This window comes from Ostrinia furnacalis, unplaced genomic scaffold (assembly GCF_004193835.3).
Source record: "Ostrinia furnacalis isolate ACB-3 unplaced genomic scaffold, ASM419383v2 OfSCF1242, whole genome shotgun sequence".
NCBI lineage: Eukaryota > Metazoa > Arthropoda > Insecta > Lepidoptera > Crambidae > Ostrinia > Ostrinia furnacalis.
The window spans coordinates 615,225-676,172 of record NW_021131481.1 but is presented as its reverse complement, the minus strand read 5'-3'; the positions used below and the strand labels follow the sequence as shown (position 1 = coordinate 676,172).

Here is a 60,948-nt window from a genome sequence, read left to right as displayed (position 1 = left end):
TATACGGTACGTAGGTACATGCNGGGGGCTGGCTCCTATACAACATTAGAAGAGTCGTAAGGAACCCTTCGTAAATCCGACTCGAATTTGGTGGGTTTTCTATAATTGCTGCCGGCCTTTGTAACGCCGCGTCTACTTTAACCGAGTCTATCAGTCGCTTCTAGGATTGACTAGGCAAAGCCCGAAACAGATTACTTATTTTCATTTAGACGTTTGACTGAACAGTTTAGGAACTCCTAGGTTTGACTTATTTCGGGGTTTGCCCGAAAGCCTTGGTCAAACCTAGGATAGACCAGTCATTCCGCGAAGAGACTGCATATCGACCTTTGACTATGACACATACATACCTTATCATAAGGTATGTACGAAAACAACAGAAAATAGAGTAAGTGGTGCTAAAATGCTGCTTTTACACTATGCGGAAATTAGCCGAGTTAAGTCAAAAAAACAGAGGAGTGGGGATGAAATTCATTCACAAATTCATCCCCACCCCACTGTTTTTATGACTTGACTTGGCTAATTTCCGTGCAGTGTAAACGCAGCATAAGCCTTATATTTACTTACTCTAATTTCTGTTTGTACTCTAAGGTTGACTAGAAGATGTGCTCAATGTGCAATGAGTATTGTATTGTCGAAAATACGGGGAAATCAAGCTGTATCGTAGGTACCTATTAGGGATGTTATGGATATGGTAGTTTCGGTTATGGATACGGTTAATAGATATAGGAATAATATTATACCGGTTTCGGTTACGGTTTTTTTTATTTCGGATATCCGAATGTTTCGGTTACGGTTACGGATATCTGTGCTTTAGAATGCAATTTGCAATAGTTGTCCAACACGGTTCATTCATGGCCGCACCATAAAGTTAATATTCCTTTATGGGCCTTTAAGGAATATTAACTTTATGAGCCGCACACTTTATATCGAATAAAAAGTAATAAAACAATAAAAATTGATACTAGATGGCATAATAAAGGTAAATCAGGCTGTTATGCCTTTACATTATAATGCTATACAAAAAACAATTTAAACTGCCTACATCCGAAACTATCCGAAACTTTTGAATCGGTTACGGTTACGGTTTCGGATATTTTTTTATTTCGGATATCCGAAAGTTTCGTTTACGGTTACGGATACCCATAGGCCATAACATCCCTGGTACCTATACGGTACGTAGGTACATGCAGTGTGTTTGACTCATAAACACTGCTAGATTTGTTCAGTGGCGGCGAAGGTAGCATGGCTTGGCACCCGGGGCGATCCTCTCCCCCCCCATAGTAGCTGGGGACTAAGGCACCCCAGAATGGTCTGGTCTGGTGCCCCCCAGAATTTTTGGGTTACCGATTCGAAGATGACAGATGTTGTTAGTACGAATGAGCTTTATGATACCAATCGCCCCGTATCATGACAATCATGACCGTCCTTGTCATGCAGATGCGCTAGTGAGTACTAATCTGAGCGACTGTTGTCAACCCCTGATGCTTGGCACCCGGGGCGAACCAATGATTTCTTTCTAACTTCAGTTTGCTACAACCATGTCTCCCCCATTAAAACTATACACATGATTTACATAAAATCGTTTACTTATTTTACATAATTAGAGACAGCCTACTTAAGCTATGTCATAATATTATGATGGAATTTGTAAATAAAACAAAATAATTTATAGAAACAATATATTATCAAACAATTTTTTGTAGACTAGTACAAAAATAGCCAAAGCTAAAGCACTGAGCAACTTTTTTGTGACTTAAAATTAGTAAATAAAATAGGTATACATAGTTTCATTAATTCTCATAGTATATTCATAAAATCTTCAATATATATTCTGTACAATATAATAATACATATATGCAAAGTGACAACAATAATTCTCTTCTGCACTTTGTGCATAATAATTGACAAGGCAACTTTAGTCACCAATAAATAACAACTAAATGGGATGAGTGAACTGCTTTGGACCTATATTGTCACTGGAATTCTTATATCTAATTTCTTTAATTGTTAATTGCTTCCCTTGATGTATTCTCTGAAGATGACTTCTCATATCATAAGATCTGGAGAATGATCGTAGACAAACAGGGCACTGTGTTTTACCAGCGTGAGAGTCCTTGTGCAATGTTAACGATGTAGGATGCTTGAAGCCTTTTGGACACAACTGGCAGCGAAACTTAGCCAACTCCGATTCTATAATGAAAAAAAAGTAATGTTAAGTTACATAATAATAACAATTACTCAAAGTTCACAATAAAACATTAGTTGGAAATACTTAATTGTTCTATAAAACCTTGGTAGTGGAGTATATGCTTGGTTTTCTCCATTAGCTTCATGGCAGAATATAAACATGGTTTTAGTGAATTATAAAAAGTGAGTTAGTATGCAGTAATTTTATAAAAAGGACTGACTGATGTAAATTACGTTAATAATTGTGAAAATTAAGTTTATATCATTTAGTGATGTTAATACATTATCTTTCGGCATGATAAGCCTATTTTTTAAACTATTATTTATGCAACATAGTGAATTTATAATTAAATAAATTACCTGAACTACTCTTCTCAGACAAATCTTCCACTGAAGTTGACTGATTATCCACCTGCATTTCCTCACTAGCCGCAGGTTTTGTCTTGCTTTCATCCACTTTTGAACTTTCAGGTTGAACCTCAATATTCTCATTATCTTGAGATGAAGTTTCAGGAGTCACTTTAACCAAGTTTGCCTGTGGAATGTACTCATCTTTACTGCTCTGTACAGGAGCTAAGTTTATAGGCTCATCAGACAGCACCGGCACAATATCTTCAGTAAATCTATGAGACTTCGAACTTAAGTCTAAAGAAGTATCATTCATGCGCAACTGGCCTTTAGATGATTCATCCTCCGCATTATCTGTTAAACCCTTGACTTCTAAAAGCTCAGCTGTAATTAAAAATGATTCCAATTGCTCCTGAAATATGTTTACTTCCCCATGATACATGAAATTTATGATTGCATTAAGATCTTCGTACTTGAAGTTTCTAAATATTATCACAGGATGCTGGCAAGGGTTTTCTTTAAAAATCTGTTTGAAATAATTACTGCAAGCAGACAGTAACATTTTGTGAGCCTTAATTTTACCACCATCACAACACAGGGTTACATCAACCAAATCATTTTCGAAACGTAACACGTTGAAAGCCTCCGTAACATGGGTAACGTAATTGTTCCAGCGCAAAGAAAACTGTGGTGCATTATTCATTATATTGGTAATTAATATTTCAACAAAGTATTGTAATCGCCCTAAAATAATGAGGAAAACTTAACTTTTTTGACAGCTGACTGACAAGTCATCTTAACTTTTTCCATAGAGTATTTTCAAATATTAGGCACAGATATTTTATTTTATACAATGCTACCCTATTGTAGAAATCTGAGGAAAAGAGACTTATTTTTATTAATTATTACGTTCTTATCTGTTCATAACCTTGCGCTCAATGATTATGATTTATTTTTACTAAAGTAATTTAATTTACTTTTAGTGCTATATTAACATAATCTTTGCTTAATTATTATTGTTAAAAAGTAAACTGTTATGTCTATCAATTTGACACTAATGACATTGCAAATTGAGCAAGTTTTTTGGTTGGAAATTGCTACTGAATGAAAGAAAATAGTATCAATTTCCCAAATTTCACTGTTTCAACTCTTTCTAACAATTCATTAAAACAATGGTAATGTTAAAAAAAATACGTATTAGTATTTATTGAAAGTTTTGGAATATTAGCTAATTATTTAACTTTGCAGCACGGTCGTGTGAAAGTTCGAACAACTGAAGAAGAAATAGCTCGTAAGAAGAAGGAGCGCCAGGAAAAGCTTAAAAAATTCAAATATGCTATGCAAAAAATCCAAAGCAAGGTAAGCCCCTATTCAAAGAAGATTAGAAAATCTATCAATGCAATATTCATCAGTGTGTCATCAGTTCTTTGTAACTTCCTTGCTGTAATCTAACTCATTGCTAAAAGTTTTACCTTTACATGTTTTCCTAAAACTTCTATCATTTTCAGAGGAGTCAAGGGGAGTTAGACAAGGAGTTATTGGAGTTAACAGGCAATGTTTTATCTGGAAATCCAGATATTTACACTTTGTGGAATATTCGGAGGGAGATATTTACAATATTTGTGTAAGAACTTCTATACAATTTGATATATTGGTGCAATCATTAATAGTTTTTGTATGAAGTTAAATAAAAATGAGTTTATTAAATTTTCAGAAAGGATGATGCTATGCAGGAAGAATTAAGTAGTATGTTTGATGCTGAGTTACAGTTGACTGAATATTGCTTGAAAATAAATCCAAAGTCGTATGGTGCATGGCATCAGAGAGAATGGGTGCTCACAACTAGGTCTGATCCAAACTGGGCCCAAGAACTGGCTGTTTGCAATAAATATTTAAAATTTGATGAAAGGAATTGTAAGTAATATCTATTTTTTATAAGTTATAGGCTACTGCACATAATCACTGTTTTTATTGTAATTTACCTGCCATTTCATTGACAAACAATACTTACTTAAAAAACTGACTCAGAATATTGTATCTTAGTTTAAATTCAGTTAGTTTTAATACATAGTAATATGTCATTCATGGAGTATTTTTAGGTACGCTGTCTTGCCTTCTCCTTTCAACGGCAAATTACCAAAAAATTGCATTAAAAACAACAACCCAATTTGTGCTGCACATGCAACATCTACCATAATTTTTATGTTTCATGATAAGTATTATTTTTATTTCAGTTCACACATGGGATTATAGAAGATTTGTAGTTAGCAAATGCAAACCCCCACTAAAGGATGAGTTTGATTTTACTACAGAAAAGTTGCATGATAACTTTTCAAACTATTCTGCTTGGCATTACAGAAGTAAAATGCTTGTAGCATTGTATCCTGATTTAGAAGGTAAAAAATGTCTTGTTTGAAATTGTTATTTAAAATATTTGTTTATGAAATTAAGGGCTAAACATTATCATTTTAGTGTAAGCTAATAAAACTGGTCCAGTTTCATAAAATATCCGAAATTTACAGCTAAAATCTCTTTCTTTCAGGAGGAAGGCCTATCGAAGATAGCCATCATAAACATGAGTTGAAAATGGTGCAAAGTGCTGCATTTACAGATCCTGATGACACTAGTGCATGGTTCTACCAAAGATGGTTATTAGGTGATTTTCATTTTTCTTTTATGTCACAAAATTTTTGGAGGCATCATAAAATATACTGCATTGTACAATAAAAAACTTGAATTTTTCAGGTGCTGTGAAGAATAGTAAACATTTAGTTGTAGTTACTGTCACACCATCAAAGGCCACTCTGGCATTTAACCAACATGTTTCCTACGACCATGTAAAGGAAAAAATAAACATAACTTTCAATAAACTACCAGTGACTGGTAATTGGTTATCGTGTACTGAAAACCAGTATGATAACTTGTGGATTTTTAAACATAATGAAACAATATTAGATGATATGGAAATAGAGGTACAGTATAAGTTTCGTTGAAGAAAAACTAAATACTAAAAAGTTTGATTCACAGATATCAGTTCTTGTCTCTACACCATTGATATTGGAAATCTAATGTTATTTTTTCCAGGTGCATTATGATGGGGATGATGGCAAGCAAACCATTACATGTATGAGAGTGATACCAAACACATTTGTTGGCAAAAACAAAATTAGTTTTCAGAAGAACTACTCAGAACCTGTGATAAAGGAACTGGAAACACAATTAGATGCTTGCCGGCAGCTTCTTGCTTTAGAACCAGATAACAAATGTTTGTAATTTAAAAATTCTGAGATATTTTATCATATGACATCATATATTTTCATATAAATTTTGTATAAAATTATTCTAAAAATGTTTATATTTCAGGGACATTGTTGACTACAACTGTCTTTCTTTATTGCATTGATGCAAAGCTCTATCACAATGAAGTTATTCAAAATTTACAAACACTCAAAAGTATTGACAAATTACGTGATGGATACTACAACGATTTAAAAACAAAATGGTGCATTGAAAACCAACTGTATAATGACTTTGAAAACAATAGTATTTCATTGAAAATATCTTTTGATGAGAAGATAACCAGTCTTCCACATTTGCAGTACTACAGTTATTGCGAAAATGTTGATTTGTCTGATCAGAAATTATCTAATAAAGTGCTGCCCTCTTTAGTAGTGCTACAAAATTGCAAGGTAAGAAAATCAATTGAAAGTCAATACCTCACTATCTAGGAATCTTAGATTTTTTCTCAGTAACAAATTGGCATAAAGAGAAAGCTTATTTGAACTGTGTCTAGGTTCAATAAAAATATCTAGCTATGCAACTTTAATGTTAGTGCATTCAGAAGTTAGTAAAACTATGTAATATGGTATAAAATATATTTTATTTACTTTCAGAACTTATCATTAAGGAATAACAAACTTACAACCTTAAGAGGATTCCCAAGTTTGGAATTGGAAGTATTGGATTTACAAAACAATGATTTAGATAAGACTGAAGTGGCACTATTACAGGAAAAACTGAACTGCAATATAATCTTTCGATTAAATCATAAATATCTAGATAGATAATTTGTTAATTGTTTTTTGTGTTGCAAAATCAAGCACAACATCCCACTATTAAGCTTGCCTTGACTTTTATTCTGAAATATATTATTATGCTATCTAAAATATGTATAATCAGTGGATATCCTGAAATACCAAATACTGGTAACAAAAGGATTCCTAACTATATTATGTACTGAATTTTCAAAAATTTTCACCAATTGCCTTTTTTATCAAGAAAATTAAATAGAACTTATGACTAAAACTATAATAATGTAATGACAAATTCTGTAGGCAATAGTTATGTTATTGGTGATTGGAAAAATTACCTTTAAATTAAGTTGGACATAGGTACAGGCAACATTATAAGACTATGTGCAATTTGTTGCAAAATATTCTCTATTACAGATACATAAGAGCCAACAATGTTTAGCTTGATTTATCGTCATCTGTACTTTAAAATTTTGCCATAACATACTAAGGAAATAGACATGCCCATATTAGGAATAACACTCAAATCAAGAATAGATTCATGGCAGTAGTTGGCATTTACATTTAATTTAACCATAATGTACAAGCTTATGTCTTTAATAGGTTCAAGCATAGGCTTGAACCTATTATAGACATAATATTTATAATTATATCGTATTTTGAGCGTTATTACCTAATTATGGACCACTTACAGATAGTGAACATATTGGATTCTGATCCCTAGTATGCTATAAACATAACAACAGTAATACAAATATCTATCCTAATAATATACTACTTAACTAATTGGATATTTATTATACATTTAAAACAAACCAAAGAAAATTAATTGTGTTAAACTACTTTTTATACACATTATTGCCTTGTTTCATGAGTGATATGATATATTTCTTTGGATCTGTATCTGTACAAGTGTTTGGACTGGATTTATTGTTTTTAAATATACTGACATAGGTTGGCTGGTGTATTTCAAAGATTTAAGTACAACTAGACTAATTGTTGTTGTAAGTAGTATTTCATTTAATACTTTTTGATATATTTTATGTTTGTAAATAAACATTTACATGTTATCTACTTAGCTATAATGATTTTTGTAACTTGGTAAATAGGTGGAAATATTTTATTTATCATCAGTATCAATACTATGTTACATAATGCTGTTGCTATCCTAAATTGACGCAATTTATATCCATATGCAAATGAATTTGTAAATTTTCTTCAGTTACTTTTAAATGTTATTCACATAATGTTATGTTATTATCACTTAGAATGTATATTCTACCTCAAATAAACAAAATCATTTGTACATCATCTCTCTCATTTTGTACCACCACAATTGGTTCTATTTACCAAAAGGAAAGTTTTGTTATACTAAGTATTGTGTCACTTACAGATTTTGATAGTTCATCACTATCTCTAAACAATGTCCCACAACTTTCACACAATAATCCTGGTTTGTTTGATGGTGAATTAACATTTTCAATTTGGATTAATGCCCCTTTTTTGGTTTTATAAGAGATATTGTTTGGTTTTATGACATTTACAACTTTGTATAGATCTTCGTCACAATCTGAGTCACTCAGAAAATTATCCAACTCGTCAATATCGTCATCATAGTCACTACGGTGGTTATTTGGGTAAGAACTATAATTCGCTCTAGAAGCTTGATATTCCTTACAAATAGCTTGGACTTCATTTGGACTTAACTTAGTTAATTCTTTATCATTACATTTAATACAAAACTTGAAAAGATCACTTTGCTTAATACCTACATTTAAAGAATTAAATACTATTTGTAGTTGATCTACGACAATTCCTTTACCCACATTAATTATTGAGCTTTGAGGAAAATTCACATCAGGGGTGCCCCTATGTTTCGTCAACAAAATGTACCTCTCTTCGCTTGTTGCCAAGTTAACGACATCACACCATAACATTGTTTCAGGAAATACTGTTGTATCTATTCCACAATATCTTAAGTAAGCCATTAGATGGGATATTTTTGGTTCAATTAGTACCTTTACTTCATTAGTGGTTCTTGAATGAATACTTGGCATGAATGGAGATGTTTTCTCATAAACTTTGACTTTCTTCAGTGATTTCTTCTTTGGTTCTTGCATTGCTACATTGCAAATTTCTTCAAAATTTATACCTTGCTCCACACACAAGTTTTGGAGATATCTGTATACTTCTACTAATACGTAAGCATCTAAAGCAGCATAAAGTATTTGCGTTTTACGTAGAGGTCTCAGTTCCCAGTTTGAACACTGTTCTGATTTTTCAAGAGGCAATCCAAAACAAGATTGAACCAAATTGCTTAGGCTATTGCCGGTTTGCTCATCACAATTTGGCACAGATAGACCACTGTTAAGGAGATTTCTCCAAAGTGTGGACAGGTCTAACAATCCTTCACCTTTTACTTTGATATTTCCTAAGCTAATAACAGATGCCTTCATTTCTTTTAAATCTTGTTCAAGTCCAAAACCCAGTTTTATTATTTCAGCGTTGTCTAAGAATGTTTTGTAAAAGGTATACCAGAAACTTGAATATGATTGACTGTTTAACAGTAAAGCGTCAATAAGATAAATGTGAGTGTATGTAGCCACTTGAATTAAGGCGACTTGAGATTGCTTGGCTCCAAAGGAGGGTTTCCATTCACAGTCAATACTTACGAGACTACATTGGCTTAGTAATGTCATCAGATCATAAAATTTTTCACCAGTATCTATTAATACCACATGTTCTTCAGGTAAAGATAACTTATAATATTCAAGTGTGCTGTTCTCTACTGTATCCCAATTTTCTTCAACTGGTTCTTCGTTTATAGTCATTTCTCTTAATGCCAATGGTAAGTTGTCTGTTGGTATATTTAAGTAATCAGCCCATTTACGGGCTTCGTTTTTGTCATAGTCCATCAACATGTCAATGAACTCTTGAGCAGAACCTGCATTTTGTCTCAGGGAATCTTTCACTAGGTCATCCCATACAGAAGAGCTAACATTATGCTCCTGATATTTTTGGTGAATTAAATACCTTAGACCACCTGTAGTTCGGTTTTTACTGAGATTCTTGCAACTTTCAATTGGAATATTGAATTTGTTACAAAGCCTAGCTACCAATTTTCCAAGTGGCTTGTAATGTATTTTTTCATATTTTACATGACAAATTTTATTTTCCACAATATATTTTTGTGCAAATTCCCTCAAATTTATTCTTTTATCAAGTAAGTTGTCCAAGTATTGCAATAGTTTATGTACTTGACTAGGGCACTCAGTCAAGTACTCGTCAATTATATTTGTCTTATCTTGTAAAATTAGTGGGAAAAGCAACTCTTCAACTGGGATATCTTCAGATAAATCCATAGCTATAACAACTTGGGATGCCAATTTGCAATTATCATTTTTGATCATATCTTTCACTACAGGAATTATGATTCCTTTGATTGTTGGAACATGATAGGTTTTAATAAGCAAGTTAAGAAAATTATTACTTCTTTGCTGTATAGCTACATGGAATGCTGGCAGTTTTAAGGAATCGTCCGGAGTTTTACCACTTCCGATTGACCATTTTTGAAGGGTTTCTATGATGAAATATGGCAAGGTCTTTTGCTTGCAATCTTTGACATCTTCACTTTTAATAACAAACACTAAACCAACTCTGAATGGATCTAGAACGTGCTCGAAGAACAGTTCAACGTGATTTTCGAGAGTCGCGGTTTTCTTCCATGTCTTCCAAGTGGTTTTTAACTGTTGATACCAGAATAGAGTATTGTCATCCAAATTCACATTCAGTCCTAATGCACACAAAGAATCTTCTATGGATGGGACAATCTTAATAGATTGATTCTTTCCAACAAGCTGTTCTAAGTCTGGTTTACTCATGGTGAATCCTTAGGGCGAACCCAAAGCTGATAAAACCATTGAGTTTACAAAGGTCTGTTCGACTTGATGTAATTTAGGAAGTTAGTGATTTAAAGTCTGAAGAAGAACAACTAAATCACTATAGTATTCGTGGCTGTTAAACTGATGCTTGTGCTTAAAATCTTTGGTGAAAAATAGTAAAATTAGTGACTGACTGACCTACCTTCCAGCCAGCCAGAATGATTGACATTGACAGTTGAGATTAAGAGTGATTGACAGTGACAGATTAAGTCAGATTATCTCCAGAGAGAGTATAACAAGATANACAAGATACCCTGCAAATGCCAATAAAAAAATATGTAAAAATAAAGGTCCTAGCACACACATCAATTTGAAAAGGGATCGAGCGGAATAGAAAAGAAGTCTTTCGCCTAAGCTTTCACATCCGCGGCGGATGACGAGGCCGCGAAACAGCGAGCCGTAAGCTAGTTGACCACTCATGCATCGTGCGCGTGCGACTGGAGATGAAACTCGAATGAATTGGAGACATTAGCGCAATCGAGGTCCAAAGCATGGGGATCATCTTTGCATCTGATTAATCGCCTCAACTCTCACTGCGCACGCTGCGTGACCTTTATTAATGGTTTGAGTTGTTATGGCATGTCACTTGTTCAATGGCTCAGTCTATCTACTTTCTTCAGTCTAAGCCGTTTGCTTTTTTTTAATCTGTGCAAGAGTGACAGTGCGTTTATTTTTCTGCGTTTTTTTTGTGCTGCGTTTTGTCTTTCCTATGTATTACTTTTCTCTATGGTTTTGTCGTACGCTTGCTGACTTGTGATTTTATTTTTGTGCAGATAATTCCTAGTTTTATAATAATAACTATTGAATTTTGTTTCTATTTAATAAAACTTGAGAAAAACCAACCATGGAACTTTCAGCAGAAGGTAAAACTCCCGAATATATGGCCCTGGCTGGTATAAAATTTAAGCTCAGTCTTCCTGAACTAAAAGATAATGCTCAGCTGAAAGAACAGCTTCTTCAGGGAATTAAAGAAGGGCATATGGCTCCTTATTATAAGGAAGTGTGCACGGACTTGGGCTGGCCATTTGATCAAAAGTTGTATGATGAAATGGCCAACGAGAATCAGGACAGGTTATCAAAATTCCAAGAAGACGATTCAGAGACTCCTGTTTGGCAAGATCGGTATGTTTATAGTAAATTAACAATTACACCCGTTTTGATTTATGTTATTTATAGTAATTTGATACAACTTGTCCTTTTTTATTTCAGTTTGGACTACCTTTGTTCAATTGGTGACAAAGAAGCAGCAACTGCATTGGCGACAACAAAATATGAGGACTCCACACTTACCACCAACAGGCGTCTTGATGCTATATTTGCTATGTTCAGAATTGCATACTTCCATGGTTGCAATGTTAAAGATATGGGCAAGGCAATTAACAAGGTACAGTACCTATTGAAAAGTTTTTGTTGTCTTTATTGGCTACCGAAATTCATAACTTCCGTTCCATTCTAGATTGAGCTATGAGATTTTCAGTGAGATGTGAAGCTATTTTTAAATCTGCTCATACCTAGATTTAATTATTTAATCAGGAATAAAGCTAATTATTTCAGATTAATATCTTTGTTCTCATGAAGATAATTTCATTCACAGGCACATGAGCTTGTAGACAAAGGTGGTGACTGGCGCTCAAGGAACAAGCTGAAGGCGTACGAGGCGATATACTGTCTCTCTGTGAGGGACTACAGTCATGCCGCAGACCTCTTCATTGACTGTGTCTCCACTTTTGAGTCATATGAGCTGGTTGATTTTGGTAAGTTATGGATTTTTTTGTTATCTGTAAACTATTGTTGAACTGATGCTATGTCTCTTGATTGTGTTTCTACTTTTGAATCGTTATGAGCTGCTTGATTTTGGTTGTTTTAATTTTTTTGAGTTATTTTTGGACAAACAAAAACTATCAAGACACAACTATCTACAATATCAAATTTATTGCTTGTACTGATTCTTCATTGATAAACATACTGTCCGTGGATGAAATGTTTTAAGAAATATCATGTATTTCAATCAAATGTCGTCCACTGCTGGGAAAGCGCCTCTCGTAATGATTTCCACATTAACCACTATCAGAGGGATAATCATAAATCAATCAATCGTCAACACAAATATCTTGTGTTAATAATTGTGGACTATTACTTACTTACCTACCATTCATCATTGAGCCAGGATGCCATGCCATTGCAAGATTAAAATGAATTTTAATTACAAATTCCAGGCACAATAATCCAATACTGCGTGCTAGCATGTGCACTAGCATTGGAGAGACACGCGCTCCAGGCGGCCCTGCGGCGACAGGGCGCGGCCGTCCAGGCGCTGCGCTCGCGCTTCCCCGAGCTTAGGGAGTTGGTGGAGTCTCTGCATGAGTGCAGATATGCTGACTTCATGAAGAGTCTTGCTTGGGTAAGTTGATGAAGAGAGAATCATAAGATGGAACATTGGAAAATTAAAATTGTATTTGTAAATGGCAAAAACAGCCTGAACGTTATGTTAGTGACTTAGGGCTTTTAAGGATGTAAACAAATAATTAATTTGTCTATTTTAATTTACCATAGAGACAAATCTTCTCAGGAAAAAGCAAAGAATTCATCACACACTTTATTTATACTACTGCCTTGTCACAAATTGACGCGTTTTTATTAACGTTTATATAAAATTTATTATTGAGATAACTATGGAAAATTCATAGATATAATTATTCAAATCAGCAATAAAGCTAATTATTTCCCAAATAAATGTGTCTGTCACTGTTTTATGTTTCTTGTACTCTTCTAGGTGGAGACCCAGATCTGCGTGGACCCGGTGTTCCGGCCTCACTACCAACACTACGTGCGTGAAGCGCGCATCAAGGCTTACGTGCAGCTGCTTCGTGCATACCGCTCGCTGAGCTTAGACAACATCGCACACACCTTCGGCGTCACGCGCGAGTTCGTGGAGGAGGAGATCTCCAAGTGAGTGCTTTGTGGAGCAGTGTCCACCTTAGCTAGAGGGGAGCGGTCCAGGCGCTAGATGGCGCTTTATGCATGTTCTACGGTCACACTACGTCATCAAGGAGTACGTGCAACTGCTTCGTGCATACCGCTCGCTGAGCTTAGACAACATCGCGCACACCTTCGGCGTCACGCGCGAGTTCGTGGAGGAGGAGATCTCCAAGTGAGTGCTTTGTGGAGCAGTGTCCACCTAAGCTAGAGCGAGGGGTGCGGTCCAGGCGCTAGATGGCGCTTTATGCATATTCTACGGTCGCACTACGTCATCAAGGCGTACGTGCAGCTGCTTCGTGCATACCGCTCGCTGAGCTTAGACAACATCGCGCACACCTTCGGCGTCACGCGCGAATTCGTGGAGGAGGAGATCTCCAAGTGAGTGCTTTGTGGAGCAGTGTTAATTAAAGCTAGAACGAGAGCAGTAGTCACGGCGCTAGATGGCGCTATACACAATGTGCATGTCATGTATACGCACTACCTCATCAAGGCATACGTGCAGCTGCTGCGCGCCTATCGCTCGGTGAGCTTAGACAACATCGCGCATACCTTCGGCGTCACGCGCGAGTTCGTGGAGAAAGAGATCTCCAAGTGAATGCCTTGTAGAGCAGCGTCCACCTAAGCTAGAGCGAGGGGTGCGGTCCAGGCGCTAGATGGCGCTTTATGCATGTTCTACGGTCACACTACGTCATCAAGGACTACGTGCAACTGCTGTGCATACCGCTCCCTGAGCTTAGACGACATCGCGCACACCTTCGGCGTCACGCGCGAGTTCGTGGAGGAGGAGATCTCCAAGTGAGTGCTTTGTGGAGCAGTGTCCACCTTAGCTAGAGGGGAGCGGTCCAGGCGCTAGATGGCGCTTTATGCATGTTCTACGGTCACACTACGTCATCAAGGACTACGTGCAACTGCTTCGTGCATACCGCTCGCTGAGCTTAGACAACATCGCGCACACCTTCGGCGTCACGCGCGAGTTCGTGGAGGAGGAGATCTCCAAGTGAGTGCTTTGTAGAGCAGCGTCCAACTAAGCTAGAGCGAGGGGTGCGGTCCAGGCGCTAGATGGCGCTTTATGCATGTTCTACGGTCGCACTACGTCATCAAGGACTACGTGCAACTGCTGTGCATACCGCTCGCTGAGCTTAGACAACATCGCGCACACCTTCGGCGTCACGCGCGAGTTCGTGGAGGAGGAGATCTCCAAGTGAGTGCTTTGTGGAGCAGTGTTCATTAGAGCTAGAACGAGAGTAGCAGTCACGGCGCTAGATGGCGCTTTATGAATGTTCTACGGTCACACTACGTCATCAAGGACTACGTACAACTGCTTCGTGCATACCGCTCGCTGAGCTTAGACAACATTGCGCACACCGTCGTCACGCGCGAGTTCGTGGAGGAGGAGATCTCCAAGTGAGTGCTTTGTGGAGCAGTGTTCACTAGGGCTAGTAGAACGAGAGGAGCGGACAAGGCGCTAGATGGCGCTAAACGCATGTTCTATTCTACGTCTGTGTGAATCGCGATATCTCGTGATACAATGCTACGACTAATGTCAAGTCTCGTCGTGCATTCACACATATGCCGCAAGTAGGGAATGCTATTGTTTTTTTCACCTTGGTATAGCTTCGCTACTCGTATGCAGCTGCTTCCCGTCAATCCAGACCTTAGTCAGATTCTCGATATACCGAGTGGGTGGCCTACGTTCACGACTTCCAACCTTACTTTTTTCCTAACTCGGATGATATAAATAAACGCTTGTGCTTGTCAGACTACAATTTCGCCCAAAATGATGTTACTCAGCTACCGTTGTTCTAACCAACCAAGAACTTCCAGGCCATTACATCTGCAAAAGTTAAACCATATCTTCTTCCCACAGCTTCACAGCCGCCGGTCGTCTTCAATGCCGCATCGACGCCGTCGCCGGCTGCGTGGTGACCGGAGCGGGCCGCGGCGCCGACGCCGACCGCTCGCAGCTCTACCAAGCGACCATCCGCGAGGGAGACTTGCTCCTCAACCGCGTCAAGAAACTGGCCAGTGTTATCAACTTCTAAACGTTGGGTATTGTAATGTAATTTTAGTAAAGGATTTACTGCAATGTTCTGCCGCTAGAGTGCAGCACTAGCATAAAGAGTTTTTCACAAGTGTCGTTATGAGCGTGATTGAAGTTGCAAAAATAATTTGAGTTTAAACTTTAAAATAATCAATACGATATAATTNCGCTCGCTAAGCTTAGACAACATCGCGCGCACCTTCGGCGTCACGCGCGAGTTCGTGGAGGAGGAGATCTCCAAGTGAGTGCTTTATAGAGCAGCGTCCACTTGAGCTAGAGCGAGGGGTGCGGTCCAGAGGCTAGATGGCGCTATACGCATGTTCTACGTCTGTGTGAATCGCGATATCTCGTGATACAATGCTACGACTATCACGTTTCGTCGCACACTCACGCATAGGCCGCAAGCAGGAAATGCCATTCTTTTTATCGCGTTTGTGCATGCATCGTGCCTATACCCAGGTGCTTCTCACATCCACTTGTTTCCAGCATCAAGGCACTTCCCGCGATCTAAACCGATAAAATCCGTTAAACGAAGCGTTTGACAGAATAATCGGACGTTATGAACTGTCAATGGCCAATGACAGATCGCGCGACCTATGATAGTTCACGCGACCTGTCATTGGCCTATGATCGCGCCGTGATAACACATAATGCTGCGTTTACACTGCGCGGAAATTAGCCAAGTCAAGTCAAAAAAACAGGAGTGGGGATGAAATTCATTCATAATTCATCCCACATCACTCGGCTAATTTCCGCATAGTGTAAAATCAGCATAACAGTGTAACCTTCAGGTTCAGAATGTCCAATTCCCAAAATGTCCAACGGTTTCAAAACGTCCAATTTCCGGAATGTCCAATTCCCAAAATGTCCAATTCTCAAAATGTCCAATTCCCGAAATGTCCAATTCCTGGAATGTCCAGTTCCCGAAACGTCCAATTCCCAAAATGTCCAATCCACTATTATGATGGGTTTGTTAAATAAGTCTTCATAGGCTTTCTTAAAAATATTTAATAAATAACCATACTTAAATTTAAATAATCATTTATTTATTTACAAATTATTCTTTCCTTTTTAGGTCAATAGAAAAAACTATACATACTTGTATGAGTATAAAGTGCAGTAGCTTCAAATTTTTTCTACGTACTTTTTGCAAATAATACAATTTTTCTATGTTTATATGCCGATTTTGCAAAAACTAAACGCATTCGTACAGAAATATGTTAATTACTAATTTTTAAGAAAGGCTATGAGGACTTATTTAATAAACCCATCATAATAGTACATTGGACATTTTGAGAATTGGACGTTTCGGGAACTGGACATTTCAGGTATTGGACATTTCGGGAATTGGACATTTTGGGAATTGGACATTCTGGGAATTGGACATTTTGAAACCGTTGGACATTTTGGGAATTGGACATTCTGAACCTGAAGGTTTCTTTATCTTCTACTCTTCTTCCCACAGCTTCACAGCCGCCGGTCGTCTTCAATGCCGCATCGACGCCGTCGCCGGCTGCGTGGTGACCGGAGCGGGCCGCGGCGCCGACGCCGACCGCTCGCAGCTCTACCAAGCGACCATCCGCGAGGGAGACTTGCTCCTCAACCGCGTCAAGAAACTGGCCAGTGTTATCAACTTCTAAACGTTGGGTATGCCTTCAGTAGTTATTATTGTAATGTAATTTTAGTAAAGCACTGTTCAGCCGCTAGAGTGCAGCACTAGCATAAAGAGTTTTTCACAAGTGTCGTTATGAGCGTGATTGAAATTGCAAATAGAATTATTTGAGCCTATAAATCATAATTTGATACGTTTTCGCAGATTATTTTGTTGCGAATGTACGCAATATGGCGGCTTGTTTACTGTTTGTGCTAGTGGTGCCCTCTGCGACGAGTTTTGCGTAATATTTCCCATTCAACCGTCTGCTACTTAAAAGCGCCAAGAAGTCCAACAAAGTAATCTCTTTTGAAACTAGAGGGCCAAGGTCCAATATAGGGTATCATCGTCCATAAAACATCTCTACAGAAAGTTGGATAAAGGGTGCTAAGGACCTCGATACATGATACATTTATTTACCACTAGATGGCGTTAAACCGCAGTAACGCAAGACTGCTATAATTTGATCACTAGAATCCAAAGGATTTCATGAATATTTAAATGCAATATTGTGTAATGCTGCCTGGTATATTTAGAATTCAAGTAATTTTAAATGCATCATTCTACGCAAGTAATAATAATATTAAATAAATACTATTCATTTCTTGGACTTCTGTGTTAGAAATCACAATCAATAGACAATTTTTGTTCAAATATTACTAGAAAATTAAAATTTTATTTACTAATTGAATGGCTATTTAGAATTAAATGTATTACTTCAATAGTCACTACAGATGTTACTAAACTAGGTTATTGTCTTGTAATAAAACATTAAAATGTCTTTGGTTTTTTAACTTGCTATTCCATATTCCTTGCTTTAGAAAGCATTCTTCTCAATTGCGTAAAATATTTACCCTCTATAGCCTCTTTACTCAGTATCAAAATATGTGTTTTTTATGTTATTTATTTCTGCCAAAATATGTATACAGGGTGTAAGTTTGGAAAATACTCCCAAGTTTACGGGCTGTTTAGTTGACAATCAGTGAAATCACAAAAAAATTTACACAAAACTTTTAACTTGATGCGGATTAATTAACTGAGCATGTGAGTCCACTTTGCCACTATGTAAGTAAACAGTTTGTTTTTTAACATTGACGAGTGAGAAAAAGTAAAGAATAAATCTTTCGGATCTCACTTCCTGGATAAAAATGAATGATATCGAATTTCGGAGTTCATCTGACGTCACTGTTAAAGTGTTAGTCATTCATACATCCTGTTTATGTAAAACTTGCAAACAAAACAAAAAGGGAGGCAGGTGACAGGGAAAGGAAAACAAAAAATAAATTATTATAATAATTGTTTTTTTAAATAATTTGAATACTTTTTGGACATTTACATAAACATTTAATAATTTACAATGATTATTTATACTGACATGACATGACACATCATATTCATGACTAATACTACTCTCTAATGTCTATTTGCAACTTGAAAATTAATAACTTGTAGGTGCTATGAAAGTTTATTCTAGACAACTAAATTGTTGCGCTAGGCCTATCGCCCGCAAGCATCCGTTTAATACTAAGAGTGTATGCATGATTTATAAATAATTTAGTAGGACATTTATACACAGACAACTTATGTAATCAAAATATAAAACATTTTATGAAAGTAATTCAGTGTAAACTTAGTATCAAACCGACTATCGCGACTAATCAAGCATTGATAAAATGCACATTTGGAAAGAAATGTTCATATGGACACGTTTGGGTCAGTCAGAGAGTGCCGGCGAAACTACTTAATAATCGTTTAAGTTTAAGAAGTCATACTTTGCCTTACACCAGTCGCTCTCTTTACAAAGATATGTTGAAATATTCTAAAGCAACATTATAGCTATGACTCTAAATACTTACAACTATATAGACCTCAAATGCAAATACTTTTTTAATTTACATGATATGAATATGTCATTAACCTCTGTTACAATAATTAAATGTATCTATTGAACGCCTCACACATAGGCATATCAAATAGTAAGTAGGTTTAGAATTTCCATAAAAGTTGGTACACACCTACTGGTGGCAAAAGGATATAGGTCTAACAATGATATTTGGAGTACATCAATCACTTCAAGCCAGCAGTTCTCCTTTTATAACCGATACATTTGGTTGGAATGTGGAGTCAAAAATCATGCATATCGCCCTCCAGTTGTAGTTGCATAGTTACAATAATAATATATTTTTATTACAATTTAAATTGAAATATATACTATTTACGCTCATCACTATTATACAATTTATTTACATTAAAAGATATAGGTATAAGATACTTTAATTAATTTTTGGGATAATTTAATAATTTTTGATGTCATAGCACATTAGACTGCATCTAAGATAGGTGATAGATAGATAATCCGATAGTCTCTACCAAACGCCGTCCAGTACACAAGACACAGCCTCTAAAATGTGCACTATCACAGAGTAATGACATAAACGTGGGGCTCCTGCGAGCCCCCGATTGCCCCAGGCCCGTACTCGTGCATATAAGTTACTTAACAATAATACTAGGCGTATGAAACACGTGGAATAACAATTCGTTACATAGCACTACACTTTGCACATTATGCTACAACAGACACTCGCTTCGTCGTAAATTATCAGTCCCTTATTTTCATAAACGCTACTATTTTTGTACAATATTAACATGACACTCGAGGTGACGCCGTCCGCCGGTTATGGAATGTTGGGGGGTCGAAGGTTTAGACGGTGAGGCCTTCTGTGCGCGCAGGGGGCGGGAGCGAGGCGAGGGGGTGGGGGTGGTGGGGCGCGGGCGGGGAGCCTTGCGCGGGCGGCGGAGCGTGCGGCGCGTGCGCGGGCGGCGAGCGGTATTCGCTCTCCTCGCGCATTTGCCGGCTGCGTTCGGCGAGCTCTCGGCCGCGCTCGGCGAGCTCTCGCATGGCGGCCTGACGCTCATCACCGCCCTCTAGTGACGGAGGTCGCTCCAAAGGCGACGCCGCGCCGGGGCGGGCTCCTCCGAACGCGCCGAATCCGAGCAGCCCCGGGAACTTCCCAGCTACGCCGTTCTGGCCCGCGCTCTGCTGTATCACTGATATTTCATTCAGCTGTTGGAGGAAAAGAACCAGAGGTTAGTTGAAGGTAGGTTTTGGTAATGTTCATGAAATCATATGTTTTTAGAAGTATTCTCAGAAGAATTCATTATAATGTCAACAGCTAGGGGCGCACAAACATGTAACGTACCTTCTGCTGCATGCCGTTAAGGAAAGGCGCGGGCAGGTACGGGTAGAAGAGGTCGGGGCGCCGCAGCAGGTCGTGCGGCTCGTGCAGCGGCCGCGGCGGCAGCTCCAGCGACATGCGGCGCCCCCGCCTCGAAGCGCCCCCGCTCCACATGTGCGTCCCCATATGCACCTGATAAACAAACATTTAAATTGAAGATAAATGACATAAAAACGACGACACGAGTTCAGACATTCCCGACAGTCATAATTTGTCCATGAATACCTGACGTTGAGTGATCGGTTAGGTAATGTGTATGCGCATATTTTGCTCTCGATCTTGTCAACATCAGAACGGTTTTTTTTTATAAATCGGTATAATCTCACTACTGACAGACTGAATTGTTTGAAAATAATAGGTACACTGATTGTCATAAATAAAATGTCCCTAAAACCAATTTAGGTATTTCGTCATCTTCATAAATCTATCGGTTCAGTATTATTTATTTACAAACATAGACTCTGATTCTAAGAATGACGCATTCAACGATTTTGCACCTTAGCGTTATCTGTCCTTATTACACAAAGGAAATGAACTGAACAGTAGTTTACAGCAATAAACTTTTTAAATAATTACATTTGGTTAAATTACATAAAGGTTTCGATGCCAATAGGGCACTGGCGGACTCACTAATAAGACTGCATGTAAATTACCTAATGGTAAGAAGGTTAATTTTAGTTGCATTAAAGACTACCCTACATTTGTTGAAAAAACTGCGTCGTTAATCATACCGATGTAAATTAAAAGGAACTAGGTAGCCAAGCAGTGAATTACAAGACATTGAACAGGGTTGCGTCATCAAGATATGCTTTTAGTTGCACGCGATCATTACATATGTAACAGGTCGTGTCTCGTTGGCTAGAAAACTTGGACGAGCAATGGTGAGTTTCTCTCATAAAATATTTACCTTTAGGTTCCCTTTGGTGGTGAAAGCTTTTTGGCAGACCGCGCAACGGAACGGTTTGTCACCGGTGTGCGTGCGCATATGGATCTGCAGGGCTGACGACGAAGAGAAGTTCTTGCGACACACCCCGCATAAATGCTTGGACGACGCCGGCAGCGGCGGGTGAGTCGGACCACTTGGTACTGTAAAAAAATACAAATTAAATTATATGGAAAAAACAACTCGGTAAATCTCTCAATTTATGCAAGCTTTTTTAGATTTCAAGATAGATAAAGTTGTGATTACAACATGTAACAAGCTCGATGCCTATGCAAATTAAACAGTTAATGGCAGTTTGTCCCTATAAATGACGGGTGGTATGCTAAAAGTTACCGTGTTTACTTCATAAGCGAACTGATTGATATTTAGGAGGGAAAAAAGTATTGAGGGCATGCAAATCGAGAGGTGTAAGGCGGGTGCTGCCTTCTGTGAGCTTGTTAGGCGAATAACTAAGTGCTATAGGAGCGCGTTCCTCGCATACTGGACCACTCAATTTAGCGGAGTGTGTAATAGCGCGTCTAAGTAGAGGGATTGCGTGGTTGACATTTCATGCCCATTTTTAGCTTTTTGGTTTGAGTCTAGCTTTAAAATGTCATCGGCATTGTCTTTTTAACGTAATGAAATTACTTTCTCTTCCTCCAGAATACCTATACATACTTTGTATCCAGAGTGGATGCTTAAGTTTTGCTTTTTATGCATCTCTCTAGAGATACTATATTGATTCGATAATAATGATTTGCTACCAGCAGATTTAAAGGTGANTAATCCGACAAAATCGCATGTTAGGTACTACTACAAGATGTAACGGTGTTTAGCTTGTCACTTTTGTATGCAGTATTGGTGCATTAATATGCGAATGCGACATTTTTTTAAAGTACCCCTCGTGGTAGGCTAAATATGCTTGTTTTACGAGTGGAGATTCACCCTCAGCGGCGGGGTTCACCGTTGGGTTGGGTTATTGATGTCTTTTGTTTTTAGAAGAAGAGCATTAAGGTTCAAAAATAGGTAACTTACTGCTCGGTCGCTTCGGCATCGGTGGCATATCGATAGGCGACGGGTGGGACATCGGCGGGGGATGCCTTGGCGGGGACCGCTTCAGGTCCATCTTGTCTGGGGACGAGCGCCTGTCAGGGCTGGGCTCGCGGGGCTCATCGCCCTGGGCGGACCCGGGGCCCTTGTCGAAGCCCGGGGGCATGTCGCGGATCTTGTGGGTCAGCATGTGCTGCTTCATGTTGCCCTGTGGATAGGGAGAGGAGTTAGTGATGGAGTTTTTTTACATGTAGTGATTTTATTAGTGTCTAACGCCCTTATTCACAAGTCTCACAGTGCGCGTGGACGCACAGGGTGACACACGAACCAATCACAGAGCTCTATTCAACGCTGTGCGTTCGATTTGCTGCTTCACTTAAGCAAGCATCGTTGTGAATACGGGCGTAAAATCTGAGTTGCACCACCTTACTATAACCATAAGTTCAACCATAACCGGTGTTTTTGTATGGAGTTTGACAGTCTTTTAACCGGGATGGTGCATCGCAGCCTTAAATATGGAAATGTTTTGCCAAATTGAGAGAAAGGCTCTATATTATTAAAGCAGTGGGTCATTTGAAAGTTTGAGTCATTTAATATTGAAATAATTAATTTCTAATTAATAATTCAATATTATTTAAAATCTCTGCCAACGATAAAATAACGGTTGACAATAAAAGCATAAGTGAACGCGTTATTTCGTTGTTTCTATAATTTTAATCAGCTCTACTTTTGGACTTGATGAATTTAAATCGCTTGCGCATAAATTATGATTAGTCCCAATGATAACGATTGCCTGTAAGGCTGCTCTCTGACACGAGATTTTTATTACCTGCTCGCGATTCACATACAGGGTGTATTGTTTCGACCGAACATTAAGTGGAGATTAAATACATTTAGCTTATTTATCAGGTTCACTGTTTTTCATGTTTTACATAAAGTGGTTTCATGAGTCATCAATATTACGGAAAGTTCTAGGCGTTTTTGTCTTATATTTATTCAAGACTTTTTAATTTTGTCATCCATTTGTAGAAACACTCTGTATGTATGAAATTCTCACTCTATATTTCATAAAATTGTTTACATTTAGATTTAATCTGTTGATAATGAGTAAAATTATTCAAAATAACAGTTAATTGGTATGACATGTTGTTAGCTAAAAATGTGAAATATTTCTTAGAAATGATGAGTCTAATATGTCAATAAGTATCAATTAATGGTGTTATAAATATCAGATGACTGCTGACAACGTTGCTTCTTCTTTTCCCTTTCATTACACAAAATGTTGAAGCAAAAGGTACCAGTGATAAAATTAAAGTTGCATACATGAACATTATTATAAAATACACGTATACATAAATAAATATACATACACATTCCAAAAAAACAAGACAACAAGCTAGATAAAGCCATAATATTGGTGTTAGTTTACGCACATAATTACAATTATAATATAAAGATGAACAAATTGGTAGGTAACAAAGATGAGGTACATAAAGCAGCTTAGCCTGTAGGTAGGTAGAGCCTTATCTCTTTTTTTTTTATTTATGTCGTTTCTTTGAATTTCTGAACTAATAAGATTTTATCGATGAGTCGACTTTTTTTATTTGGACTAAATTGTTTAGAGCATATCACTTCTCTCTGTCAAAAAGTTCGATAAGTTTACCCAAAATGAATAATATTTTCTCCCCAATAGAAAATACGTTAATAGTTTTTTAATTATTATATCAAAAGATGAATTTTAGATTGAACGTTGGACTAAAATTGGCCAATAATGTAGAGTCATCCCTATGTTTATATGTATGTTATGTACTATGTAACTTATTATGCATTTTTGAAGCTACTCCTCAGCACAGTGGGCATAATGTGGCCATTGTCAGCCACAACGGACCACGCTACTACAAAATGTAGACAGTAAAATTGTTTACAGTTGTACAAAACCACGCCGCGTGCTGAAGTTGTGCCACACTCATGCCAGCTGTGTGCTAGAAGCTTAACGCCCGTATTCACAAACTTTACTATAAGGTCTCACAGTGCGCGTGGACGCACAGGGTGACACACGAACCAATCACAGAGCTCTATTCAACGCTGTGCGTTCGATTTTCTGCTTCACTTAAGCAAGCATCGTTTGTGAATACGGGCGTAAAACTAGTGTAAAGTAAAGGGTCGGTCAGGCGTCGCCCGTTCATACCGGATAGACGAAGGCGTTCCAGAAATCCAAAGCAGTGGCGTGCGGAGCGCGGGGTGCGCGCGCGCGCCTACCGCAGCGGCAACCGCCGCCACTGCTCTGGAACCACAAACACACGCAATGTTACACAACCATCGAGTTGCCACCTTAAGAAACAACAGAACACCAAAAACAATCTTATTAAACATTCTAAAATAATTACATTTCGGTGGCAACTCTATGAAAGTGTAACATGTCCAAACACACAGGGAATAGGTAAGATGGGCATTACATGGACAAATAGTTAAAAATCTAAAATACTTTACTCAAATTCTAATTGGAGGCAACCCTACAGAGTGTAGTCCAACACACATACAATGAATGGGGAGTGGATCAAAAGGACTATACTACGAACATGCGAAAAATAAATTTTGAGTAGGGTGCTAAGTTCGATGCGATTTAAAGCCTTTTTCTGAGCGAATAGGAACACAATAATTTCAATTTCTTAGTTCATTGTAATTATGCATTTAGAACGTGTTTTAATTGCATTTAATCTTGCTTATAATACTCTACTTACACCTACGATAGAGCAACTGATGTGTTTTAAGATTTTGTGGTAGGCACTAAAAGAAAATCCAAGATACAATCCTGCTAAAATTATCAGTAACCTTATCATTTATTTAATGAAATAATTAAAAAGTAATAGGTTAACCTACAATGAGTTAACTTTTAATTTATTGTAAGTAGGATAATTTTTCGATTTTGATAGGTTACGCTTCTTCTAAATGTTGATGTTACCTAACAATTGCAGTGTCGTCAAAACCTTAATGATATTAAAATCACATTTGATTAACAGATATTTATTATCTTTATAAGAATCTTTGGAAAATAAAATATTAAGCAATATCCGGAAAATCTTCCATCTATTTCCATTTTTACGACGGTATCGTCGTGATAAAATCGAGTTATTCCTCTATACTGAAGTAATTATTTAAGTTATAGTGGCATTGGTAATTTGAATCTATATATATAAAAGAAAGTCGTGTTAGTTACTTCGCTTATAACTCAAGAACGGCTGAACCGATTTAGCTGAAAATTGTCAGGGAGGTAGTTTAGAGCCAGGAGAAGGACATAGGATACTTTTTATCCCGTTCGAAATTAAAAAAAAAGTCTGCTTATTTATTGCCATTAAGGCGGAACAAAGTTCGCCGGGTCAGCTAGTGATTTATAAATGAGGGCAGACTATTGCAGAAGTAAACCTATACATTAATAATGCTGGTTTTAAATAATGGTGATTTGTATTAAAATATGAGGCCATGAGGTATCAAGAACTTTAGATGTCGGCTTAAACGGCAATTCGTATGCGTCGATGACGCTTTTATTAATAAAGTGAACTTAGTCGTTAAAATGCCATAATATTTGTTTAATACCAACCAGCTTTTGTTATCTTATTGTGGATTGATATTTGATGGTAATACGCGAATGTCTCTATTAGTTGGTATTATAATAAAAACAGTTTGGTGGCACGTATTTGCGTCGTATAAATTTACATTATTTTGTTGACATACTCGTGCCTACATCGCAATGTTGATAATTATCACAAGTTATGATAATATTAAATGTTAATTTCTGATATTTTCATGGTTGGGTGTTTATTTTCTTGTTTAATTTTATGTTTCTTTTCGTAAAAACTTGGTTATATCTTTAAAAACTAATTCAGAATAGTATAATGAAGTTCAGAGCAACTTCATCTTTTTCAAAAATAGTTAAATTTATGATTAATATTTTAGTTAAAATGATAAAATTTGCTGNATTTGCTCTCAGACTAGTTAAGGTCATTTATCCACAAAAAGTTTATGGATTTATCTTAAAAATGCCTAATTCATGTTTGTGCTGAAAGAAGCTGAAGCTCCATAAAGTTATCGAATATGCACTTAGGTTCCATAATAATGCATCGAGAAAAAGTTTGTTAAGTGATTAGAAATTAAGTCAATTAGGAAAGTAGTTAGGCATAAGTATTTTGAGATATTACTAACGAAACGACGCATAATTACGCTACACTGAATATTTAATAACTATATTAGGCAATGTAGAGCTGTATTTCGCATTAGGCAACCTAAACCTTATTTGGCGTATTTTAATTCATAGGCCTAAATGGATTTCAACAAAAAGGTGTAGTTTATTGCATAAATGATATACTTGAATAGAATAAAGCACACATATTAAATGCATAAACATTTTATAGACATAACTCGCGCTCTACATAATAAAATCGTACGGCCATTTAGTTTAGGATTTACTTTACATTTTTAATATTAATTCACAAGCGTGTATAAAATCGGTAAGTAGGTAAGTTTTTCCGAAGTCTTGTTTTAATGTCGGGTTTTGGGTTGTATGAAGTACGGTTTGAATCCTAAAATAGAAGGCATTGACAGATTTGATTGCGTTCCATACTGCACGTTCCGCGATTCAATAAACGGGATGCTATGTAGGTAGGTAACTATAAAGTTCTAAGATTGGAATAATCGATAAAATTGTTTGTCGCGTGAACTTTCGTCGGTACGGGTGTCGGCGACACTTATTGTAATTTTAAATGTGCTCGTATTCTGATACACAGCTAGGAACTTATTCGTGTGACTGCGGATAAGGCGACGGTTCTAATATTCGCAATGCTTTACAGGGTAGCCATAAAAATAGATTTCAATCTATTCGACGTGTCTTTCAATATCTATAATTGAATGCTGACGACGCGCGACGCGACAAATCGATCAATTTCCCAAAGGTTTTGTTGCGGTAGGTACTACTTCTCGTAAGTGACACTTGCTGGAAAAAATATTTTCTTGAATTACGTAGTACCGCTTGTACTTATTTTATCAGAGCTTATGTAGGTACAAAATTACGAATATGCAAAACTGCTGCAAAAAATTGATATATTTAGTTTAAAGCTTTAAAATAATGCACTGTCTCTACCTGTTATTTTGAGCAACTGTGTTGTCTATAAGAGATTCCTTTCTAGCGATAAAACTACCTGAATTGTGCCGTACAACTAATTGTAGGTATTTCATAATTGCTTATTTTGTGTGTTGTGTTGTATAAAAGAGATTTTACTGGTCGAGTATTAGCCGGTTCCGTAGAATTTAGAGGTTTTGTGTGGTTTGAGAGAAACTGACGTTACATGTTAGCCAAATCTAATTTTACAGTTCACTGATACTAAATTATAACACGAATTAAAATAAACACATAAGTTTTATTTCAAATGCATTGTTTTATTAGTTGATAAAGCTCATTTAGGTATTGTAAAATATGATGTGAGAATTCAGGACTTAAGTGAAAACCATCTGTTTACAAAAATAGGCTTAATTAAAAATAATCTTTTAAGTTCTTGTTCCTTTCAAAATATATTTTTATAAAGCGTATTTAATTTACGGCTTTATTTTACGTGGCGGCCATCGAAAAATGTTGCAAGCAACGTGTCAAAGTAACCGAACATAAAATGTGTTGATAATCTTTATTGATATCCTTAACTTTAAGTGATATTTCTTTGTTAAGTATTAATAATATGCTTTTAAGGTTTTAACTTGGGCAACTGATATTAAACGTTATTTTTATATTGATAACATTTAATAATGCCATTAATTTGTAACGTGCTTTACGCATGTAAATGCAGGAAAACATAATTTTTAACTTTCACAAAAGCTCTTTTTTTATGAATTTAAAGTTGTTTCATCCATTAATTTCATTATTCATGTAGCAGACTGTTAACTATAGGCTGAAAAAAAATCATTATTTGACTTTTCAGCTGCTGAAAATGTAAGTACTAACTTACACCCGTATTCACAAACATTACTATGAGGTCTCACAGTGCGCGTGGATGCACAGGGTGAAACGTGAACCAATCACAGAGTTCTCTCGATTCAACACTGTGCGTTCGATTTGCTGCTTCATTTAAGCAAACATTGTTTGTGAATACGGGCGTTAGGTATTGCCGTTTACTTAGCTATTGTAACGATGATACGGAATAATATACGGAATATGCACTTCTTCAAAATGTCCTTTAAGTTTTCTTTATTATTTTTATTGTTTATTGTAATATATTTGCATACCTACAAGTTTTAAAGAGATATCTATACTTTGAAGTTCATAAGGAAACTTTCACCATAGCAATGCAAGGAACATTTACAATTATCGTGCGACAAGCATGTACGAGGCGAGCATTTATTTACCTGGTATTAAATGGTACGCACGCATGTTTATTGCAACTGGCTGAAGTTATCTGGGATTTTGGGTCACTACGAATGTAAATCATAGGTACTTAACTGTAGGTATATTTATCAGAGAACTTAATTAAAGTTGCCAGAACGATGGCATCGCACTGCGGTTTTAAACTTTACACAGCCGTTTCGTCGTAAATAACCTATATTTTATTGATAAACGCTGGACACTTTCGGTAACATACGAAAAATGTTACTTTGTCAAGCATAAATAATCTTTTTATGACGAGGAGCGTAGGTAAAGGCTCAAGGATTTATAAGCAATAAATATTTTACGACATGAATTAATATTCCGATCGTTTTCCGTGACGTTGTTTTTATGACTTATCATTTTTGTGGCGCGACGCGAGTGCGGTGCGCGAGCGCAGCCTAACTTTATGCGCTTGAAATATTGGCTGAACTGAGTATAAAACTCGGACGCTATAAAAATGCACTTAGCCACAATTATTTATTATTTTATATATTGAATTAATCCTTCAAGCGGGTAATTGCTTTAATTTAGAGCTCGTTTTATTGTAAAATGTCATTGTCAATCAATAAGTTTTGCTTTTACTATTTTAAAATAACAGTTTATACCGTCGTAGATCAAATAGATTAAAGTTATTCAACTATAACAAGTACGAGTGTACTAAGCCGCGCAAATGTTATGTTTTTGATTGTTCATACCCATTATTATAATAATGTAGGTAGAGCAATATCATTAGGATAATTTTAAGTAAGCAATTAATGATGAATACTTACACTATTTTATTATGATCTATACTATATGAATCGCATTAGTGTAAATTTTACACCCACTTTATAAACAACTTATTGTACCTAATTATAATTGCTTCAACTAAATTAATATGTTGCAATTATTACAGTCATTCTTCTTTTTATCAGAACAATGAATAAGTCACTTAGTTGAACATTAGTAACATTGTCGAGGTTGAAGTTTTAGATCAAGAATTTCAATAGTAAATTGATGTTTTGTAGTTATTAAGTATCTTTTTATTACACTTTTGAACCCGTAACACATAAAATATCTTATATGAATTGTCAAAAACTCCAGGATGCCAAGATATAGAGCCATGGGAAGCTACTTTCACGTATTTTATACCATTGTAAACGTCTGTTTACTTTCGTGGACATAAATTGGTAGTTGAAAGGTTCTTTGGGTCAAATGAACCGAAACATTTCCGGCTGCGCGGTTGGCAGTTGGTAGAATAACGTTGAAGCCTAGTTAAATATTATTTGTTCTTATAATATTATAGATTTGGTATCATGGTTTAGAAATAAAGAAATAACACATCAAGTATCCAGTGCTATTAAGCTATATAATATACATAAAATCGAATAAGTAGGCCTATCAGAATACCCAAAATACCTAGAGCATCTACTTATACCTATCGCTTTGAATACAAAGTAATAATCTTTAGCGAGACAATTAATAGAGATTCTAAATTCCCCGTATTCCCGCTCGAATATTCCAAGAATTCGGATGTTCGCAAGTTCAAAATCAGCGTAAGTTCACCGAGGGCAAACAACACCTAAGAAGCGACCGCACAGTTTTGATTAAATCGAAGCAAACGAGCCTACAAGTTTGCGGAGTTGCTTGTCAATTACGGCACTCGCAAGACGCGACGCGAACTTGTGTCCACTAGCGAGCAGTAATTACCACTTGCAAAATTAATGCACCGAAACTTGGATAAAATGAAACCAGACTAGCGGAGTGTACGCGAAGTTCCGCGCTGCACCGAACTTGCCGTTGTCTAGCGTTAACTTCGCTTCGACACTACCTCCTCCCTCTTGTTTACCCAGCGCGAACTTAGGCACTCATGTACTTTATCAATACTTACATTACATTGTTTCAGTAGGTACATGAATTAATAATGTATGTAAAATTGCTCACGCTCACAATATAAGACTTTAAAACGACTTCAATGTCAATGAGTCTGCCATAGATTTTGAGGAAATTAGCGGATATATCGTAAACACGTTCTCTATGCTATTTGCGTAACAATAAAGTATGAACTGGCCTGCAGCCAAACTCACTCAATATTACGCGTCTTTACATGATTATCATTTTAGTGGCATTGTGATTCCTATGTTCGCTCTACATCAAAAGGCATCGACGCTAACTGGAATGGACGCTAAATATCTCTCGGGTGTAAAGAAAGATGCGTGACATACCTTTGTAGAAAAACCGCGATCGCAGACTGTGCACTTAAAAGGTCGTTCCTTGGTGTGGCTCCGGTAATGAATCTCGAGCGCCGAGTTGCAGGCGAACGTCTTGTAGCAGATGTTACACGTTGTGTTGCCGCGCACTGTACACAAATAAATCCACTGTTCAATACTAACTCAATGTCACTAATTGCAAGGTCGGAACGCACGATTACACTGTAGAAGAATGGATGACTGTCAAGTTTCTTCGAGACATAACTGTTCAATTGTTAACTTTCAACGTGTATTCGAGCGCCCGGTATCGAAAGGGTATTAGTGTTGGTCGAGGTTGAAATTGAAGGAGTGGAAGTTTGGGCGACCGGGGCGGACGAAAATATAAGGTCCCGCTAGCGCATACCTGCGGGAGGGAACGCGAGTCCGAGCGGGCTGAAGGGCGAGCCGCCGAGGGCGCCGAGCGCGGCTAGCGGCGCGGGCGGCGACGGCTGCGGCGAGTGCGGCGGCGGGCGCGGCGGCGTGGACAGCGCCGACAGCGCCGGCGACGGCGGCGAGCCGCGCGCGCTCCGCCCGCTCTCCGAACCTGTCGCCGATGGGAGGGAAGCCGTTGTGGTGATGGTTTTTACTTCGCATTCGGACGCCGAGGCGCAGACGGAGAGCGGCGAAGTTCGACGATCCTTCATATCAGAGTAGTCGTCGAACTCCCGAGTAGCGGGATCGCGCTCGTCCCGGCCGCTCTCATCGTCGGTCCCGCGGGAGTCCGCCCGTCGGTCGCCGGGAGTGGACGGGGTGGGGAACAGGGGAGGTGGCACGGGACGGTAAGGATAATCGTTGACGTCGGGCCCGTTGTTCAATGATGGAAAACCGTTAATTTCAATATTGCGTGTCGGATCGTAAGGAACGTTAACGCGGTCACCGGTATGTAGACGTATATGTTGGTGTAAAATCGTAGGATCGGCGAATTTCTTGTGGCAAACTGGACATTGATGTAGCATTTGAGCGGGGGGCTTTATGCGATGAACGCCCATATGTGTCTTTAAATTACCTTTGGTCGTAAACGCACGGCCACATAATTTACATCGGAAAGGTCTTTCACCAGTGTGCGTTCGATAATGCATCTGTAGGGCACTTTTACATGAAAGTACACGATGACATACTATGCATTCGTTAGGATCTGAAAGTTTATTATCTATGTTATCTACCATTTGTTGTAATTTTGATGTTTCCGATGTTTTAGTTATTTCTATTAGACTTTCCCACGAGTTGTCATTACTACCCGGCCGCGGTAACAAAGAATTATAATACAAAGGGTCCCTAGACAGGTCGCCGTCAACGATGTTGTGCATATTGAAAGGAGTAATACAACCCGAGGATATACTGCTAGGTGGAGATTGAGGAAATAGAGGATATGTAGGAAAAGTACGAAGTCCCGTTGCTATTGAAATTGGCCCAGATATCGGTGAATTCTTACTTGAGAGATTTTCCGGTTGGTCTGGATCGGGCTTCATGTGTGGACTTTCTCTGCCAATTTGGTCTTCGTTGCTGTACTTTGAGTCCATGCTGCAATCATCGTACGGCGACGTTGAGGGATATCTATCTTGTTCAGCGTCTTGTGCAGTCTCATTTTCTTCGGGTTCGCGTTTGGGTGACACACGGTCAGTTTCTTCAAAACTGGAATCTCGATGGCTTTCTTCGTCTTGGGGTTCAGACTTAATTTCGGATGAAGATCGAGAAGGGCTCGGCGCAGAGGGTTTACTGAGATCAGCCGGAGCATCTTGTTCTTCTCGCATTGCGAAAAGTGGATGGGGTGGAAGAGGTTTGTCTCCAAGAGGACGCGGTGGCAGTAAGTCATGGTGCGGTGGCCTGTAAAGCGGCAAGCTTGGCGGGAAGGGAGCTGGTCCACCCGGGGGAAACTGCAGTGGGTGAGGTGGCATGCCGGGAATCGGCCCCGGTGATAGTTGTGCTAATAATGGTGGATGATATTTATCCAAATGTTCTGGAACCGGGTTAGGATTCATTTTTACATGAGGGAATTTTGCAGTATGTCTTTGGAAATGAACTTTGAGATTTCCTTTGGTCGTAAATCGAGATCCACATACATTGCATTTGAAGGGTCGTTCACCAGTATGAGAACGAATGTGAATTTGTAGCGCCGAGTCGCTTCCAAAAACTTTTCCACAGTATCGGCAGCGATGCTTGAAGAAAGGTTCGTTACGTCCACCAGATTTTCCATCGTAAGGAGACATTTTTCCAGATTTTCGAAAAGCTAGTTCATCGGCAAGATTGTTCGCTAGTAATCCTTGCGAAGCATTGTCTAATACTTCTTGTGCTCGTTTTTGTAGCATCTCTAGCGTGTTTGGTTCATTTAGGGACGGCGGTGGATCATTGTTCGTGATGATCGATGACGCTAATGATGACGATATGGAGCTATAGGGCGGATGTGTCATCATGGGGGGAGATGAAGTTGGAAGTTTGGGAACTGAGAGAGGTTCCGTTTTGGGAGTGAGATGCGCATGGGTTGAGGGCAAGCTTTGGCTAGAGGGAGGAGTGGGTGCAGCAGGAGTTGGCTCCCGTGGCGGACGCGGCGGCGACGGCGATCGAGCGGTGGGCACAGGCATCATCGGCTCCGGGTCACTCGGCGGAGGACTCTGCTGGTCACTTTTTCGTCGTGTTAACGAAAGCTGGTTTTGTAGTTGGCGTATCAATTGAAGTTGGAATACTTGTTGATGTTGCAATGTAAATAGCGTGCTCTGTAATACAGCTAGCTCATGTAGGGCTGCTTCATTATCTGCGTTGTTCGCCATTGCAGTAGCAGCGAATTGTGCTACGGCTACTTTCGTATTTTGCAACGCTTCCAAAGTGACGTGGCCAGCAACGGGGAATGGCAGACCGACCGGTGGCACGTCAGCTTCGGGGACTTCAGCCTCGCCATCTTCGAGGCTATTGTTGTTTTCGGCATCTTGTCTATGCCGCCTCACTTGTTCTAGTCTTTTATTGGGGCCATCCATTTCTTCATCCCCTGACACGACCATCTCCTCGGGGTCGGAGTGCATACGCTCTTCCCCCATTTGAAGCGCTTTCTCATCACAAAGCCTTTTGTGATACAGAAACTCGTGAAGGCTCTCGAACTGTTCCTGGCAGCGCGGACACATGTGCGTCTCAGGCCGATCTCTGACTTCATCCGAGGCATTGTTTATTTCTTCCTCCGAACACGATCCGGAACTCTCACCTAGAACAATGAAACGCATTGTTAATACCCCTGGGTTAACGGACTACATTTCAGGAAAGGTGTTACTTTCCCCTCATTTATTTTAGTTTAAATTGTGCGATTGCATGCTATAAATTTTATGTTCTGTTAACTATTTAAATACGAGTACAGTTAGATAAGCGATTATGTGGTGTAATGGTGTACAGTGTGTTGTGCAACGAGTATTAAACGTATAAGAAATAATATCGTGTTTGTAAAATCAGATCAGGTTGTTTGAACCGTAATAACATAAACTAAATCTGGTTTAAACAGGTAGCATAAAAATATTATTCTGTTTTATTACGTAAAATTATTTGAACTACAACAATATTCTAAAACAATTTATTTATACCATAAAGTGGAATGATTGCGAGTATTTAGAATAGAAAGCTTCCACTCCACAAAGCTCAAGTTACGAGATTCCGAGAATATGGGGTTCCGCTATTCGACAATAGATGTCGCCAGTTGTAGGATTAGACGAAACGTGGTAAACGGTGCGGCCGATGTCTCTATCATTTTGGCGAGACGCAACGGTAGCTCAGTTGTGTAAAAGGATCAGCTGGGATACAATTAAGTAACGTTTGAACTGTTGAATTGAACTGGCATTTGAGATAAGAATTATTTTCATGTCTAGCTCTATACAGTTGAGACGTCATTTATTATGCCTATTGATTAAATAAGAAATGTGAATTGTCGTTTTTTTATGTCGGTAATTGGAGTTGTGACTTATACAAATGGGATACTACGGTTTAGGTATTTTAAAAGTTGGTGTGTTAGCCAATTAATTAAGTTCAGTAGTAATTTAATATTTTACTGTTACAGACTTTTTTTTTCTCAATTTTATTAACATCGTGCATCGTCATTAAATAGGTACCTATTTAAAGTTTTTTTTAAATATGTAATAGGTATTTTTTATTTTAAAAGAAAGGCGTAGAATAAATAAATAAACCACAGAGTAAAAACTAACAATACATTATTGTATATATTATATTTCATTACTTAGTTAAACGAATATTAATTTAATTTTTATCGAAAGTATTTAAAACGGATTTTTTTAAAACTTTTATCAAGTAACTAAATTGATAAACGTTCCCAAATAATGAATCAGTGTTAATAAGATGGAAACCTCGACACAAAATTGTTAAATATTTATTATATTTCCTTTAAATACTGATTTGGTGAAGTGGAGCCTAAATACTATTAAAAATAAAATAGTTCTTTGTAGAAAAAGCTCTCTTTCTTCAAGCAGCTTTCAAGATTATTTTAAACAAGTCCACCTAAGTGACAAATAATTCTTAGCCCTGATTTCTTTATGTTTATAATGGCATCCCATGGAGTATAAAAGGTGAAAAGTAGTCATAATTTTTTTGTTATAACAAAGCAATAAAGTAAAAATAAAATAACAAACACAATACGATTATAATTTACTACTAATTGTCTATTAATATTTTATCCCTCAGTTACAAGTCAGTTTATGACGAATGTTTTGATAGGTATATTTTTTATAAAATAATTAGATCATTTTTACGGCTCTTCTGACGGGCTTTATCACTTCAAAGTTCACTTTGTGAGACTTTTGATAAGTTTTTTTTAACCCCTAATGGTTCTTGACATTCTATTATTATGTCTTTCATACTTTTATTGCCTCCAAAGTAATAAAAGTAAATAAAAAGATGATCAACCTAGAATTTTTTTCGAACAAGTTTTTTTATTTTATTTTAATGTGACTGATTTTTAATTGTAGCTAATTTTATCTTTTATAATTTGCAAACAGGTAGTAGTGGAAGTAAATCATTATTTTTGCTATTTTTCATTCAAAGACTAAACCTACGGGAGAGTAATTTTTTAACGAGCTTTCTGAAGCTTTTATTATATTTTTAGATAATTTTAATACGTCACGCAAAAATTAATTAAAATATCTAGAGTAATAGAAGTGATTAGGCCTAGCATTGATTTCCTACAGATGATTACTATAAATCTTTGTTACCTATTCCTTTAATAGATAGAGATACATATTTCCAAAGGCAGGAAATAGGAAATGAAACATTGTTAAAAATAATCATAAAAGAATTCAAATTAGTTGAATAATATATTTTATTTATTTGGTTTTTGTATCAAAGTTCATTCTGTGCTTGTCTGTTTTTTGCCCTCTATTGTTTAAAAGTTATTCTAATGAAATTATACGTAAGTTATTATTATGTGCCAAGGGTGCAACGATCGACCTTTGACTGTTTCCAGGTTCACCTCGAATATTAGCATTTTTTATTTGCTTTGTTACCTCATATTAACAATTCAATACCGATTACAGACATAAGTATTAGAATTTATTCTTTTTAAAACTGACTATGATACAGCACCTGATTTTATACTGTGTACCATATTATAAATAATTAATAGATATGGACTTATCTGGGTACTATGGGGTATGGGAATGACGGGCCAAATAACAAAATAGAAAGTTTTTAATATCCCATAAATTATCATGCTGTTCATGAATTGTCAGTTATTCATATTGTAAAGCGATTAAGATAGCCAGAAGTGCCCCACCTCTTAATAGGGCTATCATCATAGAAATTACATATTTAACGTTACAACTCAAAATTCGCTTGGCTCAAATCAAACTTTCTCCGCTTTAATATTTTATGTGCGATGTTTTTATTTGTTTTCGACATAAGTATTCGGATTTTCGAAAGTAAAAACACGGGCTATTCGAAGTAAAGCCGCGTGCTATTCGTTTCAGGTGGACCCTTTTTTGTCTAGTTTTATGATGTTTTGAAATGTGAGCGAAAAAGTGAGCACCGACACAAAACAGTCTCATAATCCGGGGTAATGTTGCGGTGAGGGATTAAATGTCTCATTTGTAGGGAGATGCCGGTGTTTAGTGTTTATTTGTAAGGAGAAGGATTAGTGGCGTTTGTGGCGGTGTGCCGGCGGCTCAAACGCTGGCCGAGCAGCCGCGCTACGCAGATTCGCTGGAAATCCACAAAAGTGTCATTGTTCCCGCGTGCCGCCCGCGTAACAATGGTTACACAATGTTTGCCCAAAATACTTCCCGGACCTGTTCATGATAACTTCAAACCGATGCGCATATTTTTCAAAATGGACAGGTAACAATAGTTGTGCATGTAAGGTGTAGTCATAGTCAACTAATTGCAATCGATTTTGAATTACTCAACCTTCAAATTGTAAGATAGTAATTTACACCTGTAATTTATTAGCTATCATATCCTTACAGGTGCTTTTTAACGTAAAAATGATGATATTGTTTCCGAAAAATAAAAGACTGATAATAATAATTGCAGTGTAATAAATATGAACTGTAAACACCTATTAAATTAAGGTAACCTGTAGACAATAACAAATAATAACAAATGGGAACATTAATGGTAGGATGTATAAAATATAAAAACCATTAAACTGTTGAGACGTTATAATTGTGAGTCGGATCTAATTAATCTACTTACAGAAAGTCTATATTTCAAACATAAAATTTAATTATTATTCATCATTCAAGGCAAATGGACGCAGTATGCATATCAATCTTTTATTTTAAGTACCGAAGAGAACCGGACCAATAACGAGTTTTCCGAATTTATTAGTGCGACAAACAAACACTCATATATATTTCATAAGAATATGAACGGGCAGGTTATTTCAATCGTTAGCAGATAAAACGTCTCTTAATATTTTATAGAGCACTCATAAAACTAGCAATGAGATAAGCGGCGATGTAGCGGTCGTAATAATAAAATTTGACAGTGTGTCATTCTAATAAAAGCCAGCGGGTCTCGTCTTGGACCGCGTATAAAACCTTCAAAATATTTTAGGCGAGAATGCGACTGTAAAACACGTAGCTCACTGTACTGTAAATAACTGTCAGCCATCATTTACAATATTACAAACACATAACTTATGCCCAAACATTTTTACAAGCTTTCTTCCGGAAATGTTGAAACAATTAATTAAAGAGCTTTTCATCCAAAGTTAAAATAATAAATTGATGTTGTTCTTTCTGAATTCTTTTAATTGTGTATTTTGTAATTTACAGTCATAAAATTCAGTCGCTCATTATATGTAGAGACAATTGGCAATTAAAATATCTTTAAAACCCGGAAGAATTTATTAATTAAGTTCTATTAGCTACTGCAATAAAACGTGATTTTTATTAAATGCTACCTCATAGACGTCTAGATGTAGAACTTATTATGAAGGTTTTTTTTTGTGAACATAGTAATCACAATAAATTTAACTGACTTTATGTAACTTTCTTTGACCTGGCCTGCTTTTTATTACAACAGGACATTGTCAATAATTAACCAAAAACGTATTTAACTTCACTATTAGGAAGCTAAATATTTTCATTCAGTTTTTACTCGTTTAGTTTAGTTTCCATATTGAATCGGTTTAAAAACCGTTTATTTACAAAATATAGAGTCACTAAATGCCAAGAAAATTTCATTTTCTGGCTTGTAATTTCTTCAGGCCTATTTTAAACTTAGATTGATTGGTTTACCTTAAATCCGCGCATTTTATACCGTGATTCTTCCGGGGTCCATTGATAACTTAATCACAAACCGCTTTTCCCGACTACGTTTCCCGAGCACGAAAACTTAACACTGCTAGTTGAACGAGAGCCCGTGAAAATATTTTCTACGAGCGGCTACGGGCCGTGGAGTGTGGGGATTCACTGCACTGTTTACTCACCGCGCTGCAACCGAGTTTTAGTGCTCACTCTCTGGATGCCGAATTTTATTGTCGCTAACTGAATCATCGTGTGTTATTAAACTTATCGAATCACGGTGTCACTGTGTGTGTATCGTAAGTGAGTTAGGTACCGATGGAGACGCGTCGGACGCAGGCTGGCTTGACGCGCGGCATGGTGTTCAGCGGCGGGGCATGGCACGGCACTCGCGTCACTGTCTCGCACTCGCGGCGCTCTAGCCTCGGGAGTGCGGTCGCGGGCTGGGGCCGGGCGCACCAGTCGCCATCTGAAGCGGGACTGAGCGCGAGGCGGCGGGCGGCGGGCGGCGCGCGCGCGCACCAGGTACACGGTTATGACAGGAGGCGGGGCCGCGCCCGTCTCATAAATCAAACTTCGCCCATTCGCACGCGGCCGGGCCCCCCTCCTCCATATTCCATATTCGGGGCGGGGCATATTTCATAATCATAACGCCTCATATTCATAAGCGATGTGTGCCGGCCGGGGGGCGGCGTCGCCGCTAGATGGCGCGCCGGCGAAGCCTCCCACCTCGCTAATTGAAGCTGCACGTCATAAATTCATGTTTGCGGCCGGTTATAACAAGTGACTAATGAAAAGCGAGGTTTTGATAGCCGGCAATTGTTTTTATTCTGAAGACTCGGTTATTTGGTAGAGTCGTGTTTATTTTCACTCGGTTAACTCTTTTTAATTAATGTTTGCTTACTTGAGTGATTAAATTAATTTCGATCGTAATTGATTTTGTTAATAATGTTAAATTACAAATTCAACAGAGCCAAGATGTGAATGAAAATTCCTTATTTTCAAATTAATAACAAAATAATATAAGAGTAGAGACACATGGTATTTTACCCACAATAACAATAAAAATATTCGTAAATAAATTTCTAATAATTAAATTCTGGTTTTAGTGTCACTCAAAAAGTTTTTGTAGAGTTTCATGAACTTTAAAGTTCTTGTAAGCTTATTATAATTGGCCATTAATATTTTTTCGTAAACTTTGCATTATTAAAATAATCTAAATAGAACAAAAATATTACAATGGACGAACTTAAAGCCGTTAGAAATTCTCTACCAGTATAAAATTCAAATTATAAAGTCGTTCGTTGAACCCTTTCAGTGTTCAGTGAGTGTTTTCAAAAGGGTGTCGAGCACTTCTGTTGTTTCTGGATCAAGGTCACAGATACGATTCTCGCCGATCATTCGTTACAAAAATAGTTTTTGCAGACTCTCTTTTTTCAATGCGTGTAAAAATGTAAGAGTGCAGTAAAATAATAAGTTTCTGTAGTTTCACAATAACTTAATTATTTTTATTTTAAAAGTTATTCATATGATATGTTTGTAGTCTGAAATTGATCCTGAAAATCTATTTAAGTAAAATCTTATTGTTTGGACACTCAAATGATAAGTTTCTGTAGTACCTATTAAAAGCTATTTTTGAAGACTATTCATAAGTGTAGTTACTTCAGGTACACTTTTAAATTTTAATTACTACCTTGAAATTACATAGGTATCAAAAAGAAGCTGAAAGCTTTAAAAGCTTAACTAAATGACAATGTAGAGTTCATTTATTGATTGTTAAAGAAGTAGCATCTTATCCTTGAAATTACGTAGGTATTAAAATGAAGCTGAAAGCTTGGCTAAACGACTATGTAGAGTTCATAACTTTATTGATTTTTATAAAGCATCTTAAGATTTTCTTAATATTTGAGCATTTTCTGATTTTTTATTTTTCCAAAACAAACATTTCAATTTAAATTCCTCCTCAGTCGATACTTGAGTATCATCCCAAAGTTCAGCCACGTTAATCAGGGACGTAGTTAGCTGGCTGCGTGACGAATCGGCACACACTGACACCCGTAACTGGAACGCCACGACTACTCATTTTCATTTTTGTAACGAGCCCGTAAAAAGTTGCAAGTGCGAGACTGATTTTGGGGTTGGGTTCCGTAGTTTTCTTGGCGTTTCAACTAAAAAAAATACTTTGAGCCTTCTTAACGTTTTAGTTTAGTATACTGAAAAAAAAACGGTATATGTAAATTATGTCTGCATTAAAACAATTTATATACAACATACCTTTGGACATAATAAACTGCGCCTTTACTCCCAAACTAAGCAAATCTTGTACTATGGGTACTAAAAAACGGATTTATCATACTTAAATTCCTTTAAAATTGTTTCAGTTATCTCACTGAAAACTATTTGGTGCATTAACACAACTTTTAGTAGCACACAAAAAGTGCATGACTTGCAAACTTACACTTAACTTGTAAAAAAACTAGTAACAATAGAGTTTTCCTATTTTCAGCTTTTATTTCCTCATATCCAATGTAGAGCTATTTATGAAACAACAAAAATAGTTCAGCGTCTTAACTACAGTCAGGCAAGGCATTTAGCGTTTTAGCTCTAAAAAGTCTAGATTGTGATTTAAAAGTTAACTGTGTCTATTTCAGTACTAACTACCTGCTTACTTTTTAAGGTTGCCTGGTTATACCTACTATTTTTAATGTTGATGACATATGAATGATTGTAATAGAGCAAGTTTGCTTCGAAATAAAGTGTCAGCTTTTGGAAATGTTTAGTAAGTAGATAATTAATAACAATAAATACATTGCAGTAGAATCTCTACATTATTTTTAAAATTTGAGTGGGAAGTCTTTCAGTTACAATTTTATTTGGCGTGTACTTAAAGTAAAGCAGGAATTAAATTATGTTCAATTAGTTGAGATTCGGATAGTATTCAAAATTAGCTGTAAGCCCAATTTCAGATAATTTCACCGTTCCATCCCACCCAACCCAGTGGAACCCTAAAAATAGGCCGGGAGCCATGTCAATCGCTTTGTGTGCTTTAAATTAAATATACGCTATACGTGTGACTGCATGCTCCCGCCTATATTAATGTGGTAGATCCGAACCTGCCAGTCATGGTACCGGCAGGGCCATCGGTACGCCAACCGATTAATTTAAATGTTTTTTTCTTAATTTAACCCAATGGATGAATTAGCTACCTGAATCGGTATTGTTGCGTAACAGAGATTATGGGATAACAGTCGGTACTGTAGACAATTTCGGTTAGTAGTCTTTAAATGACGTAAAGGAAAAAAATAATGTAGAGACGTTTGGACTGTCCACCGGTAAGACAAAAAAAAACAAAACAATGAACTGCAATTAGTTTTTTTTATGAACTAACTAGCTGACCCGGCGAACTTTGTTCCGCCTTAATGGCAATAAATAAGCAGACTTTTTTTTTATTTCGAACGGGATAAAAAGTATCCTATGTCCTTCTCCTGGCTCTAAACTACCTCCCTGACAATTTTCAGCTAAATCGGTTCAGCCGTTCTTGAGTTATAAGCGAAGTAACTAACACGACTTTCTTTTATATATATAGATATTTTATTCTACGAGTACTTATCTCTACTAATATTGTAAATACTAAACTAAACAAGACGAGTGTTCTCTCTAGAGGAACTTATTTGATTACAAAGTTTAGTTCATATTAACTGTCATTCTGTATTCAACTATCATTTGCTGTGGTGCAGTAACTCAGGAACTCTACTTATTTTAAAAATGAAAAAAAAATACTGTTTTCATTGAGGAATCATCCCAAAACTATGACTTGGCACTAACAAATAGTTATCACGCACAGTATGAGGTAACAAATTAGCGTTTTTTCTTAATTTGGGCAATACAATAAATTGGCTACCTGATTTGTTATTGTTGTGCGATGGATGAATTAGTGGATGGTATTGTAAAAAGCTTCGTGACTCTACAATTTGTTTTGAAAGTTTAATGATTACCACAAAGAAGACATGATTCCATTTTTAATTTTATTAGTTCTAAATAAGGAATCGTAGCAGCAGTAGAAGGACTTCTATTGTATGGGTTGTAACAAATTAGTCTCAATTGTATGCCTATAGACAGTGTGATATTCGTTATAGATTTCGATTAGTTAAATTCAGCATAACATCTGCTACTTTGCATCTAACTTAGAGAAGGAGCAAGGCGGTTACGAAATCGAATCTGAAGTCTCCGAAGCACCAAATATTTTTTCTAATCTGATAATTAGATAAAATAGTGATTATAAAAAAAATACAATCATATTATGACTAAACCAATTAATAATATGATTCATAATTTTTGCGTAGCAATATCATTATAGATGTATGAAGTCTAGACTGCTATACGAGTATTAATTATTAGATGCCCACCTATTTATTATTAATAAGAATCAGGGATTTTTATCATTGCAAAGACAAGTAAAATGTGTGTAATGAACCAACTTGTTTGCAATCTTAACTTTGGTAAAGCGCAATTGGCATCTTTCCGATTAAAATGCCAGCGTTTAATTGTAATTGAGGCTACTTCGTCATGTAGACACGTATCTACACACAAAACAAATAATTAAATTAAAGTTTTAATTAACTGTCAACGCGGCGAGGGGGTTTTTATGTCGCCAAGTCTTGCATATTCATTTCGCTCCGGCCACTCGGGATGTGCCCAAACTCCGTACTCACAATACAGACCACAGATTGGTGCACATTTTTTACTAGTTTACCCCATTTGCAACAAGAATGCATTCTTTGTTTAGTTATCATACGTTATTCGGCGGATTACGAAAGGAATTCATTAGGATTTTATTACTATTGGCGAAGAGTTCAAAATGATTTGAATAACAAAGTATCTGCGGGCTGCCATATTGAATTTAAAACTTCAGTTTATGGACAAGAGAAGTTTTGTAACATTGTTCGTTATGAGTTTGTTTTTACGAGTAACTTAGAATTTGAGTGCAAATTAATGTTATTGGCTGGGTTCGTGAAGTGCGGGTATAAACCGAATATTTTAGAAACTTTAGTCGAAGTAGTTATGTAAAGGACTTTCAATGTATGTGAATCTGTTTTCTGTCTGTACCCATTGATTGATTTTAATATAAATCTGCCTACTTTCCTTTTAAAGTTGCTGTGACTCTAGTTAATTAAATGTGAACAAATCGTTAATCTTGAGTTATGTCAACTCATACCTTACTCGCGACTTACTTTTTACTGCCAGACAGGCATACACTCTCCTATTTATAGATTTCATTAATAGCACCATAACTCCATCGAGAATAATTAGCTAGGCGCTATGTTGTTGTTTTTAACCTCATTTGACTAAATAATTCCTGTTTATGATGACACCTAATCCCATATGAATTAATGCGAGTTCCCTGAGCGGTACCGAGCTGTTATTTCAGATCCATCAGCGTGGCTGTTAAACCAAAATAGCCCAGTAACACTAGTCACATTCGATTTAAATATACAAATTTTTGAAAATGCATGTTTATCTAAGCAAAAGCTCGCGTCCCTCGAAAGCTCTTGTCTAACGTTTATTTTGTTTGTGGTTATTCTTATAAAATGTTACCGTGTTCGAGTTAAAATCTCTCGATCGTCAATCTTGTAATTATTTTTGATAGATGGTGCTTTCAGGTTTTGGTGTTTTCTATTTTCAGACCATTTTTTACTTTTAATTACGATTGTTTGATATTTGAAAATAGTACGAAACCATGTTTATGGTTGTAAAAGAAAATAGTGTAACTGTATCAAGATTATACTTTCTCGTGCATTTATTTTACGAAGACAAATGTTAGAGCGTGCAGTATATTTGTAAACCATGTAGAAAATGCCAGTCCGCAAAAACAAGCAGCATTTTTTGCGCTGCCGTATCCGCAATAGGTAAAGCGAGGGTGAAATTTTTAAATTGAACGTCAAATTTATTATTGCGAACGCATAAATGACCGGTGGGCCGGCGGCTGAGTGGCGGCGAGCGGAGCCGCGCGTTCATAAATTTGAATATGGAAGTGAGTTCTAATGGCGGCGGTGTTTATTTTTACTGCACCCCCAGAGCCGCACGCCCGAATGCGACGCCGAATTTATTTCCATGCATTTTAATATCTCCCTCTGAATAGCTATTGCCATTTTCACGCGGTTTTATTGCCGCCTCTATAGGTATGTTACGCTCTTTGTTTTGTTAGGCGCGCTTTACGATCGAGCGCTATGGACAATATTGGTTGCTGAAGCCTCGTAAGGCGGGGTGCGGGTGTAATTAGCGAAACGGTTACTGCGCCGATATAATGAGTGCGGTAATCATGTAAATTCGCTCGTTTATGAAGTGGATTGTGAGGAATGCTGAGGTGGTGTGTGTCAGAATTAAGTCATTAAATGTAGACGTTGATTGATAGGAGGTTGTAGGAGGGCACGCATCGCGGAAGCTCACGCAGCGCGCTCACGAAAGCGCCACTGTTGAGAGGTACAGTCGGGGTGGTTTGCGATGGACCTTATTACGTGGGTCTCAAGGGTAATTGTTCGGGTGGCGTCATGTGCGCCTGGGTACGCCGCGGGCGCTAAACTCGCTTGCGCCGGGAGCCCCCTCCGCGTTGACTTAACGCCTTGTTGCTGTTTGCTCGTCTCCACCTCAAGGGTTAGGTGGTTTGTCAGGCAATCAACAAATAGCAAAGCATCCAGCTCGGGATAATTAAGTTTGCCTTATTGCACTGACTTGTACCGTAGTTTAACTAAATAACATACGCTACATTTCTTTTCTGTTTTAACCAAAACTAAACCTATTTTTTAAAACTGTAGATCGTGTTAACAATACGTAACGTTTAATCATTCTTAAAGCAATTTCAGAAATGGCTTTGGGTTTAAAATACCGTAGCCAAATTATCTCGCACGCATGCAGCGCATTATCTTAATATTAAAAATTGAGACGTTGACATTTCGATGTCTTGTATTATGGAAAAAATATTGCTGACATGGCTTACAAGTGCCACTTAACATGTCAAAACAATTTGAGCGCCAGTGGAAAGGCTTCGCTGCGTGCGCGCAGAGAACACGTAAATTATAGAGATTTCCAACTACATGCTACGTAACGACAAGCGACAAGCTGTTTCTTATGACTTCATAATTTGTTAATACTGTTTTTTTCAAAATTGCCTGCGATTATTTTTTTATGAAATTGTTGCTTGCAGAATTGACATTACGGGGAGCAGTAATTTTCTTTGACATCGTGTTACGTTTGCGTCATAATTGCTTTTTTCTTTCACCATTTATGTTTGCTTAACACTTTAATTGCAGTTTAAAGCGTTATTAAGTCATTTCGAAATGAAAACGGACAGCGTAGAAAAGTGTTCGCAAGTTCTTGGTTACAGTGGTTTCAGTGAATTAAAATAAAACCTTCAAATAACGGTCAGAAGGATGTGTATTAGGCGAAGTTAAAAAATAAATCTTGCGTAGCGGCGAGCGCTGGCCGCCACTATCTCCTGAAATATAAAAGTGTCCGGGGGCACTCTGCGGCCTCCACCTCATATTTTGTTATTTTATTTATATTAAAAGTAATGGTTCGCCGCGCGGTATAATGCTCGAGACAGTTTTTGCGCATTTTTCTCTTTTCTCCGTGTCGTATATTTTCACTTAAATGACATTGGTACGTGACCCCTCTCATCTTTGTTAGTTTTATCGGCGCGCGGGTTAACGGCGTGTTTTCAGCGCTAAGTAGGTTTTTAGTGTGGTTTCAGGCGAGTTTAGTGTTAGGCACACATTAAGCTTCGTTTGTTTGTCAAATAGGTTTATAAATAGGATTCTATGACGTTACGATGTGATGAAAGAAAGTATACTTAGACACGATGTAAAAGCATTGTACCTATTAATGCTTTCTATGAATAAATGTTTAGCATTAAACAGTTTGGCTACTGCAAGAAGCATATTAATTGCAATTCTTGTGCATAGCAGCAGTAGGTACCTACTAAGCACTGCAACTGCACCAGCATAATTATGTTTGACCTAGTAATATGCGAAATGTTTTNCGCTAAGTAGGTTTTTAGTGTGGTTTCAGGCGAGTTTAGTGTTAGGCACACATTAAGCTTCGTTTGTTTGTCAAATAGGTTTATAAATAGGATTCTATAACGTTACGATGTGATGAAAGAAAGTATACCTAGACACGGTGTTGCTTTGTATTAATGCCTGCAAGAAGCATATTAATTGCAATTCTTGTGCATGGTAGCAGTAGGTACCTACTAAGCACTGCAATTGCACCAGCATAATATGTTTGACCTAGTAATATGCGAAATGCTTTAAACAAATATAATGTATGCAGCAATGGCTATTTCTTGGCAAGCGAGTCGCAGTCTTTATGTCAGACATGAGCGCTAACAATGTGTATCGAGCTGCCGCACAGCGCCGGCTCATCCGGCGCACTGTTGTACTGGCATAAATTTACCTACCATAGCTTTATGCTATCATAAACAAGAAATACAGACATCTTCACTATAATGTAACGTCGGGGTTGAAAGCGGACGAGGTCCTCGAGACATTTTGGTCCTATTGCGCCGGTGATAGGGGTCAAATCTGAGTACGTTATAAGTGCGGGTTGGCAGCAATCTGCACAAGCAGACGCGAGGTGCAAGCGAGGTGCTGTGGTGGTATGAAGTGCGTGCGCGCGGGGTAAAGTGGACCTTAAGTCGAGTGGGGCAGGGCGGGGTGGCCGAGCTGGTGTCGCGGCGTTGCGGCGGCGGCGTCGCTTTTCCGGGGAAGGCGCTATCTCGGGTGCAGCGGGCGCGGCCCCCCCCTCGTAAATAACGCGCGTTGGCGAGCCGGCGAAGCGCCCGTGCCAGATTCTACAGCTAGAAACAGTTAAACGCTCATAATTTCGTGCTGGTTAAGCTTATCTTTGTCTCGTGCACGAAATTTCTCTGTGCCGTCCCCCTCGCGCGTTTTCGTGGACATATTTTATTTGTTGCAGCGGAACGCTTTGTCGCGCTGGGGCCAAAGTTATAATTGTCGTTCGACATACCAATGCAGTTTGTGCATAAACTTGCTAGGATGTTACATTCTTGAAATAAGTTTATGTGGTTTATGTTTCAAGCTTTGTTGTGGTTTAGCTATGTACTTGTACAATATTTGTTCACACTTAGGTACTTACTTAGCTATGTCTTGACTGAAACCTAAAAGCTTTCTAAGTGCTGATTCAACGTATTGTAGTAAGTATAAACTATGCGATAGATATTGAAGTACGATGTGCATAATTCTGTATCGTCTCTACCCAGACGAGACGACAAAGACAACAAAATCTGAATGTGCAAAGAACACTTTCACCCCAACACTTGTTTACTCAATGGAAAAGTACTATTTCAAATTGGCCACCCGAGACTTTGACAGGCTGCTTCCTTATTCTTATTTATTCCGTCTAAATTTATGCATAAACCTTAGTCCCAACTTTTCATGTAGATATACGCTGAAAAGGCATCCGAGTGGCGTGCGATAGTGGGGGCGGCCCCCTGCGGTGTTAAGCCGGTATCATCCCGCTTTATCGTGGCGCGCGGTTTCATAATAATTTTAATACTAGCATTGCATTCGGATTTTCATAAGCGCTTTTCGCGCTTTCCCCGTCGGATGCGGCTGCCCTCGCTCAATCTCTGCGCTAAAGGCACCCGGGAGCTTTTTCAGTTTTATACCGAGGTTTATTACATTGAAACGGAAAACTGATGTTTTTTTGTGTGGGTGGGAACGGACGCGACAGCGTTTTGAGGTTAACAGATGGGGGAAAATTTTGGAGTGCTTTTCTGTTTAGTAGGTAAGTTAAATAATAATTATTTAAGTTTAGCTTTTCAGGCGAATATTGTAAACTCTCACAAACTGTTAATGCTTGCTTTCTCGTCAAGAATATATTTAGATTGAACTCAACTTTTAAAGTATGCTCTTAACCAATATGCCACTTTATTGAAGTAATTCTTAAAGGGTGCAAAGCTTCAAAGTCAGTTTGAAGACGTGATGAAGTGTTTTAGTTTGAAGGTAAAGCGTAATTAAATGACTTATAACTTTTTTAATTTACTTTGGAATAACATTGAGTGCATATTTCTCNGCATTGCAGATCAGATTTTCATAAGCGCTTTTCGCGCTTTCCCCGTCGTATGCGACTGCCCTCGCTCAATCTCAGCGCTAAAGGCACCCGGGAGCTTTTTCAGTTTTATACCGAGGTTTATTACATTGAAACGGAAAACTGATGTTTTTTTGTGTGGGTGGGAACGGACGCGACAGCGTTTTGAGGTTAACAGATGGGGGAAAATTTTGGAGTGCTTTTCTGTTTAAATAGGTGGTTAAATAATAATTATTTAAGTTTAGCTTTTCACGCGAATATTGTAAACTCTCACAAACTGTTAATGCTTGCCTACTTGTCTATTACATATTTCGACTGAACTCAACTTTTAAAGCACACTATTAACAAATACCTACCTACACTTTATTGAAATAATTCTTAAAACAGTGCAAAGCTTCAAAGTCAGTTAGAAGACGTGCTGAAGTGTTTTAGTTTGCAAGATAAAGCGTAATTAAACGACTTTTTAACTTATTTAACTACTTGTCAATTTGGAAAATTATAATTGAAAACTATTTCTGCGTAATAACATTGAGTTTATATTTCNTATTTCTCTCACCCCATATCATTAACGATTAATATCATCGGTATAGCACACACAACATCTTACTCTAATTACGTGATGCGAGATCGGTCAATTTGGCAAAATGGTTATAACAAATGACAGCAGTAATACAGGTGGGAGAGGGCATTAATAGAGCAGGTAGGGCGGCGCCTAACGAGCGTTTTTGCGCCGCATGATGGATGGGCGCGCTTCCGTCCAGGACCGCACTCCACTTCCGTGTGTGGATTTATCAGCATTAATTTCAATGTTACTAGATGTGCTGCGGTGATTGTTTTTTGGTGGTTTCTTTTGATGCTGAAGAGCTAAATACTGGCAAATATCCATATTTCTTTTCATTTGGGCTCTGATGGTAGACTTTATCCCTCTATACGTTCGTTCGTTTCAGCTAAATGACGTCCACTGCTGGACAAAGACCTCCCCCAAGGCTTTCTTTAATGATCCTGCGCTGCTCGCATCCAGATTCTTCCCGCGACTTTTACCAGATCGTCGGTCCACCTAGTAGGAGGCCTGCCCACGCTAAGTCTTCCAGCCCGTGAAAGCCAAACTTGCGTTGATAACTACTTTAAAAGTATGGAAATGTCATTTAAACCAGTGTTCATTGCGTTTAACTTTTTTGTAAAAAGGCACTAAGTTTTGCCATAGGTGTCTAGCAAGGCTACATTAGTTCTACAGCTTATGGTGCCCACAGCATAAAAACGTATCATTTGCAGTCATGTGAATTACAGGACAAAAAAAAACATATTCACTAGAATGTGCGCGTTATTTGTTTTATCACTACCCTTATTTACGCTGTTTGCTTTTTGTTACGAGCATAAAATGGAAAATTACGCCAAGCTCCCTGACTCAGCGCAAGCAATATTGAAAATATCAATATCCATTACTAGTCTACTTGACATTCACAAGTGGTCTTTAGCCCTAAATTAACTCGAAGAGTTGGCTTTTACATTAAAATAATAGCTTTTTAATGCAGCCTACATTTTTTCTTATCGATATAACAACGTGGCAAACTGCGATCAACTTTAAACATGTGCCAGACAAACCATAAAACAATTTAAATAGCCATTTATGCAAATAGAAAATAAATTCGCGACCGAGTTAAATATTCCTACAGTTTTATGCAGGTACAAACAGTTAATTGAATTTATAACCACGTCCCAAATGAATATGAGTTGCTAGCTCAGTGCCAAATAGTCCAGAAGCTATGGTGCTATTTTCTTCAACAAAAAAAAAATCTATTGGTTTGGTTCAGAGAGTATGTAAGGATGTCTGAAAGATATTTCTTTGCGATTATCACCGCCTAAATTGTCCTAATTTAAATTGTTTTGTTTTTCCATAACTTAGAAAAAATCTGTTTGAATTTTCAAACAGATTTTTTGTTGGTTCCAAAATTGAAATACTATTTCGCTGTTCAGTATCGGTTTTACGGTAATTTTTGAATGTTAAGTATCAATTAGGAATATAAAACGAGGAAATATACTTACAGAAATAGGAGAACTATACNCTGTACTATTACTGTCAGGAGCCCATCCTCTCGCCTATGCGTTACAAAACTAATGATGGCTGATTACGCATTCTTTGCGCCTCCATCGAACGGTGAGAACCTCGTAACATAAATTTTGCGTATTATTTACGTTGACAAGCGTGCATTATGAAATTATAATCAAGTGTTTATTATGCTGCCGTGCGCTCGCGCATAGACGTGGCCGCACGTACGATATCTGTGGATGGTTGCACGGTTCATTTTGACATTACAATTAGGTATTTACAAAGTAGTTTTCGAGGTGCTTTCTCGTGATATTTTCCTCTTTGTATTCCGTGTTGGGGCCGAAAACAAGTGTTCTTAACTACGATTTACGAATAAAAATCCTTCTTTACCATAAAAATTATGTGGGATTTTTCGTGTCCAATTTTCGTTGCTATTTGGACGAGCATATTTAGTGGTTTTAGTATTTTTAATACATTTTTCAGTGATTTCATATTTGGTTCAAGTTAGGTATTTGGTACAATCGGTGAAACAGCTGACCCATAGCTTAGGTATCTATTCTGGCACATGAAATCATCGCGATACGTCTACGATCTCATTTCTTGATCGTATGCAGGGTACGTACAATTTACTATGTCACTGGATAACATAGTAAATTCTTACCGCGATGCCCGTGTTCTAGCTGTTCGAAATCTTCCATTTATGTTGACAGTTTCAAACCGATGTCGTGTCAGGAATCTAATAGAATGTAATCGATTCTGCCCGTGTAGGTACTTATCATAATAAATTGCCCTATTGTCCTGTTTTGCTATTATTTTATTGAGTTACCTTTCGCAGCAAAATGGAAACAATTCTATATTTTGAGAACAACCGGGAAAATATCACGGGTATTTTATTTTTGGTGACGACGAAAGGTCTTTTCAATTAAGGTTATATTTATAAACATAACCTTTTACGATTATTGGGTTTTGTCGACGGATTGATAGCAGTTTATTTTATATGGCGTACATTAATAATGTTTTGATGACATTATTTCCATATACAAAGAAGATAAGGGGCCTAAAGAATTCGCAAGGCGTGGGTAGTTTGTTATTGTAAATTGTCATTCAGTTTCTTAATATTCGTTTAGTTCATTAAAATATTCAATTATGTCTAGACCGTTGTGAGTCTTACTCATTCTAGGTATCAATTATAATGTACAAGCGAATTTGAGTTAGTACAAGCCTGCCTAGTTCCGTGGATAGATTCGCGAGTCGAAATAAAGCGGGCCAATCAATATTAACACGCCACAAACAGCGTAAATTGTTGCCTAATGCCATGCACGCACACACGCGCAGCGTCCGTGAGTGGCGCCTACGCTATACAGGGAGTTCTGAGAGTGCTCTTGCATACTAAGCAACTTTTCAAAACTGTACTAGTCATGCTCTGATCTTGTACTGATTTGCAAATTCTTGTACTGAATAAACATTGACATGAGTTATTGTGAAAGTATGTTTTAGAGTAGCTTAATAGAGTACGGAATAAACCACGTTCTAAAAGAGCATGTAACATTTCGTGTTTTGTTCTGATAGGAAGTGCATTGTGTTTAATAATGGTGACAGTTCCTGATAGTGTGAAAGCTGAAAACACGACTCCTGGAAGTACAACCAAGGTATGTATTTTGTTTCTACCTGTTTATTTAAAAATAACATCATTATCAAGTTTATAAATTAATATTTGTGGCTGCTAATGTTTCAACGTTATCATTTTAGAGTGTGAAAATAATGTATGTTTTATAATTTGCTGTCGATACCTAATACATTATGCTGCAAATGATGTTTATTTGAAAAGGTGTTGTGTTTGTGCCAAGATTTGATTACGGACGGCGATAAAATCATCGCACGCCTGAGGAGCTCAGGTGTACTGTAACACACTGTATCGCATATTACATTTACACAAGGAGCACACAAGTGCACCCGCTATAGCGAGCACGCACACAGGCGCGCTCTCCCGGCCTGTAATAACTCGGAACCACAATAAATCAATGTGATTAATGTCATTAAGCACCGTGTGCCGGCCTCTCTATATTCCGTCAATATGCACTGTTTTACGACGCGCCGTGCCACGATAATTAGTCAGCTTTGTTAGGACCATCAAAGTTATTACGGCCGATCCCAAGTCTAGAGAAATTGGAGCAATAAAAATATGTATACGACTGGCATCTGCATTTCCAATGGACGATGTAAACGATCGCCAGCGTTCGATGTGACATGTTAGATGAGATCAAAGAGAATTTATAACGGAGCGTTCATAAACACGTCACCCGCGCAAAAATGATCTCTGGTATATTTCAAGCTGAAACGTCGCGGGTCGCGGCGGGTGAGATTGATAACGATTGCCATTTCTCGCTTGGATTTCCTAGTCGCATGTTTATCATACGTCTGTTTGATGGATAGGTCGTAATTATAACGATTAGAACGGCATCGCAAATCATGGGAACGGCGAGGACAGGCTGTGCTAGTTGACATCGTTATCGTCGCTCGCATCTCGATTGTTGGCTCGGGCTGCGTACGGTTGTGCTGGCCAGTTCATACTTTATTTCATCTCTCGTCCACGGCGAATGATCTGCACGATGCGTGGTTACAATGTTACGAGTGTATCGATATTATGGCCCATTTAGATTGTGGATACAAGACAGTCGGCTGAGGGACAGGCGTCGCGCATTGCCAGTGCTCAATTTGAATGAAGGAACGTTTTGGATTACTAGTCGTGTATTCAATGTGATTGTCCTAATTGATAGTGTCCTGTTGGTGTATAATACGATACGTGGGTATACAAGTATAATATTCATAGATAAATACAGCGTCTTCTATTAATACTCGTATAGACTTTCTTAGTCTTCAGTGCATGCATAAATTTATAATGTAGGTTGGTATTCGTAAAGCTGATGCGATTCTTTCTTCCATTCCATTTCTTTATTTCATTCTTTCCATTTCATCTAATTTACAGTGCCTTTATTAAAATAGCTAGAAGACGGCGATGATTCTTCTTTTTGCAACAGTTAATGCATATGTTGAGGTATAATGTATATATACATTTTTCATCGTCCAGGAATTAGTTATTACAGTAGGCATTTCATAGATTATAGAAGCATATTTTGTTAGAGAAGGCCAGTGGCCATTGTGGCTAAGTCGCAAATACCGATGACCATTTCGGTTGCACGCCTGTGCTACAAACTTCGCAATCAAATAAATATTTCGGCACAATTAAGAAAACGCCGCCGAGGGTAGCACTCGTGACAATCGACTAACAGTCTCCCGTGGAGTCTCCGTGCGTTCATAAATTTTGTAACAGCTACTTCAATGTCTAAGGAACTCGATTGCAGGTGAATGTTCAGTGGCATTAAGCTAAGACATTAAAAAGAAAAATTACCTACAATGAAAGCAATTAAAAAAAAACAAAACAATTTTATTTAAAAATTAAAAATAATCAGTAGTATTCTGCTACAGGGGTATACAATTTAGCTGTAGTATACGTAGAAAGCTGTAGTATGCGTAGAAGCTGTAGTATGCGTACCGGAAAACGCAGCGTGGGACGTCCACCTACAAGGTGGACCGACGACATCGTAAAGGTAGCAGGGAAGCGCTGGACGCAGACCGCTGCCAATCGATCAACATGGAAAGCATTGGGGGAGGCCTATGTTCAGCAGTGGACGTCCTATGGCTGAAATGATGATGATGATGATACGTAGAAAGTTCTACAACTAAAGAAAGCTAAAAAGGTTAAATAATAAAAAAACGTACTAAAAAGCAAACATGGCGATATTTAAAAATGAAAACAAAACCAAATCTACTACTAGGTACTATTACTTACATAACAACACTTACATAATAATAATTGCTAAATATAAATAAAGGTCACGAACCTAAAAACGGTGAAAAGTCTAGAGCTTTGACTAGAAGTATTATCTTCAAGCATAAATTTCGAATGTGAAGGATGGCGCTCTATGAATATGTAACAGGTTTTCCGATAAGCGAGCGGCGCGGCGCGGGCGCAGCTAGCGACTCCACGCGTTTCCTTGTGCGTGCTCTCGCTCTGCCCACATCCGCTGAAGTATTTTGTTTATTGCTAATGCGATTTTATTTTTTATTGCTTTTTATTTATCTTTATTCAGCGATTGCGGTTTATTGTATTAAAATAAATAAGAATTCTTGACTTTTTAATTTTATTCGAGACGGAGTACACGACAGTGCCGCGAGGAGAGAAAGAAATAAATTTTAATAAGCGTTTCTTTTTTAAAGGCGTGATTCTTCAGTTAAAAGCGATTTATTTTTTATATAAACTTGAAGATAAACCGTATTCATTAGAGATCGACTGGAAAGGGACTAAAATAAAAATAAATGTGGCAAGTTGGTGTTGTCCCTGAGTTATTGTCGTTAATCAGCTCTCCCGGAGGCACGTTGATTGGGCCCTCGTTTGGTATTGATGACCGGCTTTGTTCCCTTTATTAACATTTTGCTTAATTATATTAATCATATAAATGTCTGTACCTTGATTGTATATTCCTTTGGCGTGCCCTTATGCAGGTATCGTTGATTACTTCCACCGTTATTTAAGTATGCGTACGGCGATTGGTTTAATGGCACATTATCATAACTATTATTATTAAGTTTAGCTGTCACTTTGTTTATTACTAGCTACTTCAATGGCGTCATTCGTAAGCAGGAACTACTATCTTTATGCGTAAATAATAGGAACATGTAACTTGTCCATTCTAAACTCATTTAGTTGGAAAAGTTTAGTTCATAAATGTAGAGTCATAGATAACATCGTTGTTTCTAAAGCTTAAGTAAATTTTACAAGAAGCTTTTTCAATTAAGAAACAATATTATGATTCATTGATATGACTCAAGTGACTATGTTATAAATTTTATGTTTATTCTTCTAAATATTTAGAAGAAAAAGTAAAATGTTCTACATGTTTTTTCAATAATTGACAGTACCTAATTGGGTTGCCTATTATCGAGCTGAGCTAGATTGTTTATTTCCCCGTATAACGGCAGGCCATAGCCATTATTCAACGTATTACGAATTTATTCACGTCGAGGTATTCAATCGTGTCTACTCAACGGAAGTACATAAATAATGTTTATCGATCGATCATCGGTAAGGTATAGTGACACACTGGTTAGATTTATGCCTTCATTGTCAGCGCCGTAAACTAGATCTCCATAAAAAGGGACATTTCCTATTTAAAATTTATATCAAAGACAATGGTTGACAAAAACTCGGCGCCCGCTCGCGATGCGGCGAGTGGCGCCAACTGCCAAATCACTATCGACCGCGCGTAAATTACGCCTTTTTACCTGGATTCCTGTTTTGACATATTTAAGGCATTAGTAATAATTATGAGTGCTCCGTTTGCCTCCATAAGTGAATGTGTGCGTGCCAGAAAGTTTTGACACTATCTTAATGACGGACGTCGGGTGACAATAAATATTGTATCGTTATCGGTACGTTCCGAGCGCTAAGCGCTCATGTCCTGAAATAGACCCCCCAAAGTGGCTGCCTCCGGTGCTGGCGAAGCTTATGAAAACAAGGAAACAGTGAGATATTAGTCCTGCCTAACAGCAATAGGTGGCTAATTGCGGGAAGGGTGCGGAGGCCGGAGGGTCGCACATCTGCTGTTGTTCTCCGCAGCGTTACTGTTGACGACCATCCGCCAATAGTTTTAATTGCAACCCGATATCTGCACTTTTGTTATTTGCCAGAATTCACAATTTTGCAGTTGCGTTTGCGTCATGGCATTATCCATCTCTTAATCGGGTTTCACACGCAATTTATTTCAGTGCCACGTGTTTAGGGTTTCATTAATAAATATTATTTCAAACTACCTATCTAATTAGTGCCATTTTATACCACAGAAAGAGCCTCACGTTAATTAAATAATGCCAAAAAGCCTCCCCTTTAAAAAAATTAATTATTCTGACACGAATAATTCGACCGAAACTTTTCCAACATTCAATTTACCAAATCAAAATGGAAACCACGATGTGCTTTAAATTAACAATCGCATATCAATTTGAACACTTAAATTGATATGCAATATTTAATTCATAGCGCTGACACTAATTGCTATCCGAAAAGTGGAAACGTTTTCCATTCCCGTTAGATTTTTTCCAGCGAATCATTTTGAAAGCAAACCGAAATAAAAACGCAACGTGTTGACGTTAACAGAAAGCTTCATAGTGGGAATGGGCTGATCAGAAGAAAAAAAGATGACCGAGTATATCCGAAAACCGATCATGTGTTTCGGGTGGTATGAATAAATCAGATATAGCGAGGCGCCCGGGGACTGCGCCCTTCCGGACAAGTTATAAAACCTTTCAAAAGGTGAGCTGAAAGAATCGCGCGTAAAGAACAGGGGTTTACGACAGCTCATTCAGTCATTAGACTGATGCCTTTGTTTATAACCAGCCGTAGAGTTGTCGCCAGATAAGATCTGTCCCGGGATTGTGATTTTTTATGTGAATTTTGACAGCGTGGAAGGTACGCACTAAACTAGCATTATTTATGGCGAGTGCGGACCTGGCCGGCCCATAAATTGGACGTCATCGAATTAAGACAAAGGCTAGCTCGAATCGATAAGTGGCGTGATTAGGGCACGCCTCATTGTTCTGACGAGTGCAATACTGATACTCGTATAGCCAATATTTTTCCTCTTTTACGACTCCACTTCGTGATTGCTTGGCTTATGTGTAGCTACGACCTGTGTATTTATAATTGTGTTTCGTTTCGTACTGGGCATCTGGGTAGTTTATTTAGTTCGTTTGTGGTAAATGAATTTATGAAGAATAAACATCCGAAAGCTGCGGACAATAGGCGGAAATAAAATGTATACCCCTTAATAGGCTTCGTTGAGACGAGGGTGGACGAAATACGTTTAATGATAAATCCACAAATGAGATTTGCCGGACGCCTGGCCACTCAAAACCGATGTCCATTGTCACTGGACACTCTCACCTTACATTACACAGATCAACCAAATATGTCACGATTGATGTCCATATCGATCGATGTACGGGGTGATCACTTAAGAACAGAGTTTCATATTTTGTGATACGAGGTCGGATCTAAGCTTATTTGTTTTAAGATAGTGTCAGTAAGTAATACCGAATGCTAGTTCTCTTCAGCATTTTCTTTCTCTTGGTTGCTTCTTATTTTCTACGGTTCAGATATTATCTGAAATCTAATTTCAATAGGGGTTCATCATGTGCATTAATAATGCTCAGTTCCTGGATAAGTGGGTTTGTGAATTTAGTAGATAATACATAATAAAATATTTTTACTCAATAAAAATCAGAACTTCAGAAAAATTAAATCAAATTGGGTAGAATGGAATTCTAAAACTCAGTATACTCGTAGTCATCAAGTAGGTAACTTGACTTGTTTTGTTGAACTAGATCACCCTGTAGATCAGTGTAGGTGGTGATGATTGCAGATGGACGGGTCAGCAGCTGCGCGGTAATTAAGAGGTGGCTGGAAGTGGCATGCGCGCGCGCACAATGCCGCTCAATTGAATGGGAATAATCTTTGCACCCACGCGTCTTTGTGATCGTGGGTGGACCGATGACCGGACGCTGGACAACGGGGTGGGTGCTCTACTTCGTTTTGTTTGAAGTTATAGTTTTGTATTGTTCTTTATCTGATGTAGGTTAAAGCTCAGTTGTTTCAATGTTATTTTTACCAATGATTTCTACAGTCGAAACCTATTCGGCACTACTTTTCAACTAAAACCATTAAATTTTATTACATCGTGAGATTTTAATTTAATTTCTGATTTGTCAAACAATAATCAATTATCAATCATAATTTAAATGCTTTTTTCGTCCATTACTGACATGGGAAAGGGAGTCAAGGAGTACCACCTACTTACTATTTAGGTACAATTTTGAAATGAAGAGTTATAAACTCTTAGTCTAGATGTAAAGTATGTACTTACCATTTTATTCAGTCTTGTTACTACTGTGGATGAGCAGAGCATCTTTCACGCCGTAACCGGCCCCACAAAAGGCGTACAATTATTGCAAAAATTGCCGTAATGATAAAATGGTGACCGTTCCTAATGGCTACTGGGGCACGCGTGATCGACCCGGGCTCGAACCCGAGCCGTCATAACGTCCTCGAAACACAATGCGACTCTTTCGATGATTTATCTCTTAATTGTGCCAATTCGGACATTCCTTTGCGTACTTTTATGTTATTGTCGTCATATTTCTTTGTGGGTTTAATTTTGAAAACGGTATCTGTCGTACGTCACCTGGATTGGTTTTCGTTTTCTCTGTTCATTGCTTGCCTGCTGACAGCACTCCAGTCTATGGAAGAAGTTGGCACGCAGAAGGAAAATCATTGTAAAACTTGCACGTGGTATATGGAAAAAGGATCTAAGACTCTCCAATGTACCGTACTTTGGATGGATGCCAGGCATTTAATGATGTGGATGAAAGCTATGACGAAGTGTGGTAGTGGGTTGCACTAGAGTCTAGATAAGAAATTCTTCCTAAATACTTCCTACAAGATTATTTTTTAAAAATGGTTATACGGATTTACCTATACTCGTACAAGTGTAATATGTGTCTATTTTAATGATTAAATGAAAAAACAAATAAGGTGATAATTATTGGCATACTAAGTTAGCAGGTAGAAAGTTTTGAATTTAAAGTGTGCATTACATGCTCTAGTGACAGTCTGCCTATCCGGCCCCAAGACTCGTTCGTATTCCTTACCAAATCGAACAAACCCGTTCGGCGAAAGATGACAGCGCTGGAAAAAATCTATTCTGAGCTTTTAATTGAAAATAATTGATGAAACGGATGGGGCCTTGAAAGTTCAGCCTTAGCTTAAAAGTACCTACCTAACTAAGAACTATAATATAACTAGCTTTCCGCCCGCGGCTTCGCCCGCGTGGAATTTTGTCTGTCACAGAAAAACTTTATCGCGTGCGTCCCTGTTTCAAAAACCGGGATAAAAACTATCCTATGTCCTTTCCCGGGACTCAAACTATGTTCCTGCCAAATTTCATCAAAATCGGTTCAGTGATTTAGGCGTGAAAGAGAGACAGACAGACAGACAGACAGAGTTACTTTCGCACATATATTATTAGTATAGATAGTATAGATTAATCTAATAAATATGTAAATTGATCTGATGAAATATAACACTTTCGACTCTACATTCAACTTACATTCAATTTAAAGATTATTATTTAATTTTCTCCCTGAGCATTACTTGGTTACTGCGTCTTGTCTGGCGATATCCTTATACTATCAGACGCTATGGCCATGAATTCATAAACCTGAAAATAGGTTTTTATTTGAACTGTCTAGACTTCAGACGATTGTATAATTACATATCAAAATGTTCTTGGTAACAATTCAAATAGATACCATATTCTAGAGAACAGTGGTGTTAACTCTAATGACAGTAATATGTATTCCAAAAATGTTCATTTACAATTACCATTTTTAATAATATGTAGTACCAATAATATATTCGATGCAAATTGCATGTTCAACTATGCACAGACACGTCAGAAGGTGATTATTGAATAACTATTAGCATTCTAGAGAAAAAATACATAGAATAATGGAACGGAAACACTCGGATATTGGTGTAGACGGTGGAAAAATCGGCTCTATAGTCAACTCATGTCGCTTCAGTCAGTCATCCTACGGGATGAGGTGACTAAATTATTAATTTAATTATTTTTTCTTAGGCTGTTATAATTTATAAAAAAATAATGAATTGTATTTTATTTGAAATTTAAATACACACGTGAGCAAAAGTCTTGGGGAAACTGACACACCATGGTTTTGTTAATCTGATTAAAAATCTCATAAATGTACTGCTTTTGTTCGTGACTATACAAATCATAAAATACATCAGAGGGATAGGTAAGTCACTCGATTCAAAACTTTCATGAGGTCAACTTATATCTCAAGATAAGTTCAAGCAGTCTCAGTTGACTAATGCTGGATTTCCATATTCAATCCGAATCCAAATCCATCCGTCAA

The 60,948-nt window shown here is 37.6% G+C and overlaps 5 protein-coding genes across 6 annotated transcripts; 2 read left to right on the top strand and 3 right to left on the bottom strand.

Moving 5' to 3' along the window:
* Positions 1-1,546: 1,546 nt before the first annotated feature.
* Positions 1,547-3,380, bottom strand: LOC114352031 (transcription factor GAGA). The gene is made up of 2 exons (XM_028303467.1): positions 2,548-3,380; positions 1,547-2,190 (listed from the first exon to the last, which is right to left on the bottom strand). The coding sequence occupies exons 1-2, from the start codon at positions 3,236-3,238 to the stop codon at positions 1,937-1,939; spliced, it is 945 nt and encodes a 314-aa protein (XP_028159268.1). The 5' UTR covers positions 3,239-3,380; the 3' UTR covers positions 1,547-1,936.
* A 224-nt stretch (positions 3,381-3,604) lies between these two features.
* RabGGTa (Rab geranylgeranyltransferase subunit alpha) lies at positions 3,605-7,050 on the top strand. The gene is made up of 10 exons (XM_028303494.1): positions 3,605-3,710; positions 3,784-3,894; positions 4,044-4,159; positions 4,250-4,449; positions 4,770-4,931; positions 5,078-5,191; positions 5,281-5,507; positions 5,620-5,800; positions 5,899-6,224; positions 6,429-7,050. Exons 1-10 carry the CDS (start codon positions 3,708-3,710, stop codon positions 6,600-6,602), a joined length of 1,614 nt encoding a protein of 537 aa, XP_028159295.1. The 5' UTR covers positions 3,605-3,707; the 3' UTR covers positions 6,603-7,050.
* A 173-nt stretch (positions 7,051-7,223) lies between these two features.
* Positions 7,224-10,738, bottom strand: Nbr (exonuclease mut-7 homolog). The gene has a single exon (XM_028303492.1). The coding sequence runs from the start codon at positions 10,445-10,447 to the stop codon at positions 7,913-7,915; it is 2,535 nt and encodes an 844-aa protein (XP_028159293.1). The 5' UTR covers positions 10,448-10,738; the 3' UTR covers positions 7,224-7,912.
* A 498-nt stretch (positions 10,739-11,236) lies between these two features.
* Rpn7 (regulatory particle non-ATPase 7) lies at positions 11,237-17,876 on the top strand. 2 transcript variants are annotated; one of them, XM_028303495.1, is made up of 7 exons: positions 11,237-11,629; positions 11,717-11,891; positions 12,102-12,261; positions 12,724-12,908; positions 13,281-13,456; positions 15,354-15,535; positions 17,175-17,876. In XM_028303495.1, exons 1-6 carry the CDS (start codon positions 11,352-11,354, stop codon positions 15,526-15,528), a joined length of 1,149 nt encoding a protein of 382 aa, XP_028159296.1. In that variant the 5' UTR covers positions 11,237-11,351; the 3' UTR covers positions 15,529-15,535; positions 17,175-17,876. The 2 variants fall into 2 exon arrangements, with proteins under 2 accessions (XP_028159296.1, XP_028159297.1); XM_028303496.1 differs by lacking the exons at positions 15,354-15,535; positions 17,175-17,876 and adding an exon at positions 13,764-13,883 and having other exon boundaries at positions 13,281-13,355.
* A 674-nt stretch (positions 17,877-18,550) lies between these two features.
* On the bottom strand, positions 18,551-39,412 carry LOC114352021 (homeotic protein spalt-major). The gene is given in 11 exon segments (XM_028303453.1): positions 18,551-20,242; positions 20,379-20,546; positions 21,322-21,500; positions 22,372-22,594; positions 24,575-24,670; positions 30,997-31,130; positions 31,385-31,564; positions 32,453-34,210; positions 39,064-39,243; positions 39,246-39,290; positions 39,293-39,412. Coding segments are annotated over 11 exon segments (3,417 nt in total). The 5' UTR covers positions 39,384-39,412; the 3' UTR covers positions 18,551-19,879.
* Positions 39,413-60,948: the final 21,536 nt, after the last annotated feature.

Coding starts and splice junctions, on each gene's coding strand:
- LOC114352031 (XM_028303467.1), bottom strand. CDS start 3,238: ATGAATAATGCACCACAGTTTTCTTTGCGCTGGAACAATTACGTTACC. Junction 2,191..2,547: donor GTCTGAGAAGAGTAGTTCAG/GTAATTTATTTA, acceptor TTTTCATTATAG/AATCGGAGTTGGCTAAGTTT.
- RabGGTa (XM_028303494.1), top strand. Junction 3,895..4,043: donor TGCAAAAAATCCAAAGCAAG/GTAAGCCCCTAT, acceptor TATCATTTTCAG/AGGAGTCAAGGGGAGTTAGA. Junction 4,932..5,077: donor ATTGTATCCTGATTTAGAAG/GTAAAAAATGTC, acceptor TCTTTCTTTCAG/GAGGAAGGCCTATCGAAGAT.
- Nbr (XM_028303492.1), bottom strand. CDS start 10,447: ATGAGTAAACCAGACTTAGAACAGCTTGTTGGAAAGAATCAATCTATT.
- Rpn7 (XM_028303495.1), top strand. CDS start 11,352: ATGGAACTTTCAGCAGAAGGTAAAACTCCCGAATATATGGCCCTGGCT. Junction 11,630..11,716: donor ACTCCTGTTTGGCAAGATCG/GTATGTTTATAG, acceptor TTTTTATTTCAG/TTTGGACTACCTTTGTTCAA. Junction 11,892..12,101: donor TGGGCAAGGCAATTAACAAG/GTACAGTACCTA, acceptor TTTCATTCACAG/GCACATGAGCTTGTAGACAA.